The sequence below is a fragment of the Populus trichocarpa genome, chromosome 1 (assembly GCF_000002775.5).
Source record: "Populus trichocarpa isolate Nisqually-1 chromosome 1, P.trichocarpa_v4.1, whole genome shotgun sequence".
Classification (NCBI taxonomy): domain Eukaryota; kingdom Viridiplantae; phylum Streptophyta; class Magnoliopsida; order Malpighiales; family Salicaceae; genus Populus; species Populus trichocarpa.
The window spans coordinates 33,141,228-33,201,790 of record NC_037285.2 but is presented as its reverse complement, the minus strand read 5'-3'; the positions used below and the strand labels follow the sequence as shown (position 1 = coordinate 33,201,790).

At 32.3% G+C, this 60,563-nt stretch overlaps 8 protein-coding genes across 10 annotated transcripts; 6 read left to right on the top strand and 2 right to left on the bottom strand.

Annotated features, from left to right (window-relative positions):
* The first annotated feature begins 10,856 nt into the window (after positions 1 to 10,856).
* On the top strand, positions 10,857 to 14,394 carry LOC7495823 (B3 domain-containing transcription factor FUS3). 2 transcript variants are annotated; one of them, XM_024611730.2, is made up of 6 exons: positions 10,857 to 12,137; positions 12,989 to 13,045; positions 13,239 to 13,339; positions 13,614 to 13,660; positions 13,759 to 13,835; positions 13,942 to 14,394. In XM_024611730.2, the coding sequence occupies exons 1-6, from the start codon at positions 11,802 to 11,804 to the stop codon at positions 14,227 to 14,229; spliced, it is 906 nt and encodes a 301-aa protein (XP_024467498.1). In that variant the 5' UTR covers positions 10,857 to 11,801; the 3' UTR covers positions 14,230 to 14,394. The 2 variants fall into 2 exon arrangements, with proteins under 2 accessions (XP_024467498.1, XP_024467489.1); XM_024611721.2 differs by having other exon boundaries at positions 10,859 to 12,137; positions 12,989 to 13,078.
* Positions 14,395 to 16,683: 2,289 nt separating this feature from the next.
* On the top strand, positions 16,684 to 17,520 carry LOC7495824 (uncharacterized). Its single transcript, XM_002298630.3, has one exon. The coding sequence runs from the start codon at positions 16,684 to 16,686 to the stop codon at positions 17,518 to 17,520; it is 837 nt and encodes a 278-aa protein (XP_002298666.2).
* A 2,064-nt stretch (positions 17,521 to 19,584) lies between these two features.
* Positions 19,585 to 24,824, top strand: LOC18095249 (V-type proton ATPase subunit C). 2 transcript variants are annotated; one of them, XM_052449250.1, is made up of 12 exons: positions 19,660 to 19,727; positions 19,759 to 19,911; positions 19,992 to 20,060; positions 20,452 to 20,579; positions 20,681 to 20,780; positions 21,219 to 21,286; positions 21,361 to 21,502; positions 21,706 to 21,822; positions 21,983 to 22,108; positions 23,253 to 23,336; positions 23,419 to 23,498; positions 24,266 to 24,824. In XM_052449250.1, exons 2-12 carry the CDS (start codon positions 19,798 to 19,800, stop codon positions 24,366 to 24,368), a joined length of 1,131 nt encoding a protein of 376 aa, XP_052305210.1. In that variant the 5' UTR covers positions 19,660 to 19,727; positions 19,759 to 19,797; the 3' UTR covers positions 24,369 to 24,824. The 2 variants fall into 2 exon arrangements, with proteins under 2 accessions (XP_024449383.1, XP_052305210.1); XM_024593615.2 differs by lacking the exons at positions 23,253 to 23,336; positions 23,419 to 23,498; positions 24,266 to 24,824 and adding an exon at positions 22,446 to 22,516 and having other exon boundaries at positions 19,585 to 19,911.
* Positions 24,825 to 24,892: 68 nt separating this feature from the next.
* LOC7495826 (uncharacterized) lies at positions 24,893 to 26,313 on the top strand. The gene is made up of 3 exons (XM_002298631.4): positions 24,893 to 25,028; positions 25,141 to 25,264; positions 25,361 to 26,313. The coding sequence occupies exons 2-3, from the start codon at positions 25,183 to 25,185 to the stop codon at positions 26,176 to 26,178; spliced, it is 900 nt and encodes a 299-aa protein (XP_002298667.3). The 5' UTR covers positions 24,893 to 25,028; positions 25,141 to 25,182; the 3' UTR covers positions 26,179 to 26,313.
* A 729-nt stretch (positions 26,314 to 27,042) lies between these two features.
* LOC7495827 (mitochondrial phosphate carrier protein 3, mitochondrial) lies at positions 27,043 to 30,723 on the bottom strand. Its single transcript, XM_002300107.4, has 6 exons — positions 30,302 to 30,723; positions 29,268 to 29,629; positions 29,143 to 29,186; positions 27,804 to 28,018; positions 27,588 to 27,712; positions 27,043 to 27,501 (listed from the first exon to the last, which is right to left on the bottom strand). The coding sequence occupies exons 1-6, from the start codon at positions 30,605 to 30,607 to the stop codon at positions 27,453 to 27,455; spliced, it is 1,101 nt and encodes a 366-aa protein (XP_002300143.3). The 5' UTR covers positions 30,608 to 30,723; the 3' UTR covers positions 27,043 to 27,452.
* Positions 30,724 to 36,127: 5,404 nt separating this feature from the next.
* On the top strand, positions 36,128 to 37,509 carry LOC7461636 (protein NETWORKED 3C). Its single transcript, XM_002298632.4, has 2 exons — positions 36,128 to 36,274; positions 36,707 to 37,509. The coding sequence occupies exons 1-2, from the start codon at positions 36,184 to 36,186 to the stop codon at positions 37,507 to 37,509; spliced, it is 894 nt and encodes a 297-aa protein (XP_002298668.2). The 5' UTR covers positions 36,128 to 36,183.
* A 434-nt stretch (positions 37,510 to 37,943) lies between these two features.
* Positions 37,944 to 40,689, bottom strand: LOC7495828 (pentatricopeptide repeat-containing protein At3g26782, mitochondrial). The gene is made up of 2 exons (XM_002300108.4): positions 39,480 to 40,689; positions 37,944 to 39,249 (listed from the first exon to the last, which is right to left on the bottom strand). The coding sequence occupies exons 1-2, from the start codon at positions 40,434 to 40,436 to the stop codon at positions 38,206 to 38,208; spliced, it is 2,001 nt and encodes a 666-aa protein (XP_002300144.2). The 5' UTR covers positions 40,437 to 40,689; the 3' UTR covers positions 37,944 to 38,205.
* An 11,739-nt stretch (positions 40,690 to 52,428) lies between these two features.
* LOC7461637 (probable glucan endo-1,3-beta-glucosidase A6) lies at positions 52,429 to 54,798 on the top strand. Its single transcript, XM_002298633.4, has 3 exons — positions 52,429 to 52,673; positions 52,757 to 54,061; positions 54,577 to 54,798. Exons 1-3 carry the CDS (start codon positions 52,589 to 52,591, stop codon positions 54,612 to 54,614), a joined length of 1,428 nt encoding a protein of 475 aa, XP_002298669.3. The 5' UTR covers positions 52,429 to 52,588; the 3' UTR covers positions 54,615 to 54,798.
* Positions 54,799 to 60,563: the final 5,765 nt, after the last annotated feature.

Below are 60,563 nucleotides of genomic sequence, written 5' to 3'. Positions count from 1 at the left end.
TGAGAGTAATAAATTTATATTCCTTAAGAATGATGTTATAGCTATTTGATTGGTTTTGTTCATGTATACAACATTAGTCATATATACATTATTATTCACATATACAGAAAGTCAATTTAGTGAATAAATACAGTCTAAAAAGTTATATCTAAGGAGACTGAGTTTAAAACGAAACCATTTTTTACTTTTGTAATCTTTTCTGAGAACTTACTTAGAGAAAGTATTATTTACACAATATTATTTTCATGTACATTACAGTTCGTAAAATAAAATGGTGATAATTGAACACATTGCAATGACCAAAATAAAGCTCAACAAAGTAACTTAAAAAAGGGAATAATTGTTGAAGTCAATATCAATGAGGTTGATTACCTCGTTGATAAAGTTTCATAAATAAACATGTTTGTTGTTTTCAAAGTCAACCTAATTAAAAGTTCTGAGTAGTGATGGGTTGATATTGGTGCAATAAGATATGTATGTATTGAGAAAAAAAGATGTTCCACTCACAAAGAAATAGATAAAGAAAATTTCTACATGAGAGACTTATTAACCTCCAAGGTACTAAGTGTTGAAAATATCATACAAAATATGACCTCTAAAAAGCTTCTCACCCTCAGCAATATACTCCATATTGCTAATATTAGGAAAAATTTAATGTCAGACTCATTGTTGAGCAAAAACGGTTTTAAGAAGGTTTTTAAGAGTGAAAAAGCATCTTTGTGATGACCTCATTAGAATGAATGTAAAGACCATTATAATCAATGATGAAACTAATAATAAAATTGTCTCTTCTTTATATTTGCTTGAGTTTTATGATGTGTGGCATGATAGGTTAGGTCATGTGAATTATAATTCTATGAATATATTAATAAGACCATGAATTATTACCAAGAATGATTTTTTAGAAAAATTACAAGTGTGAGATTTATATAGAATCAAAATTTATAAAATCTTCTTTTCAAACAATTGAAATAAGTAGTGAACCTATAAAGTTAATTCACTAAGATATTGGTGATTTAAAGTTTGTGCAAACAAGAGGTGGAAAAAAATATTATATTATTTTTATAGATGATTGCACGAGGTATTGTTACACCTATTTGCTTATGAACAAATATGAAGCTTTTAAAATGTTTAAACATTATAAGAACGAAGTTGAAAATCAACCTAACAAAAAGATGAAAGTAATAAGAAGTGATAGAGGTGGAGAATACAAAGCACTATTTGGTGAGTTCTGCTCCCAAAATGATGTTATTCACCAAACTACTACTCCTTATTCACCATAACAAAATAGTGTTGTGGAATGAAAAAACAAAAATTAAAATAAATAATGAATACCATGTTAATAAGTTTGAAAGCACCTCAGAACTTGTAAGGGGAGGAAATGTTAACTTTTAATTATATACTTAACAATGTACCCCATAAAAAGTTAGGAAGAAAACTTTATGAATTATGGAAAGGTAAAAAAGCCTTCCTACAAATGTCTCAAAATGTGAGGGTGTCTTATAAAGGTAGCAATACATGATCTTAAAAAGGTTAAGATATGAATTAAAATTATGGATTATGTATTTATCGAATATGCATACAATAATAATACATATCGATTTCTTATACACAAATAAAATATTAAGGATATTCACTCTAATACTATTATAGAATCAAGAAATGCTATATTTTTTAAAGATGTGTTTCCATGTAATGAAATATGATAGAATTATTCACTTAAGAGAACGACTGAGGCTAGTTCAAATGATCATTATCAATTAGAAGATGATGATGTTGAACTTGGAAGGAGTAAAAAGGCAAAAATAACTAAAATATTTGGTCATAATTTTTTAATATACTTGTTAGAAAAAGAACCTTGAACCTACTCTAAGAAAATATCTTGTCTAGAAGCTTCCTATTAGAAGGAGGCAGTCAATAGTGAAATTAAATCTATTATAAATAATCATACATGAGAACCAGTGGATCTTCCTTCTATAAGTAAACCATTAAGTCATAAATAGATCTTCAAAAGAAAGATGAAAGCTGATAGCACCATTGATAAATATAAAACTAAAATTATTTTTAAAGGTTTTATATAACAAGAAGGTGTAGGCTATTTTGACATATATTCACTTGTGTCAAGAATAACTTCCATACGATCATCAATAGTCATTGTAGCTATTAATAAGTTTTAAATACATTAATGGATAGAGAAATAACTTTTTTAAACGGTGGCATTGATGATAAGGTTTACATGGAACAACTTGAAAGGTTTGTTATCAATAGACAAGAAAAGAAAGTTCGTAAGTTTGTCAAATTATTATATGGTTTGAAACAAGCACCTAAATAATGGCATGAAAGATTTGACAATGTTATGTTGTCAAATAAGTTCAAAATCAATGAAGTTGATGAATGAGTTTATGTGAAAAACACAACTAAAAGTTATGTCATTGCATATCTATTTGTGGATTATATGCTAATTTTAAGTAGCAATGATCACATAACCAAGTCTACTAAGAAAATGTTAACTAAGAAGTTTGACATAAAAAACTTGGGTGTTGCAGATGTCATATTATGAATACAAATTTCTAGGATATTTGATGGATTAGTATTGTCTGAATCTTATTATGTTGAGAAAATTCTTGACAAACTTTCTAAAGGTAACAATAGCACTGTCAAAACACCAATTGATATAAGTATATAATTATCCAAAAATATAGGTAAGAGAATAAACCAATTAGAATATTCATAAATAATTTGAAGATTAATATACATTATAAACTATTCAATGCCTAATATTGCTTTCTCGATTAGTAAACATAGTAAATCTACAAGTTATCCAAGTATGGATCATTTGAAGGCAATAAAAAAGGGTACTTAAATATTTAAGGCACGCTGTTGATTATGGGCTGCACTATACTAGTTACCCAACGGTACTATAAGGGTATAATGACGCTAATTAGATATCTAATACTAATAATTATTATTTCTTACTTATTTCTATGATGAAATAAGTGTTAATTGCAACGTGATAAATGGTAAGCTGAACTCTTAATGATTTTCATATCTTGGTGCACCAAGTGGTGTATTCCATAATACTTTAAATGAAAAATCATATATAAGAGTGAGAAATATGGTTGTTTCTTTGAGAATTTTAATAAAGGTTGTAATTTGTAAAACACTCATGAATCCAATAGTTGTTCAGGGACAAAATGAACACAACAGTGAGAACTAAAAGAAATCTCTAGGTATAAAAATATATGAGTACTATTATCTTGGTTTACATTAAAGATTGAATAGTTTAACATATCATGTTCACTATACACCCGAGTAAATTCGATAGTATCTTACTAAAAAACATTTAAGACCAAAAGCTACATATCCTATTGTAGTAATCTACATAATCAATATCTCTCAACAAATCTTCAAGTTGTTTTCAAATTGGTAAACAATTTTCATTCATATGGAGGATTATTGGAAATTTATTTAATTAACATGATTTAAATAAATTATGAGTGAATGAGAAATTGATCTTAAAGAACTCATGGTTTTACTAGATTTAATTATTTATTTATGGTGTTTAATTAAAGGTTGATATTGATGGGGATTAATTCTTCAACCTTTTAGATTTTAAAATTCACTATAAAAAAAAGAGAGGTGAATGAAGAGTTTCCAACTTGAATTTTTCATATTTGTTTCACACATTTTCTCACCTTATTTTTAGTGTTTTCATTCTCTTTTATGCTTTGGTTTTTTCTTCCAAATCTATAGCTTAGGTTCATACTTTGTTGAGAGAAATTTAAGTTCTTTTATTTTAGTTTAAAAACCTTATTTAGAAATGCATCTAAACTAAGATGATGGTGTTGGAATCTTGAGATGTATATTTCAAACATCTTAATAGTATAAGTAAGGAGCAATAAAACTTTAAGGACAAAAGATTCATTATTGACAACAACAAAAGTATTATTATTTTAAAGTGCTTCAACAAGTAAGTATTATTTTTTTTGTTTTAATTTAAGTGTTGTTGTTTCCATTATTAGTATGCATATTAGAACTTTGATCTTATATATATATATAAGTTTAAATATATTTTTAATATGCATGCTAGCAATATTTTTATTATATTTATGTTGAAAGTATGTTTGTCTGGATATTGTTTTTTGCATGTTTATAGATTTAAAATTGTATGTACTTTAAACTTACTTTGAATAAATTTTTTTATGTTCTGTATGCTCTTGTTATGATAAACTAGACATCATTGTCTCCTAGTCTAATATAATACAACATATTTTAACAACAATTAATCTTTATATTAAAAAGCTAAGTGTTTTATTGTGAACAATATATACATGAATGTTCTCTAATTTGTTATGTAGATCACATTAATTTGAACACAAAATGGACTTTCTTTATAATTTTTTTTTTCTTGGAAGACAAAGAGCATATAAAAAGAGATGACATTACCTTATAAAGTGTTGTTTCTATGCCAAATTTGGATACATGGATTTTTATTGGCTTTTCCCATGAAATCATGAGTAAACATAGTCAACCAAAAATTCATTCCAACATGATTTTCTAATAATTTCTTTTTATTTTTTAAGAGAAAGAGATCATGTTAAAAGCTTAATAAAAGAAAAGAGGAAAATTAAATAGAAAGATACATAATAAACACACCACCTCCTAAGTAGAGCTCTGTACTCGACATGAAAGCCTGCCACATAAAATCTCTAGGTAACGAATTAAATCCAATTTAAGGAATTTCTAAACACTAATTCAAGGTATTGTAATCAATATTCCTCTATCCTTCCATCATTATAAGGCCAAGATAAACCAAAATATCCAAAAATAATAATAATAAGTTGGTGGAATACCAAGGGACTAATAGTAATCATAGACTACTTCATGTTAATCATTTATACGTAACAACTTAGTTTAATTATTATATGATAAAGCCATTAATCCACCTTAAAGTCATCAACTAAATTACACTTACTAAAAAAAAAACGGTTGGATAGCTAATATCCATTGGTGGCAACAAAATAATAGCAAGGTTCATTTGTCATCACCAATATTGCTTTTATTTAAATATTTTTATAGAAATAGATAGAGAGACAATCACACAGATAAATAATATAATTAAGCTTATATTAAAAAAAATAAAACTTTGGAAAAGGATGAGGAGGTTAAGTAATGGAGTAAAATGTTATACACATTTGGTGACGTATTGTCAAACTACCCAAAACACATACGTAGCGAAAACTATAAATTTAAAACTTTTTCAAGAGTCCTAAGGATCCCGCTAGATAGATCTGAGATTGTTTAAGGTTTATACGAATATTACCTGAAGATTAGAGGTTCTTTCAGGCTTTGAATAATTGCTTCAAGGTTGGGTTTTTACAAACCACAAGTTGTCCAAGTGTTCGACCTCTAATGATAATCCACATGAACCACCAATGAGAAATCTTTTAAAACCTTTTAGGAGAGAGGGATTGTTATGCCTTTGAGTACTAACTTTTTTTATTTTTTTGTTTTTCAAGTGTTTTGTAACCTACATAGTTTATGTACTATTTTATGTTGTATAAAAAATAAAATACATAAAATTCTATTTATAGAAAAACTTGTAAAACCTATAAATAGAAAAAAAATCAAATTTCCCCTAAATAATATTACATATATTATTTCAGGATAATTTTAGAAATTTATTTAATCAAGTCCCTACTTGATTTTTGTAAGTCTAGAATTGTAATTCCTTGTATAAATTATATTCTAGTTCTCAATTTTTAAAACTTATTTTAACAATCATGGTTTAATTTATGACCAATAGTTCTTATGTGTGTGACTCATTATGTTTTCTAATAAGTTGACCCAAATATAAATTACAATATTAGATAAAATAGTATTAAACAAATCAATTTATTATCAATTCAATAATTAATTGATTTATATTTGAAGATCAAGTATAATATCTAGCAACATGTCATGATCCCCCAAATATTATAAAAGTCATAAGTGGTTTGATTTAACATTTCAGTGACTAATTTTTCAGTACAATTATTATTCCTTCATAACAATGTTCTGATTTAGATATTATAGTATGAAGTGTGTTTACTTTATCAAATCATGATTGTTCTCAACACCATAATCATTGATTCTTTGAATAAGATTTGAAAATCGTTTCAAATCTCATTCCACTTTGCGTAAGGATTTACAATGAATATTATTTGAGAACGGATGGAACATTTTATCTAATTCACCTAGGATGATGAATATTATTCTCTTGATTACTCAAATACCTTTATGTAGTTCATGTTATACCCAATATTTACACGTTTATTACCATTGATTAGGAAAACATGCAACAAGATCAAAACATAACGTTTCCTATATAAGATAACTTAGTTATCTCAAGTCTAAGGATCACTTACACAACTATCACATGAGTCTTTGTATAGACACGAGTGATTTCTTCATATAAAATTCTCATGCGAGTAAATTTGGTTTATATATCATCTGACAACCACCTATATATATATTAGTTCTAAGTTTTTCTTATACATCAGCTTATGAGAACAATTGTTTCCTTTCATAAGGAAAAAAACATAATATGTACTAGTCTTAGTGACTCTAATTAATGTCTAAGTCTTAATAGAGCATTGACAATAAACATTTAGAAACAATATTTTAATGCAATAGGCTAATAATTATAACAATTTTATCTTTACTCTAGATTTATTAATTACATATCAAATTTATTAATTAAATATTTAATAAATAGTAAAGATAAATAAAACTTTTATTAAAATTAAATATATTTACATGATCAACAAAGTTAATGCTATGTGTAACCAATTGATTGGATAGAAGACATATATACTAACATTAATTATTTTTAAGAAAAATTGTTGGAAGAAACATGCATATATGTTTGTGATTCCCAAAAATTAGTTAAAAGTTGTTTAACATGAAAAACAAGATAGCTCTCTGTCAATGTTAGAAGTACATGTATCTTAAACAACCATGTACAGCCCACAAAAGATAAGATAACCGACAAAATGTCACCAACCAGATATGACTGAATCATTCAGAGTCACACAGATTTCTTAACTAACCAATACCTTAAACCTGTTTTTTTGTTAAAACAAACAAAAGCAACAGCCTGATTTAACTATCTACATGCATGCATATACGATCTGTCTTCTTTAACATTTGCGTATATAAAACTAAGACCTAGCTAGGAACCCTAAATGTTAACCACCATTTTTCTTGCTAATTGCCTTGATCAGTAAGAACCCATCTCAGGGCCATCATTAATTAATTATAGCTAGTTTTGCCGCCATGACAACTCCTTCCAAATGTAATAACATGATCTTTCTGGTTCTTCTTTTATCAATATTCCTCGTTCCGTCGTCGTCGTCGTCGTCGTCATCTAAGAAGCCTTCATTCAAAAAACGATTGGAGGATTGGTTTTTTCCAAGAGTTACAGTCAATATCACAAATGATGCTAGCCATGACATCCCATACATGTGTAACAGCCCAAAACTTGACCAGGGATTGCACGCATTAAGACCTAAGGAAAGCATAGCATTCGAAGTCGTTGATATTATGTTCCCGCTAGTCTGGTGTTATGCCCAGCTTAACGATAGATATCATGGAGTCTTCTGGGCATTTGCTACGAAGTTAGGATGCACCGATATCTGCAGTTGGAGCCTAAAAGATGAGGGCGCATTTTATCTCAGGGAAGATGGGAAGCTGGAGGAACATCGTTTATTCGATAATGCAAATTAATTAGTGCTAGCTAATTTATTTCTTGTCATTAGTTAGTCTTTCTAACAAATTGTTTCCATCTTCTTAATTACATGTATTTGAGAATGAAATAGAAAGTGGATCATTTTTTATTTTGTATTATATCAATTATTATTTCCACTTTATAATTGAATTATAAAAAAAAGTACATATATGAATTGAATTAATCATCCCATTATATATATAATTTTCTTAGAAAAACAAAGAAATCACATGTGAAGAGAAATGGAAATGCAGCAGCTCATTCACTGGGGAAAATAGCTAATCCTTGGATCCCTCAAAGAATATATATTTTTTATTTTCTTTTTGTTTTTTTAATAGGTTTGATTTTTCTTTAAATGATACAAAGTTGTTTTAGTCAATAAAAAAAAATTCAATTCAAGAACTTGACTTGAGTAGGTTTTGTACCGGTGAATTACTGGATAGGGTCGAGTTTTATAGATATATTTATATGTTTATAATTTATATAATATCATTATTAGCCCTCGGTTAACTTCAATTCACTTACATCATTTTTAAAAAAATTATATATGTTTTAGTTTATTTAACTAAAAATAAATTAAAATTTTAAAAAATAATTAAAAAATATAAGCTATTGTTTTACTTTTAATGTTACTATAAATTTATTACAAAACTGAGTAATTAAAATATCAATCAAATTCAACGCCATTCTCGACTCTTAAATTGAAAGTGGAGTAATAGTTTAGTACCAAACCACTGTAGAATTTTGCATTTCTATTTTTAATTTTTTTTATCTTTTCACTTTCACACGATCACTACCGGGTAGATTGTGTGCCTAGACTTGATAATGATGATTTTCCTGAAAATAAAATCCAATTGGTTTAGAAATAAAATTTAATTATGCATTAGATAAATAGTTAATTACTTAGTTCTTGTAATTTTATTTAATTTTTTAGTTAAAGTGGCTAGTAGTTTGATGTGGAAACTTAGATGGCTAGTAGCTGGTATCTGATAAGCTGAAGTAAAGAGCCACCTCCCTTGATGAATATAAAGATTCTCAAATGTTTAAATCAATAACTTTATATAAAGAGAAAGTGCAATGATATTTTCAAGAGATATGCTATAAAAATATATATGCTAAAAATATTGATAATGAAGAGATTTTGAATGTTGAATTTGGAGAATTCATTTGGTATTTATTGTCCATGAGTCTTGTCTTTTTATAAAAAGAAAGACATGAAGTGTAATTTTATCCTTATAATATTTTGAGTTGTATTCCACTCAAAATAGTATGTATTGAATCAATATAAAATATTGAGAAACTCGTGTTAAGTCCTAAAATATTATCGAGAAATCCACATGGGGTTCTGAAAAAATTTCAAAAAGAGTATTATGCTCAGACAAGTTGTCTGAGCCTAATAAGAGCAAAAAATAGGCTCAAATATGCGGGAGTGCTGGCCTGGCGCCCAGCATCCTAGCTAGGTGTCACACCTATTATAGGCCCAGACATCAACTTGAGCTTGTTTTTCTTGGTTAGACAGCATGTCCAGCATGGGTCTAGACAGCTACCAAATCCCACATGTTTATGAAAGAGAATTTTAGCATTTTAGAAATTATTTTAAGCTCGTTAAATTTAAATTTATAAAAAAAAATGTGATAGAGTTATTGTCGTATTTTAGAGCCTATTTGTTTTTGCGTTTTAAAAAAACTTTTAAAAAAAATTAAATTTTTTTATTTTTCTCTTTGCTTTAAATTATTTTTTTTGATATTTTTAGATCATTTTAATATGTTAATATCAAAAATAATTTTTTTTAAATAAAAAATATATTTTAAATACATTTCTAAATAAAAAAAACTTTAAAAAACAACCATTACAACTCTTCAAAACACCCTTAATAACCTTGAAAAAGTGTTGCAGCGTGATTGTGTTCCTTGCGTTTATTGAATTATTTTAATTTTTTATTTGTAATAATTCAAAATCCAACTACGTGGGCTTAATTTGAACACATAATTTTACTTACTTTTTTTTTTATTTTTTTAAAATTCTAGTTTACATCCTAAACTACTATCTAAAAAGAAGAGAGAGAGAATGGAGATATTGACTTCAAATTAAAAGGGCGATATAATTGCCACTTGTGTGAGCTGTAACCTCATTAGATTGGAAAGTAATGGCATTTAATTTGATCAAATCTCACAGATCACAGCAGATTCTGATTAAACGTGTAGCCTTCAAGTTTCGGGTACAATCTTTCATCGGAGTGGACTCATTTTCTTTTAAGAAATCGTAGAATTCTTGTTTTCTATACTGTTATACTTTTTATAACCATCTAATATTAGTAAAGCGCTCGGATTAGATCACATAATTAATTTTTGGAATTAGTTATATTTTTTTTTGTTAATTTAAATTTTTTATTTAGTTTAGAATTATTTAATAATTTTTCATGTTTTTTTAAGATTTCTTGTATTATTTCAAGTCTGTTTGAGATTATAGTAGTGGTGACGGTTTTAAAATATTTTTTACTTAGAAATATATTAAAATAAAATTTTTTTATTTTTAAAAATTATTTTTAATATTAACATATCAAAACGATATAAAAACATAAAAAAAATTATTTCAAATAAAAATATAAAATTCAAAATTTTTAAGAGCGTGGCTTGTTTCCAAACACATAATTGTTTAGAAGAGCCATGAGTTCTTTGGAACTTTTAAAATTGAGTTTAGAAATTGTTTGGGTGGTAAATGTTATTTTTTTAAATGTTTTTTATTTAAAAATATATTAAAATAATATTTTTTTATTTAAAAAAAATTATTTTTTTTATATCAGCACATTAAAATAATATAAAATATTAAAAAATATATTAATTTAAAATAAAAAATAAATTTTTTTAAAACCATAACAAACATTCTCCTGGGCTTTGAATGCTCTTAACGGTACTGCTATAAATTTCAAAAGGAATTTAATTGCTAAAAACTCATTAAAAGCAAATAAATATACCCACACCGTACGTGGTTTCTGGTACGTACGAGTGTATATATATATATATAGACCCACTAGCTCTAAAAAGTAAAAAAAAAACCCTGGAATTGGCGCGCAATCAAGCCAGGACACCTATGACAGTGGTTAGTTCCTATTTCTCTATTCAAACTCATGAAAACCACTAGAGAGAAGAGAGTGTTGTTTTTGGGTACATAGAAAGACTGAGCCCAATGAATCCCAAAAACACCATTGATTTCTCAACACAGTAATCAGAACTTTTGCAACACCTGTTCCCTCTCCGCCCTCCATTCGTCAACCTTTTCTTGGCCGCTCCGTTGCCGCCGCCACCACCACCACCCACACCCCCTCTTCATCCAGTTTTTATTCTTTTCCACCCTCCATACTCCACTACTCTCTCTTTTCTCAATGTTAACCCTAACTAGCTAGCTACCAACCAAAGTATCCTAACCCTAGTTAGCTATACATCTTCAACAAGAGTACAAGACCATTGTATTGATAGACAGTGTAACACTAAAAGATCCCTAAAAACTGGCCATGAATCCACATTGCACATTTGTCTCTATAACCACCTCAATGTAAAGACTAAACCCTAACTCTACCTTGTTCTGCAGCCAATCTCACAACCCCATGCCACTTGTAATTATTGTTGCAATGTGTTGGAGATTAAAAATACTAAAGATGGGTGATGGGAGCAAAAGATCTGAGAGGAAGCATGAATGAAAGAAACACAAATGGCATAAAAACCAGGCAGTGAAATCATTACAAGAACCCTTTTTGCTAAAAATAGAAACAGAACCAGCTTTACTGTTTTCTTGATGATCCCTTTGACCACCCACAGCATACAAGAAAGTCAAGAAAACCCCCCATTTCGTGATTGCCGAGCGTCGATCACCGGTAGTCTCGATCTGCCAAGCCACACAGAGAGAGACGGCCAGTCTCTCTCACTGAAATCCAGTTAAAGCGCGCGCGCACTCACTAATCAGTAGCTACTAGCACTCTTTGCTTTTTTATCAAGAAAAGTAGAAACCAAAAGAAGAAAACCCTTAGTAGCTAATCATGATGCACCAGGATGTGGTTCATGAGAAAACCGAGGCCTGTTCTTGGATGGCAGGTGGAGAAGGTGTCACTGTGGAGGGGGACAATAAGCAGAGTCCCAATATTGAAGGGGGTTCAGATCTTGTTATACGCGGGTCGACCCGTGACCACCTTGTTGGTTCTATGGTGGGTTTTGAGATTAAAAGGAAGAAAAGGATGCCCAGACAGAGGAGATCATCTTCTACTATCAATCACCTTCTCTCTTTTGCTGCTAATGCTTCCTGCTCTGCCACCACTCACTTGCACGTGCCTGCCTTCTCTCTTCCTCTTCAAGACCCTTCTTCCCTCCCCGCACGTGTGAGAAACTTTTCCTTTTCATAAATAGCTTTAATTATTATGTCATTATATCATTAATTGTCTTGGATTTCCTTACTAGCTACTTCTGCTTATTTGGACAACTTGATGTTGTCTTGCTCAAGGTAATCTGAGAGGTAAGATTTTGCTAGTGGTAAGTTTCTCTTCGTTTAGTAATTTAATTAAATTTTAAATATTGTTTTTGGACTCATTTTGTTTGACTGTGATCTAGCTAGAACAATTAGGTAAGATTTTCTTTGTTGAAAGGGAAAGATCAATTGTTCAATAAGAGTATTTATGTATCCCAATTAATTGTTTCTCAAAGACATGAGTTCATGCAGAGCATAGAAAAACTTTGACTGGTATGTAACCAATTAACTTCGAAGAGCTGCTTTATGTATCTACTTTAGAAGCAGAGCAAATGCCATGATTTGGGGGATTTTGCATCGGACAGCTTTGACTGAACTCTCAGAACTGATCTGTTTCACTTATTCCAGAACACATAGAATTTAATGATTATGTTCTTCATTACCTTGCAAGTTAACTGCTTGTCTGCGGTTTGTTATGGGAGAAATTCAATCGAAATTTGGAAATTGAAATCTGTTTCTACCAGCTTCCAATTTTAATTTGCAATTTTTTCTTTTGTGATTTGCAAGACACATGTATTTCCTTTATTGTTCTTGCTTTGGTTTGAGCTCGTCACATATTGGACAAATCGTTGTTGCTAAATGCTTGATATTGATTAGAAAATTTGACCACATTGTATCACTTATAAGTTGCCTCTTAATTCATGATTTGATAAGTTTTTCGAGATTATTAGTTGATCGACGACTCCAAATGATCTTATGCCATAGGTCATTGATCCAAGGAGACTTAGATTCCTTTTCCAAAAGGAACTTCAGAACAGTGATGTAAGCTCTCTGAGGAGAATGATACTCCCAAAGGTCTAATTAATACTGTATTTTGTATTTCTCTTTCGTTGAGATTCATATATTTTGGACAATGTCGTTTCCTTGTCAATGCATCATCATGGTGCAACAATTTAATCTCAAACTTCTTTTCCTAATTGAACTTTACATGTATTTTGATGGCTCAATATTTCAGAAAGCAGCGGAGGTACACCTCCCTTTTCTGGAGTCCAAGGAAGGGATATTTATCAGCATGGATGACTTGGACGGTCTACATGTTTGGAGCTTCAAGTACAGGTGCAAGCTCCCCTTTCCTTTTGATGGCAGAAATTACATATCAATAGCGAATGGTGTACATCAAGGGAAACGGAATAATATTTTTGTTAGGATTAACCTTTAGACGGCACATTTAATTACTTCGAAAAGTTTTCGAATTTAAATCTGCAAGACTGCCAAAAAGTCATCAATTCCGATGGAAGGTGGAATTGGTTGGTTGCTTGCAGCTTCAAATAGGAACTTCATCAAGATACAGCTGCTGATCTCATACATTTTTCTTTTCTTTCGTAAGCAGGTACTGGCCTAATAACAATAGCCGAATGTATGTACTCGAAAACACAGGTAAAACCTCGATTACCTTGTAAAGTTCTCCTTCCAATTTTTTCTTCCATAAACAATAAATGTATACAAATCACCGAACTTGTATCGATTTTTTGCAGGGGACTTTGTTAACGCTCATGGATTACAGCTTGGAGACTTTATTATGGTATACCAAGACAGTCAAAGTCAGAATTATGTATGCTGCTATTCTAAACCTGTAGATTGATGGTGAGGTTTCCCATTAGAAAGTATCTTACCAATTCTTAAATGCTAATAGCTACATGTTCTTGATGTTTTCTCAGGTCATCCAAGCTAAAAAGGCCTCGGATCAAAATGTATATAGTGATATAGCTAGAAATGCAGTCAATGACACTGTTCTTCATGATTATGAAGTTAACAAATTCAGCTCCTTTTATGTGAATTATCCTGTGGTTGACAATACAGGCTTGTCGTTTATCTACGATACCACTACCTTCTCAAATTACTCACCCCTTGATTTTTTGGGTGGATCAATGACTAATTTCTCAAGGATCGGGCATCTGGAGAGCTTCGGTTCTGTTGAGAACATGTCTCTGGATGACTTCTATTAGGTTTCTTATAAAGATAGCAGTGCATTTTGTTAAACAACAGAGCTTTACCTGAAATGAAGAGTGACTTAATCTTGTACAAATCAGTGTGCTTTTGCCTGTATGTGTACATAAAATTAATAAATAAGAGTAGGCAGTCTAGAAGATGACAGGTCCAATGTTTGCTTCTGTTGGATTGATGTGCTTTCTCTCTGGAATTATCAATATATGATAAGTTATTGCTGAAGAACAACAAGAATAAGTTAAATTTGTAGCCTTGTAGATGTTTTATTGTTCATTACCAATTTAAACATGACTAGATGGATGTCTCGTGATCAGGTGATGCAGTGTTTTTTTTTTTTAAAAAAAAAAAAAAAATCTAAGACTCTTGAAAAAACAATACAACTATATCCAATAATGAAGTCAAATATTTAATTAAATAAATATTAAAAAATAAAACTAAAAAAATATTAACTTAAGAAAATCAAATTTATGTTAATCTTTTAAACTTGCAATCCTTGAAATTCTAAATATTGGCTAAATTAAAAAGTTGTTTTCATGTTTATATTTAATCAATTAATTTAACTTAATTCAAGAAAAAAATCATTTCAAAAAAGATAAATTTAACAAAAAAAAAAACAAAAAAAGACCCGAGATAATCCAGATTATTTTAAAAAATTAGTAAAAAAATCTTATAAAAAGAAAATATAAAAAATTAAAGGAACTCAATCTCTAATTAAATACATATCAAATGATAAAACTAAAAAAACATGAGTTTTAAAAAAAACAAGCAAATCCAGACGAATCTCTTAAATCTTAAGTTAATTTCTCAAATCTGTAACCCGTGAAATCCTTAACTTGGAGTCAATCAATAAACTCAATTCTCAATCAATTTAATGTTGAATGATGAAATTGAAAAAAAAATATTAATTTTTAAAAATTATCAAAGTAAAAAAATAGCAATAAAAAAAATTAAGACCAAATTTAGTAGGGGAAAACTAAAGTTGGATGAAATCGTAAAAAACAAATTCAACTCAAATAAAATAAATAGCAATCAAAATAATAGGGACTAAATTTGACAAATAAAAAAATTAAATGAGGATGAAATTGAAAAAAAAATTAAATTTTATAAATTATTTTTGAAATAAATAGTAATCAAAAGAACATGAATCAAATATTAAGGGGAAACAAATTGAAAGACTGCTTTGAAACTTTGAAGGATCATACGTGAAAATCAATGAGGAGAGAAAAAAAAAAGGGAAACAAAAGAGAAAAGGTTGTAGGTGTAAAATTAGAGGTTTGTTGGCCACATGTGCTGTCCAGGAATAGAGGGGCTATCGAAATGATTTGAACTCCTCCTTGAAAGATATTATTTGGTCGTCGTAAGACTCCCCTCGCATCATCCATAAACGACAGGAGCAACAACCTATTTGTTGACGCATACATGGCATATGTTAGTTATTTTTTAATTAATATTTTATATTTATAAAATTACTAAATTTCCCCTCAATCAACTTTATTATAACAAAAAATGAATGAAAAATACAAAAATACCCTTGAAAGCAAGTTTAGTAATTTTTGTTTTTAAAAGTAATTAAATCATATTATTGTATTGAAAAGGCGAGAAGACTAAAACGTTTTTGGACGATAATTTAAATTATTTTGTTTTTAAGAGTTATTAAATCAGTTTACTATGAAAAAAATATGAGAAGATTTATTTACCTTCAATTATTATGGTAATGATTAATGAATCCAATACCTTTTACCCATAATGATCAGTTCAATGTTTTTGTTTGTCAAAGCCAAGCCAGAATAATTATTTCACTGCCCTAATCTAAAATAACATATAATATGTGTCTTGAATTAATGTGAATGACTCATGTTTTTCAGTTTTTTAATTTGGAGAAATTTGATGACTACTCATACTTGCTTCTAAATAATAATAGATAAATATAAGGAGAAGAGAGGAACTATATAATCAGATTGTGCATGTTATTTATTTATTTATTTATTTTGATTCCACTTTAAAGGGTATTTGTTTTTTACTATATTCATTAAAATCAAGGATTTTTTTTAAGTTGTTTTAAGAATATATTCATTATATATATTGATCCAGTGGATTTATAAGACCAGTAATAATGTTTCTATAATTAGTTAATACGTGAATAAATACTTGCGATAGTTATCAAATCATTAAAGAAACAATAAAATAAAAATCCTACACCAGAAGGGAGAAAAGACTAAACAAGAAAGGGCGTTAATTAGCAAGTAATTATATAAGGAAAACATTCCATAAAAAATAGAGCAGAGGTAAAACTAATTCGACTGCGTAAAGTTGCCGCTAAGCAATCCGCTTTGGTTACGGGTAGTTCAGCCACAAGCAGCGGCAGGGTCTATCTATAAATTAATAATTGAAGAGAGACTAGGAATAGTCATAAAACAAGAATCTTATTATTTTCTTGTATAGCACAGATCGTCATGTCGATTCCTACTCGCTACAAATTCTGTCTAAGAGGGGAATTTGTTGATGATAGTAGAAGTAAGTTTCATCCAGAACTGCTGCAAGTTTGCAGACGCATCGTTTCTCTGTCTTATCAGAGAACGACGACCGAATTTGGCTACAACAATAACATGCCGTCAGCAATAGTTGAGTTCAATCTTGTGAATGTTCTCCGCCGTTACATGCTAGCGCCCGGTGTCGGATCGGATTCGCATTACAAGATATATCTTCCAGAAGTCCGAAAGATGGGCACGAGTAGGACTGTTGAAGCTCCTTGTTCTGATGAAGCAAATAGTTTTCTTTGTAAGAAATCGGTGGAGGCTTTGGCGTACATGGGGATCCCAAAAACCAAACATAAAGAGATAATAGCGGCGATTGTATCAGAAAAGCGTCGCTTGATTACAAGGGGTGGTAGAGATGGGAGTGCTGTTTATGTTGTGGTTGATGTTGAGGCTATTGTAGATCGAGAAGACGTCTACGATGAACGTATTGCGTGCGAAGAGAATTTAAAGGCGATGGAGGAAGCAGTGCAACGTCTGAAACATCGGAATCATTATGGCGGAGCTTGTACTGAAGGATTGGAGATGAAAGCAGTAAAAGAAGGGAATATTACGTCTAAATCATATGGAGAATGTGTGGTGTGCAAGGAAGAGTTGAAGTTTGGCAAAGCTGCTCAGATGCCTTGTTCTCATGTTTACCACAGAGATTGCATTAGCCGGTGGTTCAAAACGAGGGATATCTGCCCCCTTTGCCGCTATAGGATACCTACTGTCACTGCTGATGCACAGAGTGGAGGGGGGATGTTACACCATTAATGTTACTGCTGTTACACAGAGTAGAGGAGGGATGTCACACACTGTTACTGCTGATGGAGTAGAGGGAAACAGCTCGAGCTTCGGGGAGGGCTAACCTTCTTGTTCAGTAGCCCGAAAGAAAATTCGAATTCAATTTGTGCTTTGTTCTTCAATTCTGATTTTGAAAAAGAAAGAAAAAGAAAGAATGATTAATGTTCGGAAATCAGTGAGAAATCTTGGTTTATTTTTTCCCCCTAATTCTGTTTTTTTTCCTCTCTTAAGTTCTTTAATTTTTTTACCAGGCTAGCAAGTTATCTGTCATTTAGGTTATGTTTATTATATAAGTTTGAAATATATATATTGCAAAGAACAAAGAAACAATATTACTGATCAATGTAAATTTCCCCCTCAACCCTTGCTAGATCCTTAATCAACTAATTGTTTTTTCTGACTGTTTTCTAATTCGAATCTGGCTTCATTTATTATAATCTGTTTTCCCACTTCACTTAAATTTCTATATTTTTCATCAATAATCAAATCATCTTACACACTATATTATATATTTTTAATTCCCACCTCAAATGTGAAATTGATAATTTATTTCTATCTTATTCGTAGTACCCCGGCTAATTAAAGAGTCAGACGATTTATTTTTTTTATTAATTTTTTTATTTTTTTAATTTCATCTTCATATTTGTTTTACTGGTCGATCAAATCCATTTTGAACCGGTCAAGCCGATCGAATCATGTCAAGACAACTCTCACGCAGTTTATTTTTAAACTCAGGCTAAGCAAAAAGTTGGACAAAGAGCTATTTTTATATTAATTTTATCATTTTTTTCTCAATTTCTTCCTTAGATTTTTTTTATCGATTGGAAAGGATGCTTTTGGACTGGTCAAATTAGTAAGGTTATATTAGATCAACTTTTACGTAATTTAATTTTAAACTCAAGTTAGATAATAAGTTATACCACGAGTTTTTAAGGTTGATAGAATTAATCAAATTTAATAAAAATACTAAATAATTCTCAACAATTTGAATATTTTTTTGTTATATTAAAAAAAAACCTTGATTTAACATGTGGAGTAGTGTGCGTATAAACTAGTTACTATTACTAAACATTAAAAGATTTGAGGTGAAATCTCTTGCTTGCTCCATTCATATCAAAAGTGAATTAAGTATATTTTTTTTCTTTTAATTTTGTTATTATTTTTTTTAATTTTATCTTTAAACAATTAATTAATTTTAAATTAATCTTTATAATTTATTTTCTATAAAGATATTATAATTTCAAACAAATATTATGATATTTAGTTAGCACTCGATTTTACAAACATTTATTTTTTTATTATATAATTAAGTAAAAAATAACTTAAAACAAAGTTATTTAACCTACTATAGTCCATGATCCGGGTCATTAATTTGACGGTTTAATCACATGGTCTAAGTTAATACAATATGTTGTTATTTTAATATTAAAAAAAATATTATCTTGATTTTTTTTAAAATCAAATTATATTTTTACCTGTTATTGAGGTTGTCTTTAGACCCATAAAATCGACTAGATTATATTAAAACAATTTTTATATATTGTAATGTAAAATCCAAGCTAAGAAAGAAATAAGATTGAGAGATTTAAAGGTTTACTCATGGGTTATATTTAATAATAATATCAAAAAATTCATTGAAACTTTGTTACAATAATTTTTTTTTATACAACAAACACAGCTTAGCGTGATCCAATAGGCTAAATAAATAATTCAACAATCTTCATGGACAAATTACATGACATTGCTGGTTAAATAAATAAAAGAAGAATCTTGTTCTAATTTGACGGGTTAATAAAAAAACAAGGTTAAATTCGGGTGATTTGGTATATTGTTTTGTAATCCATGTGACCAATAAAAACCCATCCAAGTCAAAAAAAAAAAAAAAAAAAACTAAAATAACATTAATTTAATTAAAAATAAAGAATACAGGTTTACCCAATAATCTTTTTTTAATTAACCCGGGCTAAGATCGAAATGGTAACAATGCTTATTATAGTAGAAATTATTTAATCTTTCATGTATTATTTTATCAAGTAAAACATGGCCTAATTTTACTGGTCAGCAATCATCCTTACACCGCCAGGAAGGCTCCACCGAAATTGAAACAGAAGAAGAAGAAGAAGAAGAAGAAGAAGAACATCAATGCAACTCTGATCTCTCCCTCTGTTCTCTCTCTAGCTACGAACAAAACCCCTATTTCTCTCTCTAATCAAAATCGAAAACATCTGAGTAAAAAACAAAAAGGAAATGACGAGTAGATACTGGGTAGTTTCTCTTCCGGTTGAAAACTCAGCTTCTTCTGTGTGGAACCGTTTGCAAGAACAAATCTCAAAGCACTCTTTTGATACACCTCTCTACAGGGTTTCTTTCTTTCTCTTTCTTCTTCATCTGATCTGTTTACTTTAACCTTAATTTTCTGTTATTTCCTTTCCGTTTCGCAGTTTAATATCCCTAATCTTCGTGTTGGAACCCTCGATTTACTCCTTGCCCTTAGTGATGATCTCGTCAAGGTAATTTTTTCTTTCTTTTTAATTCTCTATATTTCTGATTTATGATGTCTGTTTGTGTCTCAATTTAATGATAATCATTGTGGAAATGTGAAATTTAACTCTCTGGTAGTTTAAATGTTGGGATTTTTGGCAATTTATGGAAATGTGAAATCAAGATTTCTGTAATTTAGCAGTTTGACTTGATCATGATGATGATGAAATCGTAATTTTACACATTTTGATAATTTAAATGCTTGAATTTTTAATGTTACTTTAATTTTTTTTTGATCGAGGGGTTGTTATGAATGATTTGATTTTTCTTTTTCCTTTTCATTTTCTTTTACTGCTGAATGTTTTAATAGTGCATGCTTTGGTTTTTTGGAATTTTTGGTTTATTGAATTGAATGTGCAGTCGAGTAACTTTATAGAAGGAGTGTCACACAAGACCAGGAGACAGATTGAGGAATTTGAGAGGGTATCAGGTGTGGAGAGCAATGCTTTGACAGTTGATGGTGTGCCAGTTGACTCTTACCTAACCAGGTTAGTTTTGCAGTCCATTGAAATTTTGATGTGAATTTGGGATTTGGGTTTTGGGGTTAGTAGTGATTTTCTCAGATTGTGTTTTGGATTTGTGATTTTAGGTTTGTTTGGGATGAAGCAAAATACCCAACAATGTCTCCTCTAAAAGAGATTGTGGATAGTATCCATAGTCAAGTGGCGAAGATTGAGGATGACCTCAAGGTGATTATTGTTTTTTGGATAATGGAACAGTTGATTGTCAATTGATTTGTTTTTTATGTAATCATAGGAGAAATACCATGAGTAACACACCACATTTCTTATGGTAGATAACATTTAGCAAATCACCATGTCACGAGCTGAATTTCAATATCTAACCTAGTTGAAAAGACCTCAAAGGCTTTTAAGCTCATTCATACGTGTGTTTTATGCTCTTGCATTTTTTATGCTACTATTATATGCCACTGTTAGATGCATTTATTGACTTGTACAAAAGTACGACACACTGCCAGCCTAGTTGCAATTTTTAGCGTTCCTTAATATTAATTGATGAAAAACTTGGGTATTTCATAACCCAGGCCTAAATATTAAACCTGACTATAGCTCTAGTAGCATATTCAGTTGGGAATTTGAACTTTTAAGCCCTGTCCTTTCTGTTAGGTTCGTGTTGCTGAGTATAATAATGTACGTAGCCAGCTCAATGCTATCAATCGGAAGCAGAGTGGAAGGTATTCATATCCTGAGTTTTGATCTATCATTTACATCTCTTATTTCTGGCATGACCCTCCTTTATCGGTTTCAGCTTAGCTGTTCGTGATCTTTCGGATTTGGTGAAAACAGAGGACATTATTATCTCTGAACACCTCATAACCCTCCCCGCAATTGTTCCCAAGTATTCACAGAAGGACTGGTTGGCAAGCTATGAAACATTGACTGACTATGTGGTAAGATGTGTTTCTTTATATATAAATGCTTCAATCAGTGGCTCCAGCTTGGATGGCTATCGTCTCTAACAGTGATATGGATTGTTGCCTGGGAGAGCTGTTCACTTAGGCTCACGTGAACTGATGGATTCAAGCATGCCATGCTTATATTTTTCTTGCCACTTCTCAATTCCAGCTTGATTTATCCATCTTGTGTCTTTCAGGTTCCCAGGTCCTCCAAGAAGTTACATGAAGATAATGAATATGCTCTTTACACAGTAACACTATTTAAGCGCGTGGCAGACAATTTTAGAACAAATGCCCGTGAAAAAGGGTTCCAAGTGAGTAGTAACCAGTTTGACTTACTCGAGCTTTTACTCAAATGGTTCTAGGAGTAACTCAATCTTGTGCTTTATAGATATAGAAAATATTCGAGTTTTTAATATTTGACTTGGTCTAGAATCTCTAATGCATTATGTTTCTGTCTCTCGTGTGATTTAGATTCGCGATTTTGAATATAGTCCAGAAGCACAAGAGAGCAGGAAGCAAGAGTTAGAAAGACTGGTGCAGGACCAAGAAAGTTTGAGAAGTTCTCTTTTGCAGTGGTGCTATACTAGTTATGGAGAGGTAATTTTCTTCCCTTCCTTTCCTTTTTCCTACTTTTGGGGCAATATAATGCAGGTCAGATTTGGATTAATCAGCCTTTATGTTTTTGTCGTTGAGTGGGGTTTGACAAGATTTCTAATTATAGGATTAGATAACCAGAACTTAAAGTTTTTGGATTTGTAGTTTGACGTTGAGGTCGGTTGTGTTGATGATTGAGAGATAGGATGGCTGCTTGATAGCTGGAATTGCATGTTCAATTTCTGGAAAACCTTGACATGCAACTTAAAGAACCGTAGTATGGAAGTAGGACTTTGTGGAATTAATTGGGCAGGAATTAATTAGGTTTTTGAAGTTACAGGGATTGACGAGTCTGATGTTGCAAATAAAGCCAAAAGCTGAGAAGTTTGGTGGCGGTTTGTAAATGTACATGAGATACTGTCATGTAGAATTTTAGTGAGGAAGAGAGGAAGTAGGTGGTGGAGGTGAAGGAGGAAAGGAGAAAGAATAAGAGGGCCTAGAAAAAGAGAGAGAACCGAGTGCTCAAATTAGCCTTTCTTGTATTTCAAACTGGAATGAAATACTCATCAACTCTTTGTCAGGGCCTAGGATACTCATCTGCACAATGTATTTTACATTCCATAGGGTTACTTAGCTAAGCATAAAAATTACCCTGGAAAATATATTGGTCTGTCTCTAAAGCTCCTGCCTGGCTTCCGTGATGGAAGCAGATGATCACATGCTAACATTCAACTAGTTGAGATGTGTATCTGCTGGTCTGGTGATTTGCTTGTTGATTGACGGACAATTTCATGTCTTGATTGCTTTGGAATTCGATTCCATGATTTTTTTTTTCCTGCACAGGGCAGTTTCTTTTATTTTGACATGGTTGGAGTCTACTGACTCTAAAACCCTTCTTCCCACCCAACTGAACGAGCCTATGTGCCTCAGGGTCTAAATGATTTTCAGAAATGCCGAAGTCTTTGTTAATACTTTTCAGACATACGCTTCCTTAAGTACTCTTGTATTTTTTGTTGTTTGTATCTATATTGAATACTGTTTCTTGCTAAAAAAAATGTTGAACTGTTCCTTTATTTTTCTCTTTTTTTCTTTGGCTTTGGCTGCGCTGCTAGTTCCCTTGTTAACTAAACAAGTTTATGACCTGCAGGTTTTCAGCTCTTGGATGCATTTTTGTGCTGTTCGTGTCTTTGCAGAGAGCATTCTCAGATATGGATTGCCCCCATCATTTTTGGTGAATATTCATCTTATGTTTTTCCATGTTTTTCCTATGAATCATTTTTTTCACCAAGCATTGGCTTTTGGGACCGTTTCAGGCTTGTGTTTTATCTCCTACTACGAAAAGCGAGAAGAAAGTACGTTCAATCCTTGAAGGATTTTGTGACAATTCAAACAGGCAAGTTTGCATACCCTTTAGATATAATTACATAACTGGATGAACCACTTTGAAGAATGCCAAAAGCTACTGGTTGATGTTTTATTGTCTGTTTGAGAGTATGATAAGAATTGTATTTCAAAATGTTTTTAACTTGGAAATGCATCAAAATAATGTTTTTTTTTAAAAAAAAATTATTTTTGATATCAACACATCAAAACGATAAAAAAACACAAAAAATGGTGAAACAGTGGTTCAACCTCAACGCCAAATTAATCGATTGCAAGCTTGGACAGCATCACCTTGTTTGCACAAAAGATATCGAGGCTGTTTTCACCTCTCTCTTTTTTCTTTTTTCAAGAGGCTTTTTATGCACACAGCTTTATGGTTCTGGTGGGAATAAATCATATTTCTCTGGATGGTCATGAAAAATTTGGAGGGCTTATGTGCGTCCATAATATTTTGAGCAGTGGTAAGAAATAGTTCAGAAATTGTCTGTAGTGCTTTCTTCTAGAGAGCTCTGGATTTTGTGCTCTTTTATCTTTGAGAAGTAGATGAAATTCTCCAATGTTGTAGCAACCTTGTTTTTTAAAATCTGAACAGATTTTAAGCTTTTCATAATTCTTTAAAAGAAAAGGGAAAAAAAAATTGTGAACAAGTGAATCAAAACTTATAAATTATGTTTTCTTTGACTTTTTTATTGCTTGTATCATGGAATTTTGCACACATTTGTATTGTTGTCTTCTAAAATTCTCTCCCGGCATGGTACTTTGATTGTTCTAATGCAGCACGCACTGGAAATCTGAAGATGAAATGGGAGGAGGGATCTTCGGTTTGGGAGGCGAAGCTGATACTTATCCTTACCCGTCCTTCACAATCAATCTTGTTTGACCTCACAGGTTCCAATTTCTTGTGTGTGGCAAACTCCAAGTCCTAGGATTCCTTTTGATATCAATAAATGGACGGGAATGATGACACTGTATATTAGCGTTGATATCTCAATTCTTTGGTTTATTTATAATCTGAGCATGCGGATTCCTGTGGAGTTCTCATGGATTACGAGGGTACAATGCTTGAAGGGAAATGTAATGACCTACAAATCTGTATTTTAACACCTATATTTTGAGGTTGGTACTAGAGTTCATTGTGTATGTGGTAATTGGAAGATGCTCCTTGTCTATGTATTATGATGACATGATGAAGATCACATGTGTTTCATGTATTGGTTTATTTAGCTAAGTATGGTCTGAGCCTGGCTTAGCCGGACAGGCTTGTGCCTTATTTTGGCCTGCTGAGAAAGCCGGCTAGTCGACCTTAATTTAAAGAACAGTTAATTTCTTTTTCCTACTTTCACGGTATAGCATATTTCTTATCTCGAGCTTCTCCTGTTTATTTCTTATTTGGAGCTTTCCTATTCTTAACAGTAAGCCCTAAATTCCTTTTCAGCACGGAATGTTATAACATATATATATCTCTAGATTTCTGGTTATTGACTAGCCCTGTCAAAGAGGCATAGAGATCCAGGAGAAAATAAATTTGTCCAAAAACAAGGTACATTCTTATTGAGCTAATGAGCTGATTTACGTGGGGATTTAGTTATTCTTTTCATCAAGAGATTTAATGGTAATCTACATGGTTATGATCTGACACTAAATGTTTATAGAATACCAAACTCCTGCCCTCCTCCTTTGGAAGTCTTACCACGATGACGACGTTGAAGTTGAGTGGATTCTGCGACTGTGAAGGATGCTGGCGTAAGGTGAATGATGCTCTCTCCGGTATCAAAGGTACATCATCATCCTAAAGTGAATTTGTACATTGCCTCTTCTTTTGATTCTTAACAACTCTCTTGTGTGGGTTGTTCTTATCAATAAACTTGGCAGGGATTAAAGGGAGATTAACAGACAAAAAGAAGTTCCTTGTCGCTGTCACTGGCGCTGTGGACACTGAAGCCTTGAAAGCAAGATTGGCTAAGATAAGAAAGGGTGTCAAGGTTGAGGTTATATTCCAAGGTGACGGGGAAAAGAAGGAAGAAGAAAAGAAGCCAAAAGAGGAAGCTAATTTTAATGGGCCCTATGATGATCCCCAACCCAATGCTTATTTTAATGGGCCTTATAATGATCCCCAACCCCAAGGTCTTGCCGATGGTAGTGGGCTCTATAATGATCCCCAACCCTATGCTTATTTTAATGGGTCCTATAATGATCCCCGACTCCTCGGTCTTGCTGATGGTAGTGGGCTCTATAATGATCCCCAACCCTATACTTATTTTAATGGGTCCTATAACGATCCCCAACCCCTAGGTCTTGCTGATGGTAGTGGACCCTATAATGATGCCGAAGCTGGTCCATCCAATAGAGGGGGAAATAGTACTGAGCCCATGGGTGAACAGAACTTAGAACACGAGCTTGCAAGATATCTGTGTGATTATGGGCTTGACTATGGCCCACACTTTCCTTTTGGCAAAGATGTCGTCCCACCCTATGTTTATTTTAATGGGTCCTATAATGATCCCCAACCCCCAGGTCTTGCTGATGGTAGTGGGTCCTATAATAATCCCCCACCCCAAGGTCTTGTTAATGGTAGTGGGCCCTATAGTTATCCCCCGGCCCAAGACCAAGCTCATGGTAACGGGCCCTATAATTATCACCCATCGCAAGACTTTGCTGATGAAATTTCCAATGCATGTTCTATTATGTGAGCTATTCATTCAAAAAGAAATAAAAATCTACTACAATAAGAAGATAGTGGATGGTATTAGAGTTTTTTTTTTTTTTTTGAATTTATATGTTTTAATAAGATACCCTGAATTAAATGTTATTTTCTTTTTATGGAACGAGTTCGATATTTTTGTGATAATTCTTGCTGTTGGTATTTGCAACCAATTTGTATCTGCAAGAGATTGAAAGTCTGTTGCAAAATTAATAATAAAGGGGGTTTACTACCTTTGAGATTATTATTTCAATGTGATTTCTTAACACAAAGATGCTAATTTTAATAATATAAGAAAAAAAACCTAACAAAAGCTCTAGCCATTAATAACATGTTGATGCAGATATGAAGTCGTCAGAATATACCACGGAGAATTACGATATTGTTTGTGTATTTTCCTCCCTTGATTAGTTTTCAAGAGAGATACTATTTATAATGCCAGTAAATAGTAAATAATAGAATATTATAAATCCTTATTATGTATCACATTTAAATACTCTCTCTTGTGTAGGCATTACTAAAAGAAATTTACAAGTTAATACAGTAACTCACTCTTTTTTACCACACGTCACAAAGATATATGCTAGCACCATGCATTGAAATAGAATTATAATATACAACTCAAATAGATAAAACTTAAAGATAAACACCAAAACAAATAAAAAGGTATTTCTTCACATATTCTCTAATGTTTTTATCATATTGGTGCCTCAGCATGATAAAACTCTGTTCTCTAATCGCATTTCACGAATTCTAAAACTAAATACCATGCATATGAGTTTATTTAATTAAGATAAGTAAAAAAGGAAAAGGGAAAGCCAAAAAAAAACATATATGCAATAACAACGAAGACTGCCGTAAAAAGGGGGCTACGAATCCCATGCATTCACATGACCACTAACATGCAAGTTCCCACATAAGCACTCAAAAGAAATTCGGACAGGACAAAACACATCATCTCCCTATCTGTCCATTATTTTGGTTGTCCTGGCGAGGGGATGATGAGATCCTTATATCAAACTGAAATTCCATAAATGATCTAACTAGCAAAAGTTTTCATGATCTGAGAAGGATGGGAACAAAACTATCCCCCGGAAAACCATAATTAGTCAAGATGACAAAAATCGACAATGAGTCTTGAATGTAAAAGAATAATCTCCCTTGGCTTCTTCGGATTTACTCAAGCAGCTCTGATCCTATATTTATTAATCCCTATATGATCTCCCAGGTTCCATTAGAACAATACAAACCACTCCGGAAACTTTATACCTTTGCGGGGGCAGCAGCAGGGGCAGCACCACCAGTAGTAGGCCTGAAAATTCACATCAAATCCTTTTTAGCAATGCAACACCAGATCAAGTCACAATGAAGCTTTTACCACAAATAGGAAATACTTACAATCCCACAAAAACTTTGAATGCATCATAGATTCCCCACTGAGCTCCGGTAAGTGTTCCAATCATGACAATACGGAGAGGCAGCCCACGAGTGAACAGACCCCACACACCTAGCTTCTTCACAGCCTGCAAAACCAAACATAAATAAAGTTTCAAAATCGTTAAGGGGCGGAAAATAATGTTTTTCAGGGAATTCACTGTCTGAGAATGTACTCACATCACCAACAGTTGCCCCTTTAGCATTGTTCAGGAAAGAGACAAGATTATCTGCGGGATGTGACACAATAGCACAAAACACACCAGCAACATAACCACCAGCAAAGCTAACACCAAGCTGCAGAGACTTGCTGCACTGGTCCTTTGGCACGGGGATGGAATACTTGTAGATCATCTCTACAATAGTCTCAAAAGATGCAAACTTCATCATTGTATCTGCAAGAAAACAATAAAAAACATGTAGCATTGTCAGCAACAGGTACCACTGATATGACCAATAATAACTCAAACTATGCTATAAACAGCAACTCAATGACAAGCCAAAATTAACATTCAATACAGCAAAAGCTCCGTGTAACTGTTGCCATCCACCAAAAGCTCAGACCAGGCAATTTTTGCAAGAAAAGCCATGAACCACAAACTTAAATTGCAGCATGAAAAAAAAGAGAAACCTCAATGAATATTATACAAGTTCTTTTGACCAGAAACCATAGTTCTTGTGAGCTACACACTTGAACAAAAGAAAAATGCAATGCACACTGTCAAATATTATACAAGTTCTTTTGACCAGCATTTTGGTTCAAGGCCACAGCAATTGTTGAGATGGTCAACTTGGATAAAGACTTCAGCATGCCTCACAATATCAGCTCGAAATTCCAAACTTTTGCACACAAACAAAGCCAATTTTCTACTCTCTTTTAAAACATACAGGATGAAACAGTTACAAACAAAATGTTGCCAACAAAGAATAACTTGGACAAGCATGGACAAAAGATGAAAAATGCAATGCACACTGTCAAATAATTATACAAGTTCTTTTGACCAGCATTTTGGTTCAAGGCTACAGCAATTGTTGAGATGGTCAACTTGGATACAAACTTCAGCATGCCTCACAATATCAGCTCGAAATTCCCAACTTTTGCACACGAACAAAGCTAATTTTTTACTCTCTTTTAAAACATACAGGATGAAACAGTTCCAAACAAAATGTTGCCAACAAAGAATAACTTGGACAAGCATGTATCATGCTTCTACATGCACATGATAGCTTAACACGAAATGCTCATTTCAAACAAGAAACAAGATGAATCATTATATAACCATGACCTAAACACGTCCTTTAAAGGCTAAAAAAAACATAGTGTCTTAAAAAGCTGTAAAGCTCCAACACTTAAAAAATAGCATGCTTGCGTAGTGAGAGTTCAAAAAAAATTAAAATAGAATACAAAATTGAAAATATCAAATGTACTGAACAGATGAAATCATGCAAAATAATATCTGAATTTCTTAGCCCTACTGAGCATCAAATAACTATTAAAAAGTAAAGATGTCGAACTTACATGGTATCTGGCGACCCCAGAGAGGAACGATACCTTTGTACAACCTAAAGTAAACAACAAAGTTAGTTACATATAAAACTTAACATAAATCATCAAAACAAATCATGGACATCTTAAAAGCATACCCAAGAGCACCTTCAGCTTTCACAAACTTAGGCATTCCATCAGACAAGCCTCTAGCAAACCCAGGCTGAGTTTGAACTCGAACCTTCACCGCCTCAAAGGGGCAAAGAGCAATATCTGCAATCACCTCAGCAGACGCGGAACCAGCAAGGTAAATCAAGGTCTTGTACTTGGCTGCATTCTCAGGCCCAGCAAGATCAGAGTAGTACTTCTTAAAGAACTCATAGAATCCAAATTTGCAGGCCCCCTGAGCACTGTAACCAAGAAGGGTAGGCACCCAACCCCTGAAGAAGCCTCTCACTCCTTGCTCCTTGAGTAGAACTCCAAAACCAGATGAGATGCTCTTGTACTTGGCAGGGTCAATCTATAAAATCAATCATATAAACATTAATCGATATCCTCAATATTTTAACAAAACATTGCTAACCAATTCATCTCATATTTGATGGCTGTGACAATATGTGGTTTAAGAAAACATCAACCACGGGCAAAGATAAAACCCTAAATTTTCATTGCTTCCTTATTCTCTTAATACATTTTAAGAAAACATCAACCACGGGCAAAGATAAAACCCTAAATTTTCATTGCTTCCTTATTCTCTTAATACATAACACTATATAATGCATTACAAGGAAAGTATGGGCCAACATATGACAGTCTACAACAGATAGAGCACAATAACAACAACGAAACCCTAAAAACATAAAAATCTGTGAAATGCTCAACCAAAATGAATCAAGCAGTCACTCTATTTATACCTCAGCTAGCAAAAACAGATCAAATCTAACACAAAAATATATAAATTGAAACTGCACATTTGGAAATGTCAAACAGATCTGATCTCTTATAAACCAATTAAAAACACAAAAATCTTTTAAAACGAACACGATCTAACACTAAAAAATACTTAAAGCAAGCAGAAAAAACCTCTAAATCGCTACATCAACAGAAACAGCGACATAGATCTGAACTAAAAACGACAGAGAACAGAGCAAAAACGACGCAAGAGAAGCACAGATCTAGTAAAAAAGGACACCTGCATATTACACTTGACAAGGTCAAGAGGAGTAACAGTCGTATGAGTAAGTCCACAGCTAAGAATACCACCAACAGTACAAGCAGCATAGAAAGCAGGTGAGTACATCTCGATCCTTTTCCCAGGCTCACTCGGAGCCGGGATCACAAATCCGCCACTGCTCTTCCTCCCCATAGCCGGGGTTAACGACGGAGAAAGAGAAGGTTGATCGGAGTGGAGGAGCGTAGAGAGGGTGAGAGTCTTAGCGTAGGAAGAAGAGGAGTAGAGGAAGCTAGGGATCAGTGACTGTTGTCTATGAGAATCCATTTTTGCAAGGGAGCGAGAGAAAACGAAGAGAGCAGCAGAGAGAGGTTATTTAGGGGTTCTCTTCTCGGCCTGCCTGCCTAAACTCTCGCTTCCAATTGCGCTGTAAGAAAAGTTGTGAGAATCCGTTCCGGTTTTATTGGCTGTTGTCCAACAACTCTCGCGTGTTTCTCACGAGCCCTGTTTTTTTTTTTTTTTTTCCAAAAGAAATAGGGGGCGTTTCTTTTTCGTTATTTACAAGTGGAAAAGGCTAGGGCTGATGCAAAAAAAAAAAAAAAACAATATATATATATATATATATATATATATATATATATATATATATATATATTGTTTATATGATTTATCTCCTAAGTACTACAAATTGTTCGCTTGATACAATGAATATAGTTTGGTCTGGCTGCGTATTTTCTGTTTTAAGTGCGGATTTAAGATTGTATTCGTACTGAAATTTCAATAAATTTTCAATTTTTTATTTGAAATTATTTTTTTATATTTATAAATATTTTAATATACTAATATTAAAAATAAATTTTTTAAAAATAAATAAATATTATTTTAATATATTTTCAAAAAACATATATTAAAAAAAACATCAATTCCCACACCAACTTTAAAAGTGAATTGTCATGGAAGGGGCAAACGTGATTTTCAAGGTAGGGTGGTGGCATATATTACAGAGGGCTGAAGAAAAGAAGACCAGACAGCGGTGCTGGTGAGTGGCATATTCCTCACGGATATTGGGGAGCATCAAAAATGGGTCAACTATTTTCTCAACTTGTACCTTTTCCTCCGCGGTTAGGAAACAAGGAATGTAATTTCAAGTTTGTAGAATATATCGAAGATTGATATTGCTCTGCTTTTAAATTAATATTTTTAATTCAAAAACATTGCTTTATTAATATTTGTTTTACTTTAAAATTAAAACAGGTGTCATTTTAAAGAAAAAGTGTTTTGCTCTTGAAACGAAGTGGAAATGGAAAGTAATTTCAATATAACTGATTAGTGTGTGATAAATTTTTTTTTATTGAAATGGCAACTTTCTCCATTGTTCTTTTCAAAATTGTGTCTAACATAATTTTATTTCAACATCTTTTTAGTTTTATTGATTTTATATATATATTAAAAAAGTCAGACTTGATATTTAGATTTGATGATATTTCAAAAATTTAATATATTCAGAAATAAAGTTATTTGATGTTTGGATAGAGATTAATTATACATTTAGATTAATATTCTCTTTTCTAGAGCTTAGAAAATGTATGATTGGTGGTAGAAGTTCTAGCACATGTAAAAGAATCATCATCTCTTTTAGTGGGTTTTAGTGAGCGTTTAGGAGAGCGGTGGCTTTTGTGGTTTATCTCAGACACAATTTGATATTGTTTGGTAAGAAATTAAACTGATACTTAAGTTGTTGACCCCACGTTAAAATTGTGGTATATGGCCGCAGGGTATGGAAAAACAAAAATTGTCAGCTTTTAACGTGAAAAGCTGGTCAAGATATCTATCCAAACAATGAAATTAAAGGGTGTTTAATACCGTTGCAAATATCATTAATGAAAGATAAATATCTCTTACACATCATTAATGAGATGAAAATGTGGTAAGCATTTGGAAGACCTTTTATACCCCTATAAATGTAGGGAGACAATTATTTTTTATATGAATAGTTCGTGTTATAAGTCTTAAGAACGAATAAAAGAAACTTTGTAACCTTAATATGAGTCTATAATGACCCTCCGACCAATTAGGCTTGGCACGTAGCCAAGCCTGGAGGAGGTGGGTCTGACAGTTTGTCAGACCTATATTCACATGCATGTAAAACTTTGTAACAAAATGTTCCCTCTCTACTTATGAAAGTTGTTTTTTCCTCATCATCTAGATGTACGAGGATTTGGTGATATCCAGAATTAGCATTCAATGAGCTTAAGTACTCAAATCTAGCTGTAGAGTCCACCAATTTGTCAATCTTTGGGAAAGGAAAACTATCATTTTGATAGGTTAGTGAAGCCTACACACATTCTCCACTTGCCAATTTTTTTCTTGACCATTATCATATTTGCTAGCTAGGAAGGGTAGATCATTTCCATAATAAAACCAGTAGTCAAAAGCTTATCCATATTATGTGTTGTTTTTTTTTATGTCTTTCACCACTAAAATTCATTTTCTTTTAGTGGACCATGTGAACAATTGGATTTATATTTAATTGATGAGTGGCAATTTCAGGACTGATTTCTAACATATCAAGGGTGCCCATTGCAAAATTAGATCTTTGGATATGGCAGAGCTCCATTAATGATTGTTATTGTATTGGTATCAGGGTGGAACCTACTTTCATGTCTGCTTGTTTATTTTCTCTCAAAGGGACATCCCTCAATTCTTCAGCAACTTCGATTCTAACCTCTACCTTTTTTTCAGGGAACCATGTTGGTCCAGTGTTAAAGCATTTTCACCCTTCAGACAAGTAAATGCACATTGCCTTGAGGTTATCTAATTCCCTTGAACTATAGGCACTCTCTTTTGAGTTGAGAATTTCAGCACTAAGTATCTGGTGCTGACAACAACATTAATCTGATATAAAAAAGGTCTATTTAGAATAACGTTGTAGGTCAATGCCATATAAATGACCATGAAGGTTTGCTAGAGGGAGACACACTTAGGGGGAGTGTCAACAATTCCTAGGATTTTTAGGGCACCCTTCATTAGTACACTTGAGTCTTTTATCCTAACAAGAGGAGTCTTTATTGGGGTTAGTCTTAAAGGGGATATCCCCATCTGTGCCATCACTTTATAGGAAAGGATGTTGACTGTACTGTCATCATCTACTAACACTCAATTGACTTGATGGTTGGAAAGGATTATGGAGATGACTAGGACATCCTCATGTGAGAAAGTTACTCCTTCTCCATCTGCTGAGGTAAAAAAATGGGTTTGTGTCATTGGTTAAGAAGATGAGAAATTGTAAGGACTTATTTTCTAAACTTTCTCTTTCTCGTGTTAGAATCACCCCTGTTGAGGTGCCACCTAGGATCACATTAATTTTGAGTAGTGTTGGTGAAGATTGACTAGGATATTCCTTACTTTGCTCAGGATGTAAATCCTTCTTAAAAAACTAGCGGAGATAACTTTTAGTTATCGATCTCTCGATTTTTTTTTCAAAACATAACATTTTTGTGTCATATTCTTTATCCCTATAAATTAAAGTATGAATGCTTGGAGAAAAGAAATTATGAACCATCTTACCTAGGTGGTTTAACGGGTATTTATAAACCCTGATCTTTGTCTTTTTGATGGAGTGGACGGGTTGGAGAGTCAATTTTTCGGTTGACATGAGATTGTTGTCTTTATCCCGGAACGGGGGATGATACACATTTCTCCTGATGGTATTAATGAGGGATAAAAATCTCCTACACATCATTAATGAGGAACGAATATCTTTTATATATCATTAATAAGATGAGAATATAATATGTCATTGGGAGATCTTTTATACACATATAGATGTAAGGAAACAATTACTCCCGACATGAATAGTTTATGTTGCAGGTCTTAAGAATGAATAAACGAAGCCTTATAACTTTAACATTGGTCTTTAACAACCCTCAAACCAATTGGGCTTGACATGTAGCCAAGCTTAGTGGAGGTGGGTCTGGCAGCTCGCCAGACCCATGTTCGTTTAGATTCAGCACATGGCCGAATCCAAGCATGTTGGATCTGCCAACTTGCTAAACCCTCGTTTACTTGAGCTCAACTTGTGGGCGTACCCAAGTATGGTTGGTCTGGCAGCTTTGCCAAAACCAATGCTTACTTGGGCTCATCTCGTGGCTAAAACTAATAATGTTGGCTTAACACGTGGATGAGCTCAAGTACGTTGGGTCTAGTAGCTCGCTAGACCTATGTTTATTTGGACTCAGCATGTGGCCGAATCCAAGTATGTAGGGCGTGACAGCTCGCCAGACTCATATGTTAAAGGGTTACAACCCTGTTATTAGACTTTTTATACATGGTTTAAGGCTTTTTCACGAAGCATAAAAAATACTCATCAATATTATCATTGGTTTTTGAGTAAAATGAAAGGAAAAATATTCATCCAATTCACTCATATTGGGTACACGTTTAGGACGAGGAAGTTTTTTCAAGAAGGTGAACGTCTAATCTCGTGAAAAATAGTAGTAAAGAAAATGTCAGGGGCAGGGATAGGAGTAAAATGAAAGGATAAATGATTTTTTGGTTTTGTATTTTTCTCTTTTAAAATTTGATACCAAGTAAATCATTTCCCCCCCTTTAAACTATATATATTGGAATGGAAGTAGTCTAGCAACATTATTAAAAGTAAAAAGTTGAGAGTGGATAGGAGCCTTTTGCAATCGTTAAATATATATATATATATATATAGGAGGGTAGAAGATCAATTAGAAATATGGTAGGGTTGAAATGTCTTGATTATAATTTTAAAAGTGTTCAATTAAATAATACATATTTAGATTTTATATGAGTTTTACTAAAAAAATAAAATTTTAATTAGAAAAAAACTATAATGTATGATTTTTTAAAATTACAATTATAAAAACTATATCACCGAAACATGGAGATTGTAAAATGGCTTGATTATAGAGAAATAGATCCTGGGAAACAACCCCTCAATGAAGGAATGACCCTTGGTTTTGGGTCTTTCTCAAAAGTTACAGCTCCTCCCTGGATGAAAAAGCCTCTCCCTCGCTTCCCCATTCTGCAATAAAGCAAAGCTTGGACTCTTCCCATCTCCAGTTCCAATTCAACTCGATAATTGTATTTTTAACTGAATTTTTTTAAGGATTAGACCAAGCCATGGCTAATGGGAAGAACCCGTCAAAGAGACTCGACGAAGATGGTTCAAATCAAAGAAAGCAAAGGCATTATTTATTTATTTCTAATTATGTCATTTTAATCTTATATTAAATTTCATTATTATCTATATTTTTTCGGTTTCTATCAAACATTTTAATATTTTATCTCTTAAAACTTCTTCCACCACTCACCACTTTACTTCTATTAGGACTTTCCATGTTAGAATCCACAAGTTGTGTTTTCTTATAGTATTTCCTTAATTTTCAAGAACAAATACTAAATGTCCATGGATTATTAACCAATCATGTTTTCATCAAGGCAATTAACATGATACAAGACAACATAACTATAAGGAATCCCATTAATCATTAACAATTGTTCATGTGGCAGAATACCATGATGGTCGGCCAGCATAAAATATAAATTGAACGAGGACTTGTACATGGATGCCTACCCAGAGGAGAACACCAGCAAGCCTACCAGTGCTAAGTTTCAAACGTTGAAATTAAAGTCCTTTTTCAAAACTAGGGCATGAAGAGAGGAGCAAATCAAGCCCGCATTATTGGAATATTATTATTACCTTATTAAAGATGGATTTATATCGGGTGCAAAGAAGATGCGTTTCGTAAGTGAGAATAAATTTACATACAAGGCAAGATCATGTATTTTTCAAGATTCTTAACGTCCATCCTTTGTTTTTTTGCCTGTTCTTAAAGCTCAGAGAGAGAGTAGCTTGAGAACACATCTGTCCAATGGAAATCATCGAGGCTTCTTCGTGTTCTGTGGCTCCAGGTGATCGTGATAGCCCCCGACATTCTCAATGGCTTCAGAAAACTCTATCAGGTTTGCCCTCACTTGGCTTAATTTTCACCAGTTATGCTATCTTTGAATTCATTTCTTGTTCTAAACATTGGTAGAAACCACAAGTAGGGAACGAGTGGCACAAGGCAAGTTCAAAACTATAGATATTAACCCAGGAAACCTGAAAGCTTATATGCAAATATATAATGATGGTTCATGCCACATTTTTTTTTTTTAATACTCAAATGAATGCTTCAAATACTCTGTAACATTTCCTGGCCATGTGGCTTGGAGTTGTAACTAGAACCACTCAATCAATGTTCTTGCTTTGGTAACACAAATGCACAGCAAAAATGTTATTTCTTGACATTCACTGCTATTTACTTTTCCATTAAAAAAAAGAAGAAGAAGAAGACGTTTCCTGCTATGGAAAGGTTTTCTGAGTCTCTTGGAATGCTTTTCTCGTTATTGCAGACATGAACGAGAGAATGAAAGCCATGATGACCGTTTTGGCAGAAGATGGCGATTCTTTAGATAGAGTTGTCAGTCATTACAAAAGAAGGCTGGAGCTTGTTCAAATGCTAGAAGAGTTCAACAGATCTTATCGCTATTTAGCTGAAACATGTGACAGGTTGAGGTCTAAATTCCTTGTCAAAGATTCAGGGCCTGCACCTTTGTATTCCACAATTGACAGTAACAAGGATACACCGATAGAAAGCTCTGATAATTCTAACTTGGAGATTTTAGATTCCCATCCTCAATATGTTGTTGAAGATCCTGAGATCAAATGTGACAGCACTAACTTCGATGTTGAATACCTGGACAAACTAGTGGATGACCTGATGTTGACTGAAGAATGCAAGATGAAATTAAAAGCGAAACGTGAAATTGGAGAAAATCAAATGGATAAGAAAGGCAGAGATTTTTTCCGAGTAGAAAGTATCAGTACGAATATGAATGATTATGGCGAAGTTGAGGCTACTGCAAGAGACTTCTCAGAGGGTAGTGGTTACGAGTGGGACAATACATGGTGTGAACTCAAGTTTCAAATCACAAACCTTATGGAGGAAAATCTGCGGCAGCAGGCCGAGTTAGCAAGGAGAAACATTGAAAAGAAACTGGTAATTGATAAGCTCCGGCTACAGCTAGAACATTTGAAGGCTGAGAACAGGTCCCTCCAGGGCTGCATCAGCTGTTCAAAAGACGGAGAGAAGCGCAACTCATTGCAGAGAAGAGGACTACTCTCGGGTAAGTTTTTTGGAGGAGGTTGTACATGAATTGTCATTTGACTCATTTCCCTGCTTAAGCAAATGCTTTAGCATGAAGTTCATGCAAATCCAATCCTCAACATCAAAGCTATAATTATACATCTTGTAGAGCTTAAAGGAGCAAAATTTTCCCAATTACTTGTCATGCTCTTATGTAATTCATAATATGTTCTTGTTCAAAGGGTAATCTTCGTGCTGTAACAGACTGCTTTCTTGTCTCGTGATTCTGTGCCTCGAGGTCCTAGACTGTATCTCTATAAATAAAACATCCTTTCAACAATAATCACATAAAAGAAATACATTTGGCTTCACCCACCTGGAACCATTTTTTTCTTGGAACTGCTCTCAGATTCGTAGTTAGGAATCAGCTACCTGCTTGGATGCTTGAGTGCCTTTTGATTGAACAATTAGAGGTTATTGCATATCTGACTTACAGAGTCGAATTATCAAAGACTGTTGTTTGAGAATACTATTTCATCAGAGAAGTTGCGGCACCATGGTAACTACAATCTCCTAATGGCAATAAATTTTTTAAATAAATTCTGTGCCTCGAGGTCCTAGACTCTATCTATATAAATAAAACATCCTTTCAGCTATTATGGAGGAAAATCTCCTAATAGCAATAACCTCATTGTTCAGGTCAAAAGCAACGGTTAGCTTTCCCTTAGCAGTGCCACAGCCTTGTTCGTCTCATGTATAGATCTGTTACCAATAATCTCCACATGAACACAAACCATCCTTGAAGTGATGAAATCTCTTTGCGTCTCTCACTATAATTTCTCTACTAACAATCTTGGAAATCAGCTTAATAACAGTATGGCAGTCACCACAAACCCGAAGATTCTTAATAACATGAATAGTTGAACCAGGAACTGAGTTCATGACTCCAAAAGCAACAGCCAATTTCTCACTATGAACTCGCACAATCATTTCTTTCTCCTCTTCATCAACATCATGAAGAACCGATGCCATATTAGGAACATAGCCAGCTTCTTGCAGCTTCACAGAGAGTTCCTCCAAATACTTGTAGATCTTCTCATGTTGAGGATGCTCTTTATCTCCAACCAAGAATACATGCACCCTACCTTTGAGTTCAACCAAACTGTATCCCGGTGGTTTAACTAGTCCACGATCTTTCACAAGTATTCTCATCCTTTCAACATCTTTCCATCTTCCAGCATCTGCATATATGTTTGCAAGTAAGACATAATACCCACAATTACTTGGGTCTAGTTTAAACAGTTCCCTCGCAGAAATCTCTGCAAGCTCCACATCCTTGTGAATTCTACAAGCTGCAAGAAGAGAGCCCCATAGTACAAAATCACGCCTCACCTTCATACTCTTTATCAAGTTGTACGCCTCTTTGATATAACCAGCACGCCCAAGAAGATCAACCATGCAACCATAGTGCTCAACCCCTGGTTCTACATTATATTCATGGCTCATGGCATTAAACCAACGCCAGCCCTCTTCTAAAAAACCAGCATGGCTACAAGCAGCCAGAACTGAAATAAAAGTTATATAATTTGGTTTGACTCCAGCCCATATCATCTGATAAAAAACATCCAAAGCTTCTCTTGCAAAACCATGCATTCCATAACCAGCAATCATAGCAGTCCATGACCTCACATTCTTCTCCTTCATGCCATCAAATGCATTTCTTGCCATTTCAGCTTGCCCACATTTGCAATACATATCTATAATTGAGGTGGCCATAATCACATTATTCACATAACCCATCTTTATAACCTGTTACAAAAGATAAATAAATGATAAATTATGCATTTGAACCAAACAAAGCATCATTCAAGACAGTCAGACATCATAAGCAGATGGGATAACTATAATTCGATGCAGAAATGCTGACATCACCAGGCATTTACCTCATCTATTATACACCAAGTTGGCTAACGTTAGTCTCACAGCAAAGACCTGATACATGGAACGAACTATTCTAGTAGGAAAAGAAAACCAAGTACCTGATCATGTAAACACATCCCCACACGCAGAGCGCCCTCATGTGCACAAGCTAGCAACAAAGTGGACAAAGTCACCTCATTGTATTTACCACCACCAGCCTTTAACATCCCATGAAAAACTTCAAAAGCATCCGTCGATAACCCATTTTGGGCATACACAGCAATCATAGAATTCCAAGAAACAACATCCTTCTCAGCCATGTCATCGAACACCTTTCTAGACAAACTCACTTCACCACACTTTGCATACGCATCCAACAAAGTATTCTCAACTCCCATCACTTTATCCAACCCGACCTTTATAGCAACCCCATGAACTCCCTCACTGACTGCTTTATTAGAAACACGAGAACAAGCCGATAAAACAGAAATCATAGCAACAGAATCAACAGAAGTTCCAACCTCTTCACCATTTCCTTCACTCTTTTCAAACAAAAACTCCTTAAAAACCATTAACGCTTCATGGGCATCATCATTTTGAACATACCCGGTGATTAAAGAAGTCCAAGTAACAATATTTCTCCGAGGAATTTCATCGAACAGTACTCTTGCGTTACTTAACTTCCCGCATTTTGAGTACATATCAATCAAAGCTGATGATACAAAAAGGTCCGATTCAAACCCAAAAACAAGAGCTTGTTGGTGGGCTTGTTTTCCGGAGTTAAGATCAAACAAAGCCGAACATGATTTGATTGCGCAAGGGAAAGTTGAGCGGTTTGGTTTTATATCGAGCTTTCGCATCCAAGAGAAAGCACGGAGAGACTCGCACGAGTCACCTCCGCGAGCCAACTCGGCAATAAGTGAGTTCCAGGAGTAGACATCGGTCCTGTCGAAGTATTTGTTGAACAAGGTAGTTAGGTTAGTGTTGGTTGCTGCTGCTGTTGTTGAAAAGTGGTTTTTATGGATTTTGAATGAGATTGTAAGTAACTGAAGTGAAATGGTATATGGAATCTTCATTCCTTCATTTCTCTGCTTGATCTTTGAGTTCCTTTGCTCTGTTTGCTTTTGCTTCTTTTCTGTTTAAAGCTTCAAGGATTTTGGAGGGAAATGCTATGCTTGGTAGGTTGGGAAATGCTAGAGTAGGCCCGTTCATATCGAATTAGGTTTGGAGTCAATCTATATGTAATCATAATGAGAGTTCTTGGATTTTGAATGTAATTATAATAGACTTGGATGTTGTTCAATGAATCATGTTTTGTTCTTGTCTCCATACTGAAATCATCTTCTTCTCTCTTTTTTTTTTCTTTTTTTTTCTATCTTTTCAAAATAAAAAACAAAGATTTTTCAACTGTTCATCAATCTCTTTAAAATCAACAACAATAATTTATTACATATTTGGGTTTTTCTTACATTTACATATATACTAGTTGTTTTGTGTTTTTTCCTTATTAACTCTCATTCTTTGTGATATCAGAAATAAAAACAGCTTCATATTGTTTTTTATGGCACAGTAAGAAGAACAACCTAAAAATTGCTTAGAAACAACGGAGAAAGTATTGCCAAGCAGGTAATCTTTTTTTTTTTTTTTTTTTATCTTCACAAATCCTTAACTTATAGTTATAATTATACTAAATTGAGACTTGGGGTATTTCTGATTAATTAATTTACTTTATATTTTAGGTTTTATGAGCTATTTCTTTAACATACCATTCCTACAACAAACTAATAGCCAGAGTAATGCAAAACTGTCTTTCAGATTACTAATTTGAGGTTTGAAAAAAAATTTGTAACTTGATTCAACAAAAACCTTGTATTAAAGAACAAAAAATATATGCAATTGATCACCTCCATCCTATGTCTATAATAAGACATGAACAAGAAGTATAAATCACAATAAAGTTGATCAATCATTCGAAGAGTTTGCAAGTTCAATCAAGAACTTAGTATGAGAACCACTCAACCACACAAAAAGAAACAAATCACACAATATACGACAACTTTAGAGAAAATTTCATAAGCTAAGAAATAATGTTAACAATTGGTTTATATGGTAGAAAGTTAACCCTAATTTGACTTAATGAACTCAAACTTGATAAATAGACCTTAGCACATTAAAAGCCCAAAATAACTAAAATAATAAAATAAAACCTAATCCAAATAAACCCTTAAATATCACATGCCCTAAAATAAACTAAAAGATAAATAAATAATATCCCAAGTAATTAAAACAAGACCAAAGTTGAATTTCATAATCAATTCCAATATTGATATCATTAGTCATCACAACATGAATGACTAATCAGAAGTTTGTTGATACCATTCATCTAGGTATCATTAGCTTCCACTACCTCGGACGACTAATCAAAGTCAAATGAATGTAAATGTCAATGTAATCATATTGGCATCATAAGCCCTCATTACCCGAAATGGCTAATCAAGTTCTAGTTTATGTCGACACCAATGTAACTTCATTGGTATCACTGGCTTCAATACCCGAGTGTCTAATTAAGTCATCTTTAACATTTCTCTTTTCAAAGTATTGTTGATATCAACATAACCACATTAATATCATTAACTTTTCAACTTTGAAACAACTAATCAAATTCAAGTAAATGTCGATACCAATGTAATCATATTGATATCAGTAGCCCCTATTACTCGAAATGGCTAGTCATATCCATTTATCTTCCTTTTCTTTCTCCCATTATATTTTCATATAATTTATACATTTAATGAGATGCGGTTTAAAACAATACAAGTTACTCATAAATAGAGTCAATAAGATGTTGAATACCTACTTGCTGATCATGGCATCCTTGTTCTTATTTTATGCTTGGGCCTAGCTACAGTGATATCCATTGTTAACACAAGACCAATATATTACTAACATTCTTAATAACTTAGGAACCTTGACTAAATTCTCACATTATCAATACTTAACTTAACGCAATACATTCATTCTAGTTACACAAGTATTTTTCTTTAGTTATCCATAATTTTCCATTTAGTAAAAAATTCTATCTTCATTTAATCATTAATGTCATTATTCACTTCCACTTAATCTCACTTTCCTCGCACAAATTTCTCATTATCTTATTAAATTCCTCAATTACCCTTTTCTTCTACCAGTTTTTTTTCCTACATCTTCCATATAGGAAATAAGAATTTCATCCACAAACCACATCTAAAGTTTCTCTATCTCCCCCTCCCTAAAAAAAGTTTGGCCAAATTGGCCAATGTCATTACCCATGGTATGTTTTTGTTTTCCTTTAACAAGAATCAATTAAGTTTATCATAGATGAGCTCATTTACTCCAATTTAACACATTCTTATTCAAGATTAAAACTAATTTCATCATCCTTTACCAATGACTATTTGGTTGAATCCTCCCTTCAACGAGGGTCGTGAGTTTTCTTTAAATTTTCAAGAAAATTAATCCCTTACTTATAGTTAAACACTTTTATTAATATAAATTAACATAATTTCCTAGTAAATTTAATTCAAAAATTCCAATCCCCCCTACACTAATAATGGTTGAACTTTATGCTTAAGGCGAGGGTATAAAATTTCTTCTAACCTCTATAATTGATACCTTACCCACTAATTTCTCATGTAAATAACCACCATTAAACACTAAGAACATCATTTTAAACCATCCAAGGTGCAAAACCCTAAATCCAATAATATATACTACACTAATCAATGGTCAATCCATGACAAAACCACAATCAATCATGATAAAAATAACTCTTACCTCTAAATCCCATGAAATTTAAAGGAATTAAAAGAAGGAATTCAAGTTTTTTTTTTTTATCTCTTCTTCTTAGTCTCCAAGAACTTTTCCAAACTCTAAAACCCTTTTAATTCACTTAACCTTTATGTTAGATCACTCAAAACCTCTTTTTAACACGTTAATCTATCATTCTCCAAGTGTTTTAATGGGATTCTTCAAGTAAAAAATGGAAAAATCCTCCTCCCTTCTCTCCTTACTATGATCGACTGTCTATTTATACTAACCCAATATCCTTTAAATTACCATAATGTCATTATTATTTATTTTAGGTGTTTTTCATTTAACCGAGTGTCCTATTTTAATCAACCTTTAAAATTAATCGTACTAAAAAATTTTGAACCGGGGGTTTACATTTTTATTCACGGGAGGCTATAGTTTTGTAATTTTTATTTATTAACTCATACTTTTTATATTGTAGTTTCATTGTATGCTAGTGATTGAAACTTTTGGAACAAATACTTTTACAGTAGCAGTAGTTGTTATTGTTTTTTCTCTATTCTTATATCTTTTTTCTCTGATTGTTTTTATTAAGTTAAACATGACAATTTCATAATTTGCAAATTGTCGCACATGTTTACTCTTTTAGTTAATACTTCAGTTACTCTTTCAACATCATGTCCTTGATTGTTTGTTTTGAAATAGGTTATCAAACAAAGCAATGAAAGGTTTTAAAAGTCTAGATAAAATTATTTGGACTAAGGAAATGGTGCATACTTTCTATGATATTTGCATCGAAGTTATCGATAAGAGAATGAGACCAAATACTCATTTTGATAAAGTTGGTTGAAAATTTTTGTTGACCATTTTAAAAGAATAGATTGGTCATGCATTCACTAAGGCACAGTTAAAGAATAAATAATATAGTTACTGGAGTCAATATGTTAAGCAACAATACTACATATATTAGTGGAGGAACATTCTGAAGTTCGAGGTGGAAAAAAAAGCAAATGTTTTGGAATTAAAGCTCAATTTCTTTTACGATGGGATTAACTAGTTAATGGTGTATCTGCCAAGACTGACTCCACCTCTATTAGTAGGTATAAGAAAAGATGTAGTATTAACAAAGTAATGGCAGAGCTTAATTCCATTGATGGAATTACTGTCAAAGATGACTTTTATTCTTTTATAACCTAGTACTTTTATTTAAGAAGCAAGAGAAAGATGTGGGCATCAATGGGAGACCTTGATAAGAATCTTAAATGGCCACAAAGAATGTTTACGGAAGTAAAAAACCTTAGATAGAGAGGTGTGTTTTGTCTTCTTTTTTCATGGTGTTACATCTGTAAAAAACAATATAGCAAATATAAATTTGATATCTTATTTAATATGTTTTGTTTTTTTCCTAACATTTACTTGTGTTTACAGCTTGATATGGTGGTCGTGTTGAGGAGGTGGTAGCCTCTATTGTTTGTCTCTCATGTGGTTGCCATTGTTTGTGGTGGAAAAGGTAACAACTTAAAGATTAGTATAGTTGAGAATGATGGTACAAAATCAATTATTCTTTATGTTTCTCTAGATTTCTATAACTAGTCATTTAAATTATGTCTAATATTGGCAGTTGCCTTTAGATTTTATGTTGATTTAGTTTTAGGAATTATTATGTGAACTTATAGCAGGATGGTCACTTTCTAAAAGCTTTAGTGTGTTTTCCATATATTATTAAGGATAATTTGGTTTAGTTGCATATTTAACATGTTTTTCCAAATTTAATCTCAATCTCATTAAATTCATCTATGCAAGGCATGAATTGTTAGTTTATTATGAATTTTGTGTCATCTATGTGATTTCTTATAATATTTATGTGAGGAAATTTTTATTTGTTAGGAAATTTATGTGAATAAGTGTTGCTAGTTTTTGAAAAGATTATGTTGGTTTCTACCTTTAGATCTTATTGAGCGTTGAGGAAATTTGCTCGTGCATATAAGCACAATATATTATAAGAACTACAAGTTACCTTTTTCAATAGGTGCTAGCTCACTTAGGCTTTGGGTATTTATCATATTAGCTGATGATGAAAATGAATGTGGTATTCCTAAAAAATAACTTTAGCTTAGAACAACTTTTTTATTCTATAATGCTTTTGAGTTTTGATTCAACCAATAATGCATGTAAACTTATGAAAAAATAAAGTGATGTGATTTCCCTTAACATATTTTTAAAGCAAATATAAGCAGGAAGATTGATTTTATGCTTCTAATGATGGGTTTATGAGTTGTTGTTCTTATCCCTCCATATTAGTTTGTAAATAAACCTAACATTCATTACTTAAATTGTGAATACATATGTACTTACACAAAAATATTCATAACTGCTATAAAAGTATGTGTTAGTGTATGAATATGACAAGAGTTGCATAACAAAAAGAGATATAGAAATTGATATGATTACACTAGTTATCCTATGTGTACCAAAAAGTGAAAGGATATATGTATCATGAATTCATATGGAGGGAATAACAATGATAAACAAAAAGGGATCTACGTGAAAAATAGTTAAAGAGAAGCCATCCTAAAAATGGAAACAACAAAAATAACAGTTATAAATGGTTCACAATCTTTATACAAAGAGAAGTGAGAACTTTAAAAACTAAAAAGAAAGAAAGTGATATTTATAAATCAATGGTTCTTGATCAGATGGAATTATTTCAACAACAGATATGTACTTGGCTAAAGGACACAATACGGTGAGAAACAATAATTTCTTTATTTGTGCACAATTATTAACTGAACTTTACACATAACATTTTATTATCCAAGTCTTAATATTTATCTTTTTATCTATCTTATATAAGACAAGGACAATTTCAGTATGACATTCAAAATTATAAAGTCTTGATAAACCACTGCAAAGAAATATTTATACTTAAAAGCTTATATCAAAAAACACAAGTTAGACTTTTCTTTTAACTAATAGTTTAATACTTTTTCATATATGTGTGGTTATTGTTATGGTATTTTATTCAGAATATGGTAATACATTACTTCCTTGTTTATTCATTTATTTTTGTAGATATGTAAGTCGCATGGTTTGATGTTATATTCAAAGAAGGTTTTAATGATGATTATAAAGATTTAATGAATTGTGTTGTTAATCACATTAATTACAATAGTGGTGATGATAAAGGTGGCTTAGACGATATTGGTGATAATGGAGATGATGACAACAACGACAATGATAATGATAAGGATGGTAAATTATTTTGGAGGTGACAATTTAATCCTAAAAAACTACTTTAAAACACAACCGGAGCTATAAATATGTATTATGTTAATTATATGCATAAGAGATCATGTATGGTTTCATACAATACATACATGATATGGTTGACTAAACTTTTAAAAAGACATTGGAAACGATATGTCCACATGTTTAGGATGAATAAAATAACATTGATGAGCATGTGCTATGATTTAGAAACACAATATGGGTTAAAACCTTTAAGAATGATAAATGTTATTGAAAAGGTAGCCATGTTCTTCTATATAATAACATTAAGTGCTTCAAATAAGAAAGTTCAGGAAAGATCTCAAAATTTAGGTAAAACTATTTGTAGATATTCTAATAAAGTTTTAAAGACAATATTTTGTTCATAGTAGATGTTATAAAACCAGAAGACCTTAAATTTAGAAAAACTTCACAGGAAATTATGATAAATCCAAGATATACACCTTGTTTCAATGTAACACAAATGTCATTCTTAATCATTAATACCTAATATAAATTGTTTTCAAAATGTTGGTAATTATTTACAATTTGATTTTTATTGTTTTCATGTAGAATTATGTTGGTGCGATTGATGGCACACATGTTCATGCTTATATATCTCAAGAAAATCAAATTTTATTTATTGATAGAAAAAATATACTGACACATAACATAATGGTTGCATATGTCTTTGATATGCGATTCATATTTGTTTGAGTAGGAAGAAAAGGTAGTGCACATGATATGTGTATTTTTCTAGATGTTATTGACAATTCCAATATAAAATTTCTCAAACCACCAAAGGGTAGTTACATGAGAGAAATTAAATGTTATCTTAACTATTATTATGGTTAATTTTTATTTATGAAATTAATTAAAAATTAATAAATTGTTATTGCAAGGAAATATTATTTAGTTAATGTTGGATATCCAAATGAGTATGGATATTTAGGTCCATATAAAGGTGAGAGATATTATTTACAAGATTTTTGGTGTCGAAGACAACTAAAAAGTTGGAAAAAAGTATTTAATCTTTCACACTCATCACTACACAATGCAATAGAATATATTTTTGGAGTGTTGAAAAAAACATGAAGAATTTTGCAAAGCATGTTTGCTTATTCATATAAAATACAAGTTCATATTGTAGTGGCATCAATGGCACCACATGACTATATTAGAAGAAAGTCGTAAGAGGATATAACCTTTATAGAATTTAATCACCGTCCCAATTTTGTTCTCGATGATTTTTTAGCCGATTTCATTCCACGTTCAGAAAGCCATGGATACCAGAGGCCTTCTCAAATGGATTGTATATGTGATGAGATTGCAAATAGTTTAATGAAAAAATAAAAGTAAAACCTTAATGTTGCATTGTTGTTTTTATGATGTATTAATAATCAAATGCATAATAATGTAATTCAAAACCATAAAATTACTACATGTCTTTTTTAGTCATTTTATTATCAACATCACTTTCAAAAGCATTTTTAACCAACCATCTTTGAACTGTTTTTTATTCAAAAATAATTTCAACTATAATTTTAACTAAACATATATTTTATCCAACCAACCACAACTAAAAATAATTTTCCAAAACTAACTTTTTCAAACCACGACTGCAAAAACTATCATTGAATGTTAAATAAGTGCACATGTCGTACATGGAGAAACAAGGGGTTGAGATGAAGCATATTATGGTGAAAGCATTTTTTTGGCCATTATAATCAATTGCACGTGCTGCTTAAAGGCGGCGAAGCAACTGGCCCACTAACATGTGTTCAACAACTTTTTTTTCTATTGAAAATACAACATTAACCCTAAAACCAAAACATTATCGTGAAAAAAACCATTATGCAATGACCAATTAACCCTTAAAACCAAGCTATTGAAAACTTAAGTTGAAGGGAAAATGAGTAATTGAATTGTGGCTTAGATTGTGAAATATCAAATAAGCCTTTAGACCATAACTTAATGTTTTTTGCTTCTAAAGGCAATCAAGTAATTACAATGTGCTAAAAAAGTGAAAGACCAAGATGCCCCCTAACAAATATATAATGACAAGTTAGTTAAGTGAAAAGACTATTATACCTCTAGAAGACAGTTCTATATGATTTTTTTAAGGGCAATCTTGTCCATTCATTATTGTAATCCATAGTAAAACAAGACTAATATACATTGTGTTTGCCACACCGTTTAGGTTTCGTAACTAGTTTTTTGGCTGAATGGTGACACATTGCATGATATTTTAAAAAAAACATAAATATTGAGATGGCGACACACTGGATTGACTCGGACCAACTATGGTTACCGTTCAAAACTCGTGATGTGGGGTATGAGAATGTGATAAAACAATGGAACCCGTCAAAACAAAATAGAAAGCCCAATTATAATTAACCAAATATAGAGGGCTCAAAGTGGGGGGGGGGATTAAATTTAAAAATAGGACAAAAACAATTAACTCGAGTAAATCTATATCAGTAGCTTGCGCAACACCATTGGTGGGGATAAATTTTCTTGGATATAAAAAGGAAACAGTTAAGGTGATGCTAGGATTCCAAAAAAGTAAATGAAATCCAAGACTCGGGTCATTGAGTTTAATATGTTCAATATATATATATATAAAGACAACCCTATTTTAATAACATGAAAACTAACAAGCCTGGGTGAATTCTCTAAATTTAGGTTAATATTCCAAAATCATAACCCGTGAAGTCTCAAGCTTGAGCCCAAACAAAAAGCTCAAATCCTGACCAATTTAATTTTGAATTATAAAATAAAAAAAATGAGAATCAAATCTTAAAAAAAATGAGAATAAAATCACAAAAAACAAATAAATTTTATAAATTATCTCAAATAAAAAAATAACAATTAAAAGAACTTGGATCAAATTTGAGAGATGAAAATTGAAGGATGATAATTTTTTTTTTAAAAAAAACTCTTTTGAAATGATTTTTTCAAATAAAACAATTCCAATTCAAAGAATATGGACTAAATCTGAAGGGAAAAGAAATTAAAAGGATGTTATGAGTTTATTTATGGACAACATGAAAATCAAGGTAGATGAGACAAAAATAAGAAGAAAAAAATAAAATCAAACCAGTATCAAACTGGGCAGATTTGCCATACATGTGATGCCAAGACAGTAAAAGAACACTGAAATGCATTAAATGATACGGTAAAACAAATTTTTCCACTACTAGAGTCAACCACACACGCCTCCTGAAGGTGGCGAAGTGACTACACATGCATCAACAACTTTTTGGTTTTTATTTTTATTTTATATATCAAAAGACAACATTACCCTCATGACCAAATAGTTATTGCAAAAAAACCATTATGAAATGATGAATTAGCCTCTGTAACAATGCTTTGAGATTTTTTTATATTAATGGCAATAGAGTCATTACATTGTGTTTAAGAAAGTTGAAAACCAAGAATGCCCCTAACCATAGTTTAGTGTTTTTTTTTTCTTCCAAGAGTATTCAAGTAAATTGACTATGCAAAAAAAATTAGAAAATAACTGAGATGTCCCTTAACAATTCTAGAATGACAAATGAATCTCGTGAAAAGATATTTCCACCTTGTAAGCCAATTCAATGTGATTTTTTTAAGGGAAAAAATGTAAATCCACTAATATAATCCACGATAATTGATGGCTTATGTACAATGGTTTTTCAACACGAAGTACGTTCTATTAATAATCTAAAGTAATGATTAACGAGTGCATACAAGCTTTTTTATACTTTTACACAAGAGAAATTGGTTTCGTCTCAAATAAGAATATACTTTTAAGAAACAAAGTTCTGCGCCAAATATGGTAATGTGACCATTGAACTTTACTGGTGATGGATCAAGATTTATTAGTATTTTTCAGAACAAAATTTTTGTTAAGCCCGAGCCTAAATTTAACAGGTTCAAAACCCCCGAAGGCCTAAAAACATGGGTCCAGAAAACATGTCTGGGCCCAACCACCTATAGGCTTAGTCCTCAGGATTGAGCCCACAGGATAGGGCCAGACAGCGCCTAGGCCCAGTGATGGGCACATGCCCAACAAAAATCTTGTTGGGAGTGCCCAGCACCTGGTAGGGCATACGCCAAGCTAGGGTGCTAGAAGTGCATCTTAGTGCCCCTAGCGCTAGGCACTAGCCCTGTGCCCCTTGGGCTCAGCCTTCACGCTCAAGACCAACATCCATGGGTCTAGGAAGCACGCTTAGGCCTATTTTGGCCTATAACAGGATCAAGACGTCTGCATGAGCCCAACACTCTGAGTCTGATTTTTTCAAGACCCCACACTAGTCCCTCAAGATTTTTTATTGAACCAATACATTTTGGATTCTACTCTCCCTGCACCATTAGGTGTATAAAAAATTTATCATGGTCTACCACCTCTCCATCTCATTAATGTTTGTGTAAGTAATATTTACCCCTTATTAATGTTATTAGAGTAAAATTACTCTTCAGCTCCTCCACTCAAATAAAAAGATAAAATTCATGGACTATAAATATCTCATGAATCCATCAAGTAAATAATTCATAATCTTTTCATTCTCTATATATTTGCATACATATTTTTAGAGTTTCTCTCTTTAAAATATTATTATGTTTTTTTATATAAATATTTATTTAAGTATTTGAGATTCCTTATATCTATCAAATAATATTTTTTACAATTGATTGAGTTCCCATATCAAGCTATCGCACACTTTAGCTTTTTATATCAAGCTATCATCCACATTGATTAAAAAAAAAAGAAGTAAATAATTAATCTATTATTTAACTACATAAGCTTTTTTCCTGTTGACTTGAGGAACTCTTCCCTACAAACTCAACTCGGGACTGGTGCCAATTCCTCCAGTCTTGGAGGAGCTGCTGGACCTAGATCCGATTGTTCACCTTGAGGAGGGAAAAAATGAAGACATGTTTGGAGGAGTTGCGTATGGCAAAACAGCTGGAGAATGTTGAAAACTTGAAAGGTAACTAGATAAAGATGGCAATGACTGTTAGTTCAACATCACGGGATAGACAGTGACTCGTTTAGTCCTGCCGGCATGGTTTTGTTGCCCTTATTTATAAGAACCTTCTGTTTTTCTTGACTGTCTTTTTGTGTCATAGGTGTTCTGCATCATTTATTGATTCTGTAGTCTGCGCTTGGGAAAGCAATAGGCCTGTGAAGACGGACACAGTGGTAGCAGTGGAGCCATATAATGCTGTAAGGGGAAATAGGCCTTTGCATATTAGTTTGTGCTTTCAATGCTGTTTCAAAAAGATTTGCGTATTCTTAACACTAAAAAAAAAAATGCCTATATTTCCTGGGCCTTGGTTTTGTCTCCCCATTAAAAAAAATTGTGGGAGGTGGTAGCCTGTTTTTAAGATTGAAGTATCCATCTTTCTATCATCATCAAAAAAATCATATGAATCATATATTCTTTTCTTCTATCATTAGGTTACAAATATAGAATTCAAATGGAAGAGATTTTCATGAAACTTCCTCAATTATCATACAACTATAATAAAATATATGATTAACACGTTTATTGAACTTGAAACAGAATAAAAGAGATTGTTCCATCCTCTTATTTTTCTTTTTTTGAATAGAGAGATTTATGAACTGGGATTTTAATTCATGTAAATACAGATGGTATAATATAAGCAAGAATTTCCAGGAAGATTTCATTTCTACGCGCTCATGTTTGCACCACAAGCACCCATTGTGTGTCTAATTCTTATAATTTAAGCAGACGTGCGAAAGGCATGTTGTTTCAAAGAAATCCTCTCCATGCCCACACAAGGGCTATGAGTTATATAAATCATTTCACTCAATAGGAAATTCCCTCACCTTTGCACCTTTGAATTGGCACAAAAACGAGAGAAAACATACAGAATCTAACAGGTCCTGCACCTACTTGCTTTCACTACATTAAAAGATACTATCTTCAACAGTCATGTCTTTTTTTGTTCCTTGTTTTTTTGGCTTACTGAAGACACTAGAATCTTGAAGTTTTCCATACAAAGATTGCTGGTGAGGAAAAGAAAACTTCTTGTAATGGGGATTGAACTAACATCTACCTACACACTTCTTCAGAACCTTTAAAATCATAGCCAGCACTAGCACAATCCATTCAGTTCGAACTTCAAGAGTTCTTATAGAAGTTCCAAAAGGAGCTCTGTAATGGGAAAACACACTTCAGGAAACAAAATGACAACAAAAATGTGTGGTGTTTCTCTCTTTTTCTTCTCTCTTCTTGTTCTCTCAGGTAAGTTTTCTACCACCAATATGTTACTTTCAGTTTTGTAGTTTTTTTTTTCCGACTAATTTCACAATCTTTCACTTTGACAGATGCGATTACTTTAAGGAAGATTGGGCTGAACTATGGCCGCTTTGGGAACAACTTGCCATCTGCATATGAATCCATAGAAATTCTTAGATCCATGAAAGCTGGCAGCGTAAAGCTCTATGATGCCAACCCTGAAATCCTGAGACTCTTGGCAAGAACCAATATCCATGTCTCCATTATGGTTAGAAATGATGAGATCATCAACATTGCTGCCAATCAGACCACAGCAAACAAATGGGTTGAAGACAATGTCCTCCGCTACTACCCTGACACCATAATCCGAACCATTCTCGTTGGCAATGAAGTTCTCAGCTATTCTTCAGATGCAGGAAAACAGATTTGGAATCATCTTGTGCCTGCAATGCGCAGAATTAAGATCTCTCTCAGAGCTCAGGATATTCGTAACATCAAAGTAGGTACTCCACTGGCCATGGACGTTCTGCAAACAGCATTTCCGCCATCAAATGGGACTTTCCGGTCTGATATCTCAACGTCAGTGATGGTGCCACTGCTAAACTTCTTAAATAGTACCAAGTCATTTTTCTTCATGGATGCCTACCCTTATTTCCCATGGTCTGCAAATCCCATCAACATAAGCCTCAATTTTGCACTGTTTCAATCAAATATCAAATACACAGACCCTGGTACTGGCTTAGTATACACCAACCTCCTAGACCAAATGCTTGACTCACTTGTTTTTGCCATGACCAAACTTGGATATCCCGATGTCCGGCTCTCAATAGCTGAAACCGGCTGGCCCAATGCAGGCGATATTGATGAAGCTGGAGCTAACATTAAAAATGCAGCTACTTACAATCGGAATCTTGTTAGAAAGATGACTGCTAGTAACCCAACCGGCACCCCAGCTAGACCAGGTTCACTCATACCAACATTTATCTTTGCATTGTACGATGAGAACCGAAAGACCGGCCCTGGGACAGAGCGGCACTGGGGCTTGTTGCATCCGAATGGGACATCAATATATCAAATTGATTTGACAGGGAAGAGAGCATCATCAGACTATGAAACCCTACCTCCAGCACAAAATAACGTGCCTTATAAAGGCAAACTATGGTGCATAGCAGCACCAGAGGTCAATCTGACAGAGTTGGAAAGCGCATTAACTTTTGCATGCAATCAAGGAAATGGGACCTGTGACTCCTTGACCCCAGGGAAGGAATGTTATGAGCCACTGTCTGTAACTTGGCATGCCAGTTACGCATTTAGCTCGTACTGGGCTAAGTTCAGGAGCCAGGGTGCCAATTGCTACTTCAATGGACTTGCTCAGCAGACCACCAGCAATCCAAGTGAGTTGCATGATTTTAAGTGATGGGTTTGAGGACCACGAACAATTCTCAAACACATTAATACCAACATAAATATTAACTGTCCTGTGATTTTGTTTTCATGTGCTGTTGCTTTATTTACAAAGTAATTTAGTTATTTAAACAAGAGAAAACTAAAGAAAATCAATTTATTTTTCCATTTCAAAAACACTTTGGATAAAAATTAAATTAAATTTTATTATTTTCTATGCTTTAATTTTTTGGTATTTTCATATCATTTTAATGTGTTATGTTAAAAATAAATTTTAAAAAATAAATAAATAATATATTATTTTAATATATTTCTAAATAAAAAAATACTTTAAAAAACAATCAATGCCACGAATTCTAAAATAATATCAATTGCAAAATCATGATTCGGAAGAACTTGATATCTGTTCTACATTTCTTATTTGCAAAAGCACGATGCAAATTTGCGATATGAAAGGTTTCACCTTGTTAATTTCTTCTTTTCTTTCTGATGATTTTTTGAGCAGGTCGAGGATCGTGCCAGTTCCCCAGTGTGACTATTTGAAGACAATTTAAGCTTCTGTAAGCAGTATAAGAACATGAAGCTGATTTAATCAAGTTTTATTTCAGAACTCTCAGTTTTAGCTGATATTTATGACAAAAAAAACAAGTAACGCAGAAGAACATGTTTCTGACCTCAAAAGAAAACAGTGAGATCTATAACATCATTTAAGGAATGGTTTCCAACATGTTTTCTCGTCTCTATCTACTTTATCATGGGAGGGATGATTAGTCATCTACAAAGTGGGTGACTTTTGGACATCAACTTTAAAATGATTACTTCCAGTGCATTACATCACAATTTTCTCAAGGTACTAAACTGCATGATTGGAGAATATATTGGGACCCTATGAATTCATCCTGTCCATTTGATGACAACCAGGAAAAAAAAACAAAAAAACATCAAGAATGAAATAATGCAGGTAACTATATGTTAATTTCAAAACAAAATTTCGATTCACCTAAAGCACTAAACTCAAAAACTAGTAGCCCTGCATCGTAACTATTCATCCATATAACCTCAATTACAAAGTTAGGCAACGTCTTATAAAGAAAAAAAATCATGGGTTAGCAGCAGCAATAGCAGAACGGAGAGAGGGCATAGAGCCATACCGGAAGAAATAAACCTCCCTGCAAAACTAAGAAACCAAAGCAGCCAGCCTAGCACTGGGGATTGGGTGGGGAGCAGCAAAATAACATTCTGAACAACTTTCTAGAGCAATAAACAAGATATCCTTGACTTCTGGATTGCATTCCAGATAAGAAAAATCCTCGTCTAACACAGACACAGAGACAGTAGCTTTGCCAAAAAGCAGCTACTCCCTCCACCAGCTTCAGAACCACGAAACCAAACTAATGGTGGATAAAAGCTCCTGAAAAGAAAAAAGAAAAAGAAACGTAAACTCAACAAAATCTCCACTCTAGCAGCAGCAAAATTATATGTAAAGACAACCACCAACAAGCACTGACCCTACTAGCAGAGAAGTGTAATGAAAAATAGTATGGTCTTCATTCTTTTTTTTTTCTTTTCATTGGGGTTATTTTTCTTTTGAATTCAACCTTTCAATAAAAAAATCTATGTCCCTTTTCTTTTAATTTCTTTGTTTTGTCCTTAGTTCTTTTATAAAAGTTTTATTTTCTTTTGATTTAGTCCTTCAATTATAATTTACCATGTATTTTTTTTTTAAAATTTAATCCTTATTTTTTTTAATTTCTATTTTTTTCCTTGAATCTTTTATAAAAGTTTTATTAGTTTCAAATATCATCCTTCAATCCAAGTTTATGTTGTGTTATTTTTTTTATTTTGATTCTTTTTTTTTATTTTTTTTGTTGGATTTATTTTTCTTTTAAATTTAACCCTCCAATCAAAAACTTTTTATTGCCCTCTAATTTATTTTTTTATTTTGAATTTCACCCTTATTTTTTTAATTACTATTTTTTTGTAATCTTGGATCCTTTTGTGTTGTTAATTTTTGTAATCCCGTTTCATTCTTCAGCGTTTAATTTGGTAGGGCTTGTGCTTTACCATTTTTCCATGTACAATGCTTTTAGTTTAATGACCTGGATCACGAGTTTGAAAAGTTGGCACGGGTCTATTTCCTCTTTTTCTTACTTTTTTTTTTTCTTTCTTGATTTCATCGTTCAACATTATTTTTTATAAAAAAAAATTGACTCTATGGTTTTCTTTGATTTTTTTATCGGGTTATCCTGATCTCATGATCTAGACCATGAGTTTTGCAGGTTACCACGAGTTAACTCTCTTTTTATTAACTTTATTACATGTCTATCACACTACTTTGGGTTAATTCGGACCTGCTTTATCCTCTTTTTTTATCTAATTATGTGCCTCTATGAATTTTTTCCTATTGTATCGGTTTTTTTATATAAAAAAAATTTAATTATTTGTCTGCTATTATTGCCTCCATAACATTATTTTTTATAGGGAAAAAATGCAAACCCACGGCGTAGTGTGGGCCTATGCCTTGTATAAGCTAAATGAGAAGGGGCTTTTACTGTATTATTTTTTATATTATTATTCATTGTAATATTGTTTTTCTCACTCTTTTTTTTTTCATTTGTTTTTTTTTCAATTTAAATTCAATCATTTAATATTAGGTTTATTGGAGTTTGAACTTCATAATTTTTTTCAATTAACTTTTTATAAGATTATCTCAAATTCATGACACGGACCGCAAGTTTGACTGGTTGACTCCAGTTTTTTTTTCTTTTTTTTTCAACTTCATCCTTCAATATTAGATTGATCGAGAATTGAGCTTCGTCATTTGTTTCAGTTTACTTTTTATGAGCTTATCCTCATCTTATAACTCGGGTCACGGGTTTAACTAATTAACCCTGGTTTATTCGAGTAGTTTATTTGTGTCCTTTTTAATTGATTTTTTTTATTTTTATCTTTTAATACTGGTTTGATTAATAATTGAGTTTCATAATTGTTTTTTAATTTGCTTTGTATGGGTTATCTCGGTTTCATGATTTTGATCGCGAATTTAAAAAGTTAACTTAGGTTAACTCGAATCATTTTTTAGGTCATTTCTTAATTGTTTTTGTTTTTTTTTTAAATTAAGTTTTATAATTTGTTTTGATTTGCTTTTGGGGTCGAATTAATCCGATATATTATTGTCTCAATGTCTATTAAAAAATACCTCATCTTAAATATTTAATTAAAACAAAACTTTGTTTTTACTAGTCATTCAGTTTGCCTTTAAACTCGTTAAAATGATTGAATCATAATAGATCAATTACCACACAATTTAATTTTTTTTTCTATAAAAAAATTAGCATCTGACCTATTATTGGAGCGCAGGTAATAATGTAATATTCAACATAAATTGAATCCTTTTATTAAGTGATCCAGGGTGTCGGTTGCCAAGCATTCGATTTTGTTTTACCCAAATTGGATAGAAACCTAATCTTAATTTAAAAAAAAAAACTCCTCTTAATGTCATCTTCAATTTTACGGTAAAGAAAAAGTTAGTATAGGGTAAAGAAAACGTCATTTCACTATTCATAAATTAAATTAAATTAAATTAAAAAAATCTAAGAGTGAAGGAAAATTTATTGTAACCCAAGAGACATTTCACTATTAATTAGAATAATGAAATGATATTATTGTCATTAATCTGAAAAAATTTGAACCGGACATTAGGAGCAAGGTCATCTTTTACTATGACACAACTGTCCTTTATAAATTATATGGGGGTTAGATTGATTATTTTTTTTATATAGTAAAAATACTAATTTAACCCTGTAATAAAAAAAAAATTAATGCCTGTTACCCAGGGGTGTTTTGGTCTTTTTAATTTTTCAAAATTATGTCATTACTTTGATGCCCTTAAAGACAAAATCAACATAGCTCTCTCATAAAAACTTTTTTTGTCATTTTAATTAGTTTGGATTTGAAGGTTATTTGGAGGCATTTTTTTTTATTGACATATATTAAATATTATTTAAAAAATAACCTTCTAGCGTGTGTGGACGACCTCCTCGATGTTCATGCAGGGTTATTCGACCACCAAATATTGCCTTTTAGGGCGGTGTTTGGAAGGTTTTAACGTCGCCTATGGGATGAGACAATGTGTGTACCAGACACGTCTTTCATTTGGCGCCGACGACCATTTTTTTTTGCCTTTTCCTTCTTTGTCTCCTCTTCTAATTTTCTTTCTTTCTTATTCTTTCTCTCCTATTCTAATTCAGTGCTAGCCCCTTTAAAATTCCAGACTAGCGCCATCAATTTCTTTTTCATTCACATTTGGTCCATTTCCTTGTGATTACTTTTTTATTTTTTTTGAATAAGCTATAAAATTACAAATATTTTTTAATTTCACCCCCTTGAATTTTTTAACCTCTCAAATTTAATCCTTATTCTTTTGATTATAAATTTTCTTAATTTTTAATAAGATATAAAATTACAATTGTTTTCTAATTTCACCCCCTTTCATTATTTAATCTTTCAAATTTGGTTCATATTCTTTTTATTGCTATTTGTTTTGTTTGAGATAATTTTTTATATTATTGTATTTTACAATTTCATCCTCCATGAGTTTTTTTTCCTATCAAATTTGATCTCAACTCTTTTTATTGCTATCCTTTTTCCCTTAACAAGTTTTTTTTGTATTGTTTTTTAGGATTTCATCCTTTAAAAATAAATCGGTTGGAAATTAAGTTTCTTCCTTTTTTTTTTTGAGTTTTTCTTTACTATTTTTCATGATTCGCCTTCTATGTGATTAATTTCAGGTTTATGATCAAAATCATCAGTTTCAAATGTTAACATGGGTTGACTTTTTTTAGGTCCTTTTTTAAATCGATTTATCTAAATTTCATCTTTCAACATTTAATTTATTTTAAACTAGTCTTTCTACTTTTGTTTTTTTACAAGGTTATCTCGATCATGTGTTCATGGTTGCAGGGTTTGCGAGTTAACCTGAGTTGACTTAAAAAGATTTCATGGTATGGGGTTAGTCTTGGGTTCATGACCTAAGTCATCAGTTTCAAAGGTTAATGCGAATTGATTTTTTTGGGTCTTTTTTTTTAAAATATTTATTTATTTCAATTTAATTCTTCAAGATTTTATTTATTGAAAATTGATTTTTGTAATTTGTTTTCTTTATATTGGGTTATCCCGTTGATGTGACAATGGTCACCGGGTTTGTGGGTTAACTCGGGTTAACCCATGTTTTTTCTCCGTTGCTTTTTTAAATTAATTTTTTTTTTGTCCTCTAATATTGACTTGTTCGATAATTGAGCTTTATAATTTTATTCAATTTGCTTTCTAACGCGGGTACCCTTGTATCTTGATTGGGTAGAGATTTTGCATTTTGATATGGAAGGGCTCATATCGAGTCTTTTTTATCTTTTTTTAATTATATATTTTTAAAATTTTCTGTCCTTGAATATTTTATTTACTAGAAATCGAGCTTCAGATTTTTTCTTTTTATTTTTTTATATGGAGTTATCATGTTCTCATTTGATTTATTAAGAATCGGTCTTCAAATTTTTTTTTATATATTTTTTTCTATGAAATTATATCAGTTTTTTGTCAATAATCATGAAGTTTACTGACATGGTTTAATTGATGTTTTTTTTTTTTCAGTTTCGTTTTTTAATATTGAATTATTTGATAATCCAGGTAGGCTCAAGTAATGTTTTATTTATTTATTTTATTGTTATTATATTTTTTTAATTATACTATTTAAATTACCAATAAAATAAATAACTCAAATATTTTTTATAGTATTTTTCCCCACGCAGGTATCGTGAGCCACAAATCTAAGTTATTAATTATTTGTTTTTTTATTACAAAGACCAGACCGTGACGAATCTTCTAATCATATGTCGTGTTTATCTAGTAGAAGACCGTGAGGGGCTCTCCATCATCGGGCATGTGGCAGTGCCACCAAGTAAAGCAACTGATTATTTTACTCATTTCTAGAAATCTGACCCTGTCCTTTCCACATCCACGTCATCAGGCTACCAAAGACACAGCATGTAATGCTAATTTGTTTATGGCTTACATTATACTATAAGATAATAGATTCACACATTTTCCGCTGTGGCTACGTTGATTTTGATTTCTTGTCTCTTCTTGGCTAAACTATATTTTAGTTGTCATCCATTTATCAGCCTTCCACTTCGATCCTTTTTGTTTTTAATGTTCTCTCTAATACTTATGTTAAATTATAGTTGTTGGACACCTGTTTATTTTATTTGAAACCAATCACATGAGTTTGAATTATATTTTCAGAATACATGTCAAAATAAATTAAACTAGTTATCTTGATTTTTTTAATTTAAGAATTGTTTTTAATACGAGATTAATTAATAACAATAGTATATTGGTCCGCGCTTCGCAGTGATATAATAACAATTTTTATTTCAAATGCAAACAAATATAAAAAGTGTAGAGAATATTTTAAATGTCTTGGAGCCAGACCCAACA

Bases quoted from the DNA above. Each gene is read 5' to 3' on its own strand.
- LOC7495823 (XM_024611721.2), top strand. From the start codon at position 11,802: ATGATGCACCAGGATGTGGTTCATGAGAAAACCGAGGCCTGTTCTTGG. The intron at 12,138-12,988 runs GTGAGAAACTTT...CTTATGCCATAG, and splicing joins CTTCTTCCCTCCCCGCACGT to GTCATTGATCCAAGGAGACT. The intron at 13,661-13,758 runs GTAAAACCTCGA...GATTTTTTGCAG, and splicing joins GTATGTACTCGAAAACACAG to GGGACTTTGTTAACGCTCAT.
- LOC7495824 (XM_002298630.3), top strand. From the start codon at position 16,684: ATGTCGATTCCTACTCGCTACAAATTCTGTCTAAGAGGGGAATTTGTT.
- LOC18095249 (XM_052449250.1), top strand. From the start codon at position 19,798: ATGACGAGTAGATACTGGGTAGTTTCTCTTCCGGTTGAAAACTCAGCT. The intron at 21,287-21,360 runs GTATTCATATCC...TATCGGTTTCAG, and splicing joins AATCGGAAGCAGAGTGGAAG to CTTAGCTGTTCGTGATCTTT. The intron at 22,109-23,252 runs GTAATTTTCTTC...TATGACCTGCAG, and splicing joins GCTATACTAGTTATGGAGAG to GTTTTCAGCTCTTGGATGCA.
- LOC7495826 (XM_002298631.4), top strand. From the start codon at position 25,183: ATGACGACGTTGAAGTTGAGTGGATTCTGCGACTGTGAAGGATGCTGG. The intron at 25,265-25,360 runs GTACATCATCAT...TAAACTTGGCAG, and splicing joins TGCTCTCTCCGGTATCAAAG to GGATTAAAGGGAGATTAACA.
- LOC7495827 (XM_002300107.4), bottom strand. From the start codon at position 30,607: ATGGATTCTCATAGACAACAGTCACTGATCCCTAGCTTCCTCTACTCC. The intron at 29,187-29,267 runs GTATGCTTTTAA...TGTTTACTTTAG, and splicing joins AAAGCTGAAGGTGCTCTTGG to GTTGTACAAAGGTATCGTTC. The intron at 28,019-29,142 runs GTAAGTTCGACA...GTTTTCTTGCAG, and splicing joins CTGGGGTCGCCAGATACCAT to ATACAATGATGAAGTTTGCA.
- LOC7461636 (XM_002298632.4), top strand. From the start codon at position 36,184: ATGGAAATCATCGAGGCTTCTTCGTGTTCTGTGGCTCCAGGTGATCGT. The intron at 36,275-36,706 runs GTTTGCCCTCAC...TCGTTATTGCAG, and splicing joins GCTTCAGAAAACTCTATCAG to ACATGAACGAGAGAATGAAA.
- LOC7495828 (XM_002300108.4), bottom strand. From the start codon at position 40,436: ATGAAGATTCCATATACCATTTCACTTCAGTTACTTACAATCTCATTC. The intron at 39,250-39,479 runs GTACTTGGTTTT...CTTTTGTAACAG, and splicing joins GGATGTGTTTACATGATCAG to GTTATAAAGATGGGTTATGT.
- LOC7461637 (XM_002298633.4), top strand. From the start codon at position 52,589: ATGGGAAAACACACTTCAGGAAACAAAATGACAACAAAAATGTGTGGT. The intron at 52,674-52,756 runs GTAAGTTTTCTA...TCACTTTGACAG, and splicing joins CTCTCTTCTTGTTCTCTCAG to ATGCGATTACTTTAAGGAAG. The intron at 54,062-54,576 runs GTGAGTTGCATG...TTTTTTGAGCAG, and splicing joins GCAGACCACCAGCAATCCAA to GTCGAGGATCGTGCCAGTTC.